The 72089-nt window shown below is 42.1% G+C and overlaps 1 protein-coding gene across 1 annotated transcript; it reads right to left on the bottom strand.

Moving 5' to 3' along the window:
- Positions 1 to 47247: 47247 nt before the first annotated feature.
- LOC124046904 (heterogeneous nuclear ribonucleoprotein U-like protein 2) lies at positions 47248 to 50243 on the bottom strand. Its single transcript, XM_046367673.1, has 2 exons — positions 47691 to 50243; positions 47248 to 47555 (listed from the first exon to the last, which is right to left on the bottom strand). The coding sequence occupies exons 1-2, from the start codon at positions 50241 to 50243 to the stop codon at positions 47439 to 47441; spliced, it is 2670 nt and encodes an 889-aa protein (XP_046223629.1). The 3' UTR covers positions 47248 to 47438.
- Positions 50244 to 72089: the final 21846 nt, after the last annotated feature.

Here is a 72089-nt window from a genome sequence, read left to right as displayed (position 1 = left end):
ATCGCCATGGCTATTGAGTCAATGCACGGGGCGCGCTTCTTCACCAAACATGATCTCAGGAGTGCTTACAACCTGGTGCGTATCCGGGAGGGAGGCGAGTGGAAGACGGCGTTCAGTACGACCTCAGGGCATTATGAGTACCTCGTCATGCCGTACGGGTTGCTGAATGCTCCATCAGTCTTCCAAGCCTTTGTAGACAAGATTTTCAGGGGCCTGCATGGGCAGGGTGTAGTGGTGTATATTAATGACGTTCTGATATACTCCACTACACACGTCGGGCATGTGTCCTTGGTGCACAGGGTGCTTGGTTGACTGTTGGAGCATGACCTGTACGTCAAGGCTGAGAAATGTCTGTTCTTCCAGCACTCCGTCTCTTTCCTAGCTTGTTAAAGATAGGGCTGTCTGCTGCCCCCTTTGGAGGATTTGTGTGCCCATAGTAAACAGAAAAAAATCTGTCAAAAATGTCTAATATATGCATATAAAAAACATTATTGAATAGAAAACACTCTAAAGCTTCTAAAACCGTTTAAATTATGTCTGTATGTAAAGCCGAACTCTCAGGGCAGTCATTCTCCCAAACTCTCTCTTGTCATCATAAAAGTTGGCCCAACGTTGACGTCATCGCCCCCACCCTTCCCAAGCACCTACAGACCCAGGAACAGTTTCTATGTCTTCAGCGCGATGTCTGCTTTCAATGGGGCTTCTCATTGTGAGAATCGCGCGCTCACGAGAGTTTTGGCGGGCCGAAACCTTTCGCGCTCTGCTAGGGTGGTCTTTTTCCAAAGATTGATTAAACGATGATTGTGTTTCTGTTCGTCCTCAGGATTGTTGTGCATCTTTATAACATGCTAAAGCTTGATTCTGAACATAGTTTGACAAGTTTAGTCGACATATAATTTGTAATTTCGACGTTTTGGTGCGCATCCACTTGACTTTTGGCTGCATTTCAACTGAAATATGTCGTGTTTGATAACCGAAAGACACAGACTTCAAAACTAAACGCTGTTTTTGGTAAGTATAATTCCTTCCAGGTCTTCTGATGGAAGAACAGCAAAGGTAAGGGAATATTTATGTGGTAAATTTGGGTTTCTGTGGACTCCAAGATAGAGGAGCCATAATGCTAATTTCTGAGCACCGACTCATATTATAGCCTAGTGAACCAATTCTGTAACGTTAAAAATAAATGTAACACAGCGATTGCATTTAGAAGAAGTGTATCTTTCTATATATATGTAGAACATGCATATTTAGTCAAAGTTTATGATGTGTATTGCTTGTTATCTGACGTTATCTGCCGGAGCTATCGTCATTTCTCAGGACATTTGAGTAGCATTTTTTGAACAATGCGTCATTGTAAACAGTGATTTATGGATATATATAGCATATTATTGAGAAAAACAAATGTACTGTGTAACATGTTATATTACTGTCATCTGATGAAGATTTCAAAAGGTTAGTGAATTATTTCTCTTTTAACCCTGCGTTTGATTGCATATTTGTGTTCAACTTGGCTATTCAAATTAGCTGTGTCTTCGGTGGTGGTTTGACATAAATATGTGCTATGTTTTCGCCGTAAAACATTTTAGAAACCTGACTTGCTGGGTAGATAAACAAGGTGTTTATCTTTCATTTGAGCTATTGGACTTGTTAATATGTGGAGGTTAAATATTTTTAAGAATATTTTTTGCGTTCCATGCGCCACATTCCAGCTGAACGTGTGGGGGGGGGGAGTTCCCAAATGGGAACACTGAACCTCAACAGGCTCTAGGGTACCACATTTCCACGGGGGCCCGGTGCGTTTGCAGAGGGAGCCAGGGCTTTTGGTCACCTGATGGCTCTGTTTACCTCGGCTCTCGTGCTGGCCCATCCGAATCCCTCTTTGGCATTCATAGTAGAGGTGGACGCATCCGAGGCTGGGATTGGAGCCATACTCTCTCAGCGCTCGGGTACGCAACCAAAGCTCCGCCCCTGTGCCTTCTTCTCGAAGAAGCTCAGCCCGGTAGAGCGAAACTATGATGTGGGGTACCGGGAGCTGTTGGCTGTTGTCAAGTCTCTGATGGCGTGGAGACATTGGCTTGGACTGACCACTGTAAATCCGGAGAACATCCGGTCAGCGAGGAAACTGAATCCTCGCCACGCAAGGTGGGTATGTTTTTCAACCGTTTTGTTTTTTCCCTTTCCTACAGACCAGGTTCCCAAAACGTGAAAGCAGACACACTGTTCCGACTGTATGACACAGAGGAGCAGCCCATGGATCCCACTCCCATACTCATGGCATCCTGCCTACCGGCGCCACTAGGCAGGATGCCGTGAGTATGGGAGTGGGATCTATGGGCTGCTCCTCTGTGTCATACAGTCAAGTAAGGTGCTTAGGTAAAAATACGAATAATGTCCCGTTTGGAACACTGACAAATAGAGCAAGAAGTAATAATGATATGTTGTTTTTTTGCTCAATCTGATTGAGAGGTTCTGGCCCACCTAGGCCTCATCCGTGCCTATGCCCCTGCGGTATATGCCTACAGAACACGACCTTACTGTGCTGTAATAGAAGAGATAACAGTGACACAGCACTTTATCTTGATTAAACAAAGAGCTCTACCTTGACAGCAAAATTAGTATGACCCAAATCTGGTCCATATTACAATAATATCACTTACCACTCGGCTCAGTTACCACTTAGTATCAAGATCTAGAAGTTGGCCATTTTGCCATACAAAAAGGCCAGACCTTGCCCGGCAAGGTAGATGTGGCTCACATTCAGACCTAAATTTACCAAGCAACTACAGGAACTTGTTAGGGGCACATACCTCTGCTGTCAGGGATATAGGCTAGAGTCAAATCCATTTGCTTCATGTTATAAATCTGCTTGATAGCTGATACAGACATGATTATGCCTAATATCCATGTCAAGAGTGAAAAACCTATGTTGATTATGGGGTGGTTAAATTACCCTTCAATAAACTATTACCTAGAAACCTTTATTCAAAAAGAAGGGAGATCAACTGAGAAGCTGCTTGGGAAAAGGTCAACAGAAATTAACCTTATAAAGTTTATAATCACTCCATATCTCGGGTGTAATGTATCATGCTTGAATGAAAAACGTAATGAATCATACCTACATGATAATATTTTGGCATAAAACATACACAACACATTTTTCTGGCGTTTTTTTTGTTTACAATCATCAATAAACAGTCATATTTTGTATTCTACCATACTCTCATCTGTGTGGGTTAATTCTTTGGTTCAGAGCGAAGACCACCGATCTCGGAGGAGACATATATTGTTTACAGTACTAGCTGAAATATAATTATTACACATCTGAAATATTTGGCTAATCGTGCTTTTTTGGACCACAAACAACCTTACAAACGAACCGTAACCCTCCCATGATGGTTGAGCTAATCAGGGCTGAAAAGTCTCATCATAACCCATTTGTATTCAAGAAACAACCAGCTAAAAATTTTAAAGTTGTCTGACATATTTTTTTTTCAATATAATAGTGATGACTTGCACATTTTCAGATATAAAGTTAATATGTCTTGAGAAAGTCAAAGCTTTAAAATGTTTTTTTTTTTAAAATGAAATAGAATAACTGCTCTGTGTCCTATTCAGCAAGGACCATTTGAAGTCAGATTCAAGCAAATCCACAATCTGCAAATATTACATCTCTAACATGTTTTTTAAAAATTATTTTCACATACACATTTCACATTCCAACATTTAAGTACTTAGAATAATATAATTGAGTGTCATTTGTTCATTTGGGTAAAATATTACATAAAACTGAATTTTATTTATTTGTACAACAATGCGGTTTGCATTGAATTCCAGACGGTTTGAATGTGTTATAATCATTATCCATCATTAAAGGAATGCTGGGCTGCTGAACACTCAACTCGTCAACAAATGAAGTCCATAAATAACTTTGACTGACCTTTGACCCTTTTTGTCAAACTGTTATTATGTTTATTTTTAAAGTATGAACGGCGCCCCTACCATTTAGGTAGGATCTGGGACGATATATTATGAAAGGCAACCATTAAAGAAAATTGGTTTGTCAAATCAGACCATCAAAACAGTGAAACAGACAAAGGATTCCATATTCGAAAGTTGTGCCACTTCTATGTTGTGATTTCCTGCTGTACTAGATAATTAGGGTGTCTATCTCAAAGGACTGCTTTATACGTGAAGAAATGTTTTAAGCTAAATGAAATTATACTGCAAGATCAAACAGCGTTAGTGAATTGGTGGATATGATTTTAATGGGACAAATTACTTGACACAGCTACAGTACTGTGGATTGTTGAAAATAGTGCCACTTTACAAACTCGTTTAATGACCAGCAATGAAAAGCTGAAAAATGTGAAAGATGCACTTGTCTAGCTCCAGAAAACCAAGTGATGACACATTTGAGTCTGATATTATGTTCTCAATACAGTACATCTGTAAGGCTCTGGAGTAACTATTTATCTGGATAGTCCATCTGTAGATACTCTACAGACTAACAGTAACATTTCAACTATCTACTAACCCTAACCCTTGCCTAACCTTAGATGTAACCCTCATTCTAATCCTGATCTTAACCCTTACCCTAACCCAGAATTTCCCAAACTTTGTCTTGGGGGACCCAAGGGGTGCACATTTTGGTTTCATCAATCATCAATCAGCTGTGTAGTGCTAAGGAAGAAAATAAAAACGTGCACTCACATCCTGGGGTCCCCAGGACCAGGTTTGGGAAATGCTACACTAACCATGGCCCTAACCTTAACCTTAGCAAGCAGTTGCTTATCAACAGATAGTATGACCATTTGTAGAGCATCTACAGATGGACAATCAGGACTATCCAAATAAAGTGTGGCTGGCCCTTGAAATGTCCCCGACCCCCCTTCCAAGGGATACTCTAGTAGGCTTCATGATGAACATCCCAGTGGACCTAACTCATTATATGGGTTAGAAAGTGCCTTTATGTCTGGGGATAGGTAGTTCATCTGTTTTCATACACTCCCTCGACAAGGGATGACAACCTGGAAAAACATTAATCATTTAGAGCATGGCCTGAATCCAACATTTTCCAACATTTTCACCATTGTGCCAATCAGAGAAGTTCTGAAATTGATTGCAGGCTTCCACAGATCTGGAACGCATGGAAACATTACGAGCAATTTAACATAAATGAATTTAAGGTTGAAGACCTCACCATAGCAAAATATTAACCTCCCTTCATTACTAATAAAAACCCAATCCTTAAATAGTATTTTTTTGTTAATGATAAAGAATTTTTATGTACCTTGGGTGGGCCATGTTATTTTTTAATTAGACTATGTCTGGCTCCAATTTTAAAACAATGTAGAATGATACCATAGACTAGTGCTCAATCAACTGAAACAGATTTCAAGATATCAGAAGAGTGTTTGATTTGCACAGCAGCACATCCTGAATGGAGGGACTTGACACTTGACCTTATTCTGCTGAAACATGAACACCTGAAGTTTAACTATGTGTATGGTGTCCATATTAGGGCAGCCTCAAAGTCACAAGGAATTGGTATCAGAGTCAATATCGTAAGAAAAGAAAATGCCAGCAATGATATGGTCATTGACACAAGTATTTAGTAGCAAACAGAAGCAAACAATTTCATACTAGCCAACATTAGTCCTATCTGTAAGTGTTTAGTGCTCATACAGTCTACTGCTTTAATGCATCAATGCTGCTCTTCACTGTAATGAACAATGACCTCCCAGTTGCATATATGCTTTCAGAAATGTATCCATAAAAAAAACCCAGTGATTTCATTAATGTCAGACAGACAGGCAGACAGCATTGTGCAAATTAAGTTGCCTATTCAGTGGCCACAAGAAACGTGTCATGTATGTGAAATCCTCTAAGAATGAAGTATCAAAAAATGGAGATACAATTATGTACCGAGTGCCTTAAACAGGAACAGTAGGTCATCCGAAGGTTGAGTTTGTGAAGTATATCAAGTAGAATGCAACATGGCCGTCTAATCTTGTGACAACATTTCTATCAATTACTGCTGATATGTTGACTATTTTTGTGTCATCCTGTTAATTTCATAATCTGGGTCAGTTATCACTGAATATTAAGCCTATACTATTGTGCTGACCCAAAGTGCACTGTGTTGTTGTCCCCCACCCCGCTCAAGAATCTTCCATAAGTGTTCAATTGGGTTGAGACCACTATGGCATCTGGTTTACATTACTTTCATTCTCAAACCATTCAGGGACCACTCGTGCCCTGTGGATGGGGGCGTTGTCATTCTATGAGGGGATAGCCATGGTAGCCAAAATAATGAACCTGTCACTAATGTAACTGCAATACTGTTCAATAGGCAGTTATTTTGTTCCTGCCTAAGTGTTGCTTTCAGACCTCAGACGAAGGGGCACATTCAATCAAACCAGGTAACCAGGAAAAGTCTAAAACATAACTTTCACTATAAGAATGCCCATTTCAATTAATGTACTGACGTTTTTTGTTGTTGTTACCCATTATCGATTTTGATTAAATGCCCCAATACTCAACTTCACACAATTTAAATTAACATTAACTTTGCCAGATAAAGACATTGAGGTCAGAACTGTCGAGCAGCACCCATCAGCGTTATGCTATACTGTTGGACACTGACCCCTATTTACATATTGCAACTGGAACTGATTTCTCAAAGGTGCATCACCACATGGGAAGGTCATGTGCGTATCGAAGCCACCTGGACTACTTTGAGACCCAAGGATCTGTATGGAAACCTGAAATTGTTTGGCTGATGTTTGAAGCAAGAGCAGGGAATAATAATCAGGTGGCTCTTGGCAGTCTCTCAGATCCCTTGCATTGGGTGTGTGTTTGTGAGGGTGTTCAAGCACCCATGGACATTCTGTAGTACTTCAAAATGTCCTCATTACCATATTATGACCAAAAGTCCTTGAGTTCAAGCATGCTGTTATTCAGAAGCAGGTTCAAAAGCTAGGATCTCCACGATTTTGAGGTTTTTCATAATAATTTATAGTGAATGCTACCTTTTGACCCCCTATTCACCGCTCTTTGACTACAAACAGCTGGGCAAAGTATACAATGGACAGTGGATGTTTCTGTTAAAGCATGAGATCCCATGGTTTGCTTTGTACCTGGCAAATTTTCCAAATCACACTTGAAATTCAACATTTGCTTCCACATTACCTTTTATGTGCCTCTCCCTGCCAGTAAATGCATTGCAGATGTAACACGCCCGCACCAATCACTCAATAAAGTGGTCAGCTGTCCACCTGAATTATAACATTAACATATACTGTCTGACAAATACCTAGCGGAGGTGCACACTGTAATATTTGCCGTACACGGGTATAATTTTTTTACCTGATGCATAGCGTTACTAACATCTGTTATTGGTTAAATACAGTAAGAACCTTAAAGATACAAACCTCATAGCTATAGACTGACTGGTCAACCGAACGGGTGATATTGAACCAGGACATGTATTTAATGCAAATAACTTCTGTTAGCTACAGGCAAATGTAAATCTTGCTTTCATGTGCTATAAACACATCAGACATTTACAATATCTTTGTAGAAAATACAGTAAATAGGAAATAAATATTTTGAAGTATGGTTTTCTGCAAAACATTTGTCCGGAACAACCTCCATTACGCATTCGTATTTCTGATGGTCTACTGTACAGGATGTCAATAGTTTGATAAGGGAATATCTCACAGTAAATTAATGCTATAAAAATACTTGTTTTGCCCTCCATTCAAGATAGATTTCATATCTTTGTTATGCTGCAATAAATGCCTCAGTTGAATTCTAACATGTGTCCAATCTTTCATCTTACCAAAATGCATAATTTATCAAACATTGAACGACATTAAAGGTTTTACTTTGTCAATTCTGCGGATGTGGCCAAATTGAACTAGCACCATATACTAGCAACATTTTGCTCTAGCCACACCTACTAGACACACTGCCTTCTATAAGTTCCCATCTTTACTTGGACAACACTGTTGTGGAATTGTGTAACTTTTGCCATGCACACACTATTGTATTTGATATGTTCGCATGAGAACAAGTTCACTAATGTGACATTGATTCCCATCAAGGATTAGGCTGTGAACTCCTGACCTCTTGTTTGTTCCTCACTCAACAATTCTTGGATGTAGTTAATCAAATACATTCCTTGCTGGCTGAACCCCTACGACCTAGCTCCCTCTCCACTGGCTGTTCTGAACAAATCACAAACGAATCATGTCAGTAATACCACCAATGTTCAATAATTACTCCTCAGGGAAAAATGTAAACGAGCAGCAGTTGTACTTTTTTTTGCTTTCTTTCGCCGACTTGTTTTAGAGTAATTTGGTCTTGGTGAGGTCAGCTGAACAGCTTCGGAGCTTGTCCAAATATCTTAAAAGACTGAACAGATAAATTGTCACAGCATGTGTATTGATTTTTTACTTTCTTTAGGGGGTGTTCAGGAGGGTCTGATGGTAGGTTAAACACTATTTTTGGGAAGCACCTAGACAAACACACTTATAAAGGTTTATGCTGTAGAATTACGAAGTTATCCAAACTGGAGGCTTGTGTCCATGCATTTGAATATATTGCACATAGGCTGCCAAAGCAGACGTTAGTGAAAATGGATGAACTATGTTGGACATACAGATTACAGCGCATTATTTGGATAGCCCATCAGGCAACTGTACAAAGAACACATCAGTTTCTCCTCAAGACCCTTGTACAATTTGTGCACAAATCTGATGCTTTAAGCATGTTTTCACATCCCTCTTAGGAGTTCCCAATCACTGAGAGCAATGACCTGTGCTGTTTCAGATAGTATTTAGAAAATACTCTCAGAGCCAGTGATATTTTCTATTATATATCTTCATTCTTAAATTATAGAAATAAGCTCACCTAAACATTTATATCCCTCATGTGAGGTAGGTGACATGATAATGATTGCAAAGTTCCACAACAAAGTGGATATTTTTGGTCTTCTAAATATCTCCGGGAATTAGGGGGGAATTCCAACCTGAGTTGAACTTGTTAATTGAATGTAAATTCCCTTTTTATGCATTTTTCACTCTGTGTATTCTGACCTTGAAATTAAGCATGAGAATAGCATGCTATTCACCCACTATTCATTTTGGGGGGAGATCAACGAAATGAAGGTGTGGCGGAAGTGTGTCTACAGATATGCCGTTTTCTGAGTTTCACTTAATTCTTTCATAATTCCACAAATAATAAACGTATTATTTCACCTGGCAAGTTGAAAGCTTACAAAATCTGGAATAGAAAAGGCGATTCAAAACGGTCTAAAGCCATTTCGGCATCAACAGCCATTATTGATGAATTTAGTTTTTTAGCATATTGTATCAAAAAGAAACATGTTCTTGCAATTGTTTTTTAAGTGTCTATTTTTAATAAGCCGTGTTTCATGAATATGTATCAAGTCTGGTAAGACTTGCCATTCTATTGCTTTTGTTTTTATTTTATTGTCACAATTTATTAAACTTATGGGTCTGAAATCCGTAGGGGACTACAGATTTTCCTGTTTTTAATATACCTGAAATAACTGTTTGATACACATAACTAGGAAGCACTGAATAGAGTGACATGTCTGTTGTCATTTGTGTAAATAGGGATTGTTAAATACAATTCCATAGGAAAGCTATCCATTCCTGGTGCTTTTTAAAGAAGGCTATAGGATCAATGTTGTTAAATTTGGACTTATATAGATTTTCTCAGAAGCTTTTAAAATGTTCATTAATCATGTTATAATTAACGCATTTATATATTTTAAAAGTGGTTGGGCATTATTTCAATTTGTGAGGGCTGCAAGATTTTTTTTCCAGGTTTACATTTAGCAGACACTTTTATCCAGAGTGACTTAGAAGATGCATTTTAATTTCAACTAGTCTCCCATGGGAATTAAACCCACACCACTGGCATTAAATCAAATCAAATTTTATTTGTCACATACACATGGTTAGCAGATGTTAATGCGAGTGTAGCGAAATGCTTGTGCTTCTAGTTCCGACAATGCAGTAATAACCAACAAGTAATCTAACTAACAATTCCAAAACTACTGTCTCATACACAGTGTAAGGGGATAAAGAATATGTACATAAGGATATATGAATGAGTGATGGTACAGAGCAGCAAAGGCAAGATACAGTAGATGGTATTGAGTACAGTATATACATATGAATAAGATGAGTATGTAAACAAAGTGGCATAGTTAAAGTGGCTAGTGATACATGTATTACATAAGGATGCAGTCGATGATATAGAGTACAGTATATACGTATGCATATGAGATGAATAATGTAGGGTAAGTAACATTATATAAGGTAGCATTGTTTAAAGTGGCTAGTGATATATTTACATCATTTTCCATCAATTCCCATTATTAAAGTGGCTGGAGTTGAGTCAGTGTCAGTGTCAGTGTGTTGGCAGCAGCCACTCAATGTTAGTGGTGGCTGTTTAACAGTCTGATGGCCTTGAGATAGAAGCTGTTTTTCAGTCTCTCGGTCCCAGCTTTGATGCACCTGTACTGACCTCGCCTTCTGGATGATAGCGGGGTGAACAGGCAGTGGCTCGGGTGGTTGATGTCCTTGATGATCTTTATGGCCTTCCTGTAACATCGGGTGGTGTAGGTGTCCTGGAGGGCAGGTAGTTTGCCCCCGGTGATGCGTTGTGCAGACCTCACTACCCTCTGGAGAGCCTTACAGTTGAGGGCGGAGCAGTTGCCATACCAGGCGGTGATACAGCCCGACAGGATGCTCTCAATTGTGCATCTGTAGAAGTTTGTGAGTGCTTTTGGTGACAAGCCAAATTTCTTCAGCCTCCTGAGGTTGAAGAGGCGCTGCTGCGCCTTCTTCACGATGCCGTCTGTGTGAGTGGACCAATTCAGTTTGTCTGTGATGTGTATGCCGAGGAACTTAAAACTTGCTACCCTCTCCACTACTGTTCCATCGATGTGGATAGGGGGGTGTTCCCTCTGCTGTTTCCTGAAGTCCACAATCATCTCCTTAGTTTTGTTGACGTTGAGTGTGAGGTTATTTTCCTGACACCACACTCCGAGGGCCCTCACCTCCACCCTGTAGGCCGTCTCGTCGTTGTTGGTAATCAAGCCTACCACTGTTTTGTCGTCCGCAAACTTGATGATTGAGTTGGAGGTGTGCATGGCCACGCAGTCGTGGATGAACAGGGAGTACAGGAGAGGGCCCAGAACGCACCCTTGTGGGGCCCCAGTGTTGAGGATCAGCGGGGAGGAGATGTTGCCTACCCTCACCACCTGGGGGCGGCCCGTCAGGAAGTCCAGTACCCAGTTGCACAGGGCGGGGTCGAGACCCAGGGTCTCGAGCTTGATGACGAGCTTGGAGGGCACTATGGTGTTGAATGCCGAGCTGTAGTCGATGAACAGCATTCTCACATAGGTATTCGTCTTGTCCAGATGGGTTAGGGCAGTGTGCAGTGTGGTTGAGATTGCATCATCTGTGGACCTATTTGGGCGGTAAGCAAATTGGAGTGGGTCTAGGGTGTCAGGTAGGGTGGAGGTGATATGGTCCTTGACTAGTCTCTCAAAGCACTTCATGATGACGGAAGTGAGTGCTACGGGGCGGTAGTCGTTTAGCTCAGTTACCTTAGCTTTCTTAGGAACAGGAACAATGGTGGCCCTCTTGAAGCATGTGGGAACAGCAGACTGGTATAGGGATTGATTGAATATGTCCGTAAACACACTGGCCAGCTGGCCTGCGCATGCTCTGATGGCGCGGCTGGGGATGTCGTCTGGGCCTGCAGCCTTGCGAGGGTTAACACGTTTAAATGTCTTACTCACCTCGGCTGCAGTGAAGGAGAGACCGCATGTTTTCATGGCAGGCCGTGTCAGTGGCACTGTATTGTCCTCAAAGTGGGCAACAAAGTTATTTAGTCTGCCTGGGAGCAAGACATCCTGGTCCGTGACTGGGCTGGATTTCTTCTTGTAGTCCGTGATTGACTGTAGACCCTGCCACATGCCTCTTGTGTCTGAGCCGTTGAATTGAGATTCTACTTTGTCTCTGTACTGACGCTTAGCTTGTCTGATAGCCTTGCGGGGGAATAGCTGCACTGTTTGTATTCGGTCATGTTACCAGACACCTTGCCCTGATTAAAAGCAGTGGTTCGCGCTTTCAGTTTCACGCAAATGCTGCCATCAATCCACGGTTTCTGGTTAGGGAATGTTTTAATCGTTGCTATGGGAACGACATCTTCAACACACGTTCTAATGAACTCGCACACCGAATCAGCGTATTCGTCAATATTGTTATCTGACGCAATACGAAACATATCCCAGTCCACGTGATGGAAGCAGTCTTAGAGTGTGGAGTCAGCTTGGTCGGACCAGCGTTGGACAGACCTCAGCGTGGGAGCCTCTTGTTTTAGTTTCTGTCTGTAGGCAGGGATCAACAAAATGGAGTCGTGGTCAGCTTTTCCGAAAGTGGGGCGGAGCAGGGCCTTATATGCGTCGTGGAAGTTAGAGTAACAGTGATCCAAGGTTTTTCCACCCCTAGTTGCGCAATCGATATGCTGATAAAATTTAGGGAGTCTTGTTTTCAGATTAGCCTTGTTAAAATCCCCAGCTACAATGAATGCAGCCTCCGGATAAATGGTTTCCAGTTTGCAAAGAGTTAAATAAAGTTTGTTCAGAGCCATCAATGTGTCTGCTTGGGGGGGGGGATATATACGGCTTTGATTATAATCGAAGATAATTATCTTGGTAGATAATGCGGTCTTCATTTGGTTGTGAGGAATTCTAAATCAGGTGAGCAGAAGGATTTGAGTTCCTGTATGTTTCTTTCATCACACCATGTCTCGTTAGCCATAAGGCATATGCCCCCGCCCCTCTTCTTACCATAATATATAATATATGCCATTTAGCAGACGCTTTTATCCAAAGCGACTTACAGTCATGTGTGCATACATTCTACGTATGGGTGGTCCCGGGGATCGAACCCACTACCCTGGCGTTACAAGCGCCATGCTCTACCAACTGAGCTACAGATGTCTGTTTCTGTCGGCGCGATGCGTGGAGAAACCCGTTGGCTGCACCGCCTCGGATAGCGTCTCTCCAGTGAGCCATGTTTCCGTGAAGCAAAGAACGTTACAGTCTCTGATGTCCCTCTGGAATGCTACCCTTGCTCGGATTTCATCAACCTTGTTGTCAAGACTTTGGCAAGAAGAATGCTAGGGAGTGGTGCACGGTGTGCCCGTCTCCGGAGTCTGACCAGAAAACCGCCTCGTTTCCCTCTTTTTCAGAGTCGTTTTTTGGGGTCGCTGCATGAGATCCATTCCGCTGTCCTGTTTGAAAGGCAGAACACAGGATCCGCGTCGCGAAAAACATATTCTTGGTCGTACTGATGGTGAGTTGACGCTGATCTTATATTCAGTAGTTCTTCTCGACTGTATGTAATGAAACCTAAGATGACCTGGAGTACTAAGATGACCTGGAGTACTAGTGGGTCCTTCTGTAGCTCAGTTGGTAGAGCATGGCGCTTGTAACGCCAGGGTAGTGGGTTCAATTCCCGGGACCACCCAAACGTAGAATGTATGCACACATGACTGTAAGTCGCTTTGGATAAAAGTGTCTGCTAAATGGCATATATATATATAATGTAAGAAATAACACGTAAAAAAAAAAAAAAAACTGCATAGTTTCCTAGGAACGTGAAGCGAGGCGGCCATCTCTGTCGGCTCTGGAAGTTAAGTGCCATGCTCTATCAACTGAGCCACACAAGATCATTAACTAAGATGCTTTATTTAAGGTTAACCTGTAGTTGTTGGCTCTCTTCAAAAGTAAAGGTCATATTCCTGCTTATGTTCAGATATTTTTTATTTTTTATTCTTGAATAGCTTTTCTTATTTTGAGAAAACAAGGAGTTGTTTTTTGTAGTTGGGAATAGTAATCTCCAGATGTCCTGTAAATTATTTGTATAGATGACATTTTTCAGCCTCTTCGGATGATCCTTGAATTGCATTTTATTTGCTACGTCTGTCAATCTTATGTATTATTCAGGTCGCATGCTAAAATAATAGTTATTGTGTGGATTTGATTTAATATAGCTTGAATTCCTACTAAAAACACTAGATTTGCCCCTGGTGGGATATACAATGAAATCAATGTGTATTATTCCCCATGTAAGATAGAATTCAACACTAGAAAACAAACCACGTTTGCTGACAATATCTTTAAGTGTTGAAGAACCATGTGATTTTTCCCCATCATTATTGTATACACTACATACAGTGCCGTCGGAAAGTATTCAGGCCCCTTGACTTTTTCAGATTTTGTTACAGCCTTATTCTAAAACTGATTAAATCATTTTTTTCCACATCAATCTACACACAATACCTCATAATGAAAACCCCCAAAAGTTTTCTTGAAATGTTTGCTAATTTATATAAAATTGTAAACGGAAATCTCTGCAGACCCTCTCAAGTTCTGCCAGGTTGGATGGGGAGCGTTGCTGCACAGCTATTTTCAGGTCTCTCCAGAGATGTCCAATCTGGTTCAAGGCTGAGCTCTGGCTGGGCAACTCAAGGGCATTCAGAGACTTGTCCCGAAGCCACTCCTGTGTTGTCTTGGCCTTAGGGTCGTTGTGCTGTTGGAAGGTGGAACCTTTACCCCAGTCAAAAGACCTGAGCACTCTGGAGCAGGTTTTCATCAAGGATCTCTATGTACTTTGCTCCGTTAATCTTTGCCTCGATCCTGACTAGTCTTGCTGCCACTGAAAAACGTCCCCACAGCATGATGATGCCACCACCATGCTTCACCATATGGATGGTGCCAGGTTTCCTCCAGACGTAATGCTTGGCATTCAGGCCAAAGTGTTCAATCTTGGTGTCATCCGAACAGAAAATCTTGTTTCTCATGGTCTGAGAGTCTTTAAGTGCCTCTTGGCAAACTCCAAGCCGGCTGTCATGTGCCTTCCATCTGGCCACTATACTTGGTGGAGTGCTACAGCGAAGGTTGTCCTTCTGGAAGGTTCTCCCATCTCCACAAAGGAACTCTAGAGCCCTGTCAGAGTGACCATTGGGTTCTTGGTCACCTCCCTGACAAAGGCCCTCTCCCGATTGCTCAGTTTGATTGACCACTGACTCAAAGAGCTCCCATCCTGCTCCACGACACAGTAGCAGCCTTATTCAAGTTTCTAAAGACGGTTGACATCTAGTGTAAGCCCTAGGAAGTGCAACTTTATCCATATCACACTGTGTATTCAATAGGGGCTGGATTGAAAATTTACCAACCTCAGATTTTCCACTTCCTGTTTGGATTTCTTCTCAGGTTTTTGCCTGCCATATGAGTTCTGTTATACTCACAGACATGATTCAAACAGTTTTAGAAACGCCAGAGTGTTTTCTATCCAATACTAATACTATTTTAATGTATTAGCAACAAGGACTGAGGAGCAGACCGTTGACTCTGGGCACCTTTCATTCAAGTTACTCAATACTGACCCTGCACCCATAAGCAGTTAAGAATGATGGAGGCCACTGTGTTCTTGGGTCCTTCAATACTTCATACATTGTTTTGGTACCCTTCCCCAGATCAGTGCCTCGACACAATCCTGTCTCAGTGCTCTATGGACGATTCCTTCGACCTCGTGGCTTGGTTTTTGCTCTGACATGCACCATCAACTGTGAGACTTTATATAGACAAATGTGTGCCTTTCCAAATCATGTCCAATCAACAGGTGGACTCAAGTTGTAGAAACATCTCAAGGATGATCAATGGAAACAGGATGCACTTGAGCTCAATTTTGAGTCTCACAGTCAAGGGTCTAAATACTTATCTAAACAAGGTATTTGTCTTTTTATTTTTTATACATTTGCAAAAATTCTAAAAAGCTGTTTTTGCTTTGTCATAATAGGGTAATGTGTGTAGATTGATGAGGGAAATTATTTATTGATACATTTTGAAATAAGGTTGTAACAAAATGTGGAAAAAGTGAAGAGGTCTGAATACTTTCTGAAGGCACTGTATGTTGTCTAAATAACTCAACTTGCTAGTTTGCCTGTCTGTAAGAGAAGGGTTGATCTTCCTGCTTTGATTGGATAGAGTGAAGCTGTATTTCTCAGTCCACAGTCTTCATAATTTCACCTAATAATTTTTCCCTGCATGTTTGTAATCTGATCATTTAGATTGCTGCTGCCTGCTGCTATGATAAATCACATGGCATGGATGTTTTCATTCAAGTTATCACTGTACATAATATCTAACAGGCGGGGGGGGGGCAAGGGCAGGTAAAAAAAAAATGTTGATGCACAATCTGACTGAGTGACAGCAAACTTGGCTGCCTTCTGCAAATTGAGGACTCAGAAACGCATACATACTAGAGGTCGACCGATTAATCAGAATGGCCGATTCATTAGGGCCAATTTCAAGATTTCATAACAATCGGAAATCTGTATTTTTGGACACCGATTTGGCAGATTGTTATTATTATTTATTTTTTACACCTTTATTTAATCTTTATTTAACTAGACAAGTAAGAAACTTTCAACCGGTTTTCCCCATTAAGCAGCGGGTCGGTGTCAGAGGCCGAGTCTTCTCTGGTCTCTACTCCTCCCGTTACGGGGTCTGAGACGCCGAAGCTTCCCACCATTAGCTCTGACAAATTGAAAACTCTAGTCATTGGCGACTCCATTACCCGCAGTATTAGACTTAAAGCGAATCATCCAGCGATCATACACTGTTTACCCGGGGGCAGGGCTACCGACGTTAAGGCTAATCTGAAGATGGTGCTGGCTAAAGCTAAAACTGGCGAGTGTAGAGAGTATAGAGATATTGTTATCCACGTCGGCACCAACGATGTTAGGATGAAACAGTCAGAGATCACCAAGCGCAACATAGCTTCTGCGTGCATATCAGCTAGAAAGATGTGTCGGCATCGAGTAATTGTCTCTGGCCCCCTCCCAGTTAGGGGGAGTGATGAGCTCTACAGCAGAGTCTCACAACTCAATCACTGGTTGAAAACTGTTTTCTGCCCCTCCCAAAAGATAGAATTTGTAGATAATTGGCCCTCTTTCTGGGACTCACCCACAAACAGGACCAAGCCTGACCTGCTGAGGAGTGACGGACTCCATCCTAGCTGGAGGGGTGCTCTCATCTTATCTGCCAACATAGACAGGGCTCTACCTCCTCTAGCTCCACAATGAAATAGGGTGCAGGCCAGGCAGCAGGCTATTAGCCAGCCTGCCAGCATAGTGGAGTCTGCCACTAGCATAGTTAGTGTAGTCAGCTCAGCTATCACCATTGAGACCGTGTCTGTGCCTCGACCTAGGTTGGGCAAAACTAAACATGGAGGTGTTCGCCTTAGCAATCTCACTAGGATAATGACCACCTCCATTCCTGTCATTACTGAAAGAGATCATGATATCTCACATCTCAAAATAGGGCTACTTAATGTTAGATCCCTTACTTCAAAGGCAATTATAGTCAATGAACTAATCACTGATCATAATCTTGATGTGATTGGCCTGACTGAAACATGGCTTAAGCCTGATGAATTTACTGTGTTAAATGAGGCCTCACCTCCTGGCTACACTAGTGACCATATCCCCCATGCATCCCGCAAAGGCGGAGGTGTTGCTAACATTTACGATAGCAAATTTCAATTTACAAAAAAAAAAAAAAAATGACGTTTTCGTCTTTTGAGCTTCTAGTCATGAAATCTATGCAGCCTACTCAATCACTTTTTATAGCTACTGTTTACAGGCCTCCTGGGCCATATACAGCGTTTCTCACTGAGTTCCCTGAATTCCTATCAGACCTTGTAGTCATTGCAGATAATATTCTAATCTTTGGTGACTTTAATATTCACATGGAAAAGTCCACAGACCCACTCCAAAAGGCTTTTGGAGCCATCATCGACTCAGTGGGTTTTGTCCAACATGTCTCTGGACCCACTCACTCTCACAGTCATACGCTGGACCTAGTTTTGTCCCATGGAATAAATGTTGTGGATCTTAATGTTTTTCCTCATAATCCTGGACTATCGGACCACCATTTTATTACGTTTACAATTGCAACAAATAATCTGCTCAGACCCCAACCAAGGAACATCAAAAGTCGTGCTATAAATTCACAGACAACACAAAGATTCCTTGATGCCCTTCCAGACTCCCTCTGCCTACCCAAGGACGCCAGAGGACAAAAATCCGTTAACCACCTAACTGAGGATCTCAATTTAACCTTGCGCAATACCCTAGATGCAGTTGCACCCCTAAAAACTAAAAAAATGTCTCATAAGAAACTAGCTCCCTGGTACACAGAAAATACCCGAGCTCTGAAGCAAGCTTCCAGAAAATTGGAACGGAAATGGCGCCACACCAAACTGGAAGTCTTCCGACTAGCTTGGAAGGACGGTACCGTGCAGTACCGAAGAGCCCTTACTGCTGCTCGATCGTCCTATTTTTCTAACTTAATTGAGGAAAATAAGAACAATCCGAAATTCCTTTTTGATACTGTGGCAAAGCTAACTAAAAAGCAGCATTCCCCAAGAGAGGATGACTTGCACTTTAGCAGTGATAAATTCATGAACTTCTTTGAGGAAAAGATTATGATTATTAGAAAGCAAATTACGGACTCCTCTTTAAACCTGCGTATTCCTCCAAACCTCAGTTGTCCTGAGTCTGCACAACTCTGCCAGGACCTAGGATCAAGAGAGACGCTCAAGTGTTTTAGTACTATATCTCTTGACACAATGATGAAAATAATCATGGCCTCTAAACCTTCAAGCTGTATACTGGACCCTATTCCAACTAAACTACTGAAAGAGCTGCTTCCTGTGCTTGGCCCTCCTATGTTGAACATAACAAACGGCTCTCTATCCACTGGATGTGTACCAAACTCACTAAAAGTGGCAGTAATAAAGCCTCTCTTGAAAAAGCCAAACCTTGACCCAGAAAATATAAAAAACTATCGGCCTATATCGAATCTTCCATTCCTCTCAAAGATTTTAGAGAAGGCTGTTGCGCAGCAACTCACTGCCTTCCTGAAGAAAAACAATGTATACGAAATGCTTCAGTCTGGTTTTAGACCCCATCATAGCACTGAGACGGCACTTGTGAAGGTGGTAAATGACATTTTGATGGCATCGGACCGAGGCTCTGCATCTGTCCTCGTGCTCCTAGACCTTAGTGCTGCTTTTGATACCATCGATCACCACATTCTTTTGGAGAGATTGGAAACCCAAATTGGTCTACACGGACATGTTCTGGCCTGGTTTAGGTCTTATCTGTCGGAAAGATATCAGTTTGTCTCTGTGAATGGTTTGTCCTCTGACAAATCAACTGTACATTTCGGTGTTCCTCAAGGTTCTGTTTTAGGACCACTATTGTTTTCACTATATATTTTACCTCTTGGGGATGTTATTCGAAAACATAATGTAAACTTTCACTGCTATGCGGATGACACACAGCTGTACATTTCAATGAAACATGGTGAAGCCCCAAAATTGCCCTCGCTAGAAGCATGTGTTTCAGACATAAGGAAGTGGATGGCTGCAAACTTTCTACTTTTAAACTCGGACAAAACAGAGATGCTTGTTCTAGGTCCCAAGAAACAAAGAGATCTTCTGTTGAATCTGACAATTAATCTTAATGGCTGTACAGTCGTCTCAAATAAAACTGTGAAGGACCTCGGCGTTACTCTGGACTCTGATCTCTCTTTTGAAGAACATATCAAGACCATTTCGAGGACAGCTTTTTTCCATCTACGTAACATTGCAAAAATCAGAAACTTTCTGTCCAAAAATGATGCAGAAAAATTAATCCATGCTTTTGTCACTTCTAGGTTAGACTACTGCAATGCTCTATTTTCCGGCTACCCGGATAAAGCACTAAATAAACTTCAGTTAGTGCTAAATACGGCTGCTAGAATCCTGACTAGAACCAAAAAATTTGATCATATTACTCCAGTGCTAGCCTCTCTACACTGGCTTCCTGTCAAAGCAAGGGCTGATTTCAAGGTTTTACTGCTAACCTACAAAGCATTACATGGGCTTGCTCCTACCTACCTCTCTGATTTGGTCCTGCCGTACATACCTACACGTACGCTACGGTCACAAGACGCAGGCCTCCTAATTGTCCCTAGAATTTCTAAGCAAACAGCTGGAGGCAGGGCTTTCTCCTATAGAGCTCATTTTTATGGAACGGTCTGCCTACCCATGTCAGAGACGCAAACTCGGTCTCAACCTTTAAGTCTTTACTGAAGACTCATCTCTTCAGTGGGTCATATGATTGAGTGTAGTCTGGCCCAGGAGTGGGAAGGTGAACGGAAAGGCTCTGGAGCAACGAACCGCCCTTGCTGTCTCTGCCTGGCCGGTTCCCCTCTTTTCACTGGGATTCTTTGCCTCTAACCCTGTTACGGGGGCTGAGTCACTGGCTTGCTGGGGCTCTCTCGTGCCGTCCCTGGGGGGGTGCGTCACCTGGGTGGGTTGATTCACTGTTGTGGTCGGCCTGTCTGGGTCCCCCCTTGGGTTGTACCGTGTCGGAGATCTTTGTGGGCTATACTCGGCCTTGTCTCAGGATGGTAAGTTGGTGGTTGAAGATTTCCCTCTAGTGGTGTGGGGGCTGTGCTTTGGCAAAGTGGGTGGGGTTATATCCTTCCTGTTTGGCCCTGTCCAGGGGTGTCCTCGGATGGGGCCACAGTGTCTCCTGACCCCTCCTGTCTCAGCCTCCAGTATTTATGCTGCAGTAGTTTATGTGTCGGGGGGCTAGGGTCAGTTTGTTTATCTGGAGTACTTCTCCTGTCCTATTCAGGTGTCCTGTGTGAATCTAAGTGTGCATTCTCTAATTCTCTCCTTCTCTCTTTCTTTCTCTCTCTCGGAGGACCTGAGCCCTAGGACCATGCCCCAGGACTACCTGACATGATGACTCCTTGCTGTCCCCAGTCCACCTGGCCATGCTGCTGCTCCAGTTTCAACTGGCCTGGGCCCTAGGACCATGTCCCAGGACTACCTGACATGAGGACTCCTTGCTGTCCCCAGTCCACCTGGCCATGCTCCTGCTCCAGTTTCAACTGACCTGAGCCCTAGGACCGTGCCCCAGGACTACCTGACATGATGGCTCCTTGCTGTCCCCAGTCCACCTGACTGTGCTGCTGCTCCAGTTTCAACTGTTCTGCCTTATTATTATTTGACCATTATTTGACCATGCTGGTCATTTTGAACATCTTGGTCATGTTCTGTTATAATCTCTACCCGGCACAGCCAGAAGAGGACTGGCCACCCCACATAGCCCGGTTCCTCTCTAGGTTTCTTCCTAGGTTTTGGCCTTTCTAGGGAGTTTTTCCTAGCCACCGTGCTTTTACACCTGCATTGTTTGCTGTTTGGGGTTTTAGGCTGGGTTTCTGTACAGCACTTTGAGATATCAGCTGATGTACGAAGGGCTATATAAATAAATTTGATTTGATTTGATTTAAGAACACATTCTTATTTTCATTGACGGCTTAGGAACGGTGGGTTAACTGCCTTGTTCAGGCGCAGAACGACAGATTTTTACCTTGTCAGCTCGGGGATTCAAACTAGTCCAACGCTCTAACCACCTAATTACATTGCACTCCAGAGGAGCCTGCCTGTTACGCGAATGCAGTAAGCAAAGGTAAGTTGCTAGCTACCATTAAACTTATCTTATAAAAAACAATCAATCAATCATAATCACTAGTTAACTACACGTGGTTGATGATATTACTAGTTTATCTAGGGTGTCCTGCATTGCATATAATCGATGGGGTGCGTATTCGCGAAAAAGGACTGTCGTTGCTCCAATGTGTACCTAACCATAAACATCAATGCCTTTCTTAAAATCAATACACAGAAGTATATATTTTTAAACGTGCATATTTAGCTAAAAGAAATCCAGGTTAGCAGGCAATATTAATCGGGTGAAATTATGTCACTTCTCGTGCGTTCATTGCATGCAGAGTAAGGGTATATGCAACAGTTTGAGCCGCCAGGCTTGTTGCGAACTAATTTGCCATAATGTTATGTAATTATGACATAACATTGAAGGTTGTGCAATGTAACAGGAATATTTAGATTTATGGATGCCACCCGTTAGATAAAATACGCAACGGTTCCGTATTTCACTGAAATAGTAAACGTTTTGTTTTCGAGATGATAGTTTCCGGATTCGACCATATTAATTACTTAAGGGTCGTATTTCTGTGTGTTATTATGTTATAATTAAGTCTATGATTTGATAGAGCAGTCCAACTGAGCGGTGGTAGGCAGCTGCATGTTCGGAAGCATTCATTCTACAGCACTTTTGTGCGTTTTGCCAGCAGCTCGTCTCTGTGCTTCAAGCATGGAGCTGTTTATGACTTCAAGCCTATCAACTCCCGAGATTAGGCTGGTGTAACCGATGTGAAATTGCTAGCTAGTTAGCGGGGTGCGCACTAATAGCGTTTCAAACATCACTCGCTCTGAGACTTGGAGTGGTTGTTCCCCTTGCTCTGCATGGGTAACCCTGCTTCAAGTGTAGCTGTTGTCAATGTGTTCCTGGTTCGAGACCAGGTAGAAGCGAGGAGAGGAAAGGATATATACTGTTACACTGGCAATACTAAAGTGCCTATAAGAACATCCAATAGTCAAAGGTTAATGAAATACAAATGGCATAGAGATAATTAGTCCTATAATTCCTATAATAACTACAACTTAAAACTTATTACCTGGGAATATTGAAGACTCATGTTAAAAGGAACCACCAGCTTTCATATGTTCTCATGTTCTGAGCAAGGAACTTAAACTTTAGCTATATTACATGGCACTTTTACGTTATTCTCCAACACTTTGTTTTTGCATTATTTAAACCAAATGAATGTTTCATTATTTATTTGAGGCTAAATTGATTTTATTTATGTATTATATTAAGTTAAAATAAGTGTTCATTCAGTATTGCTTAATTGACATTATTACAAATTCATTGTTAAAAAAAATCATTCGATTAATCGGTATTGGCTTTTTTTGGTCCTCCAATAAATCGGTATCGGCATTGAAAAATCATAATCAGTCGATACATACAGCACCAGTCAAAATTTTGGGCACACCTACTCATTCAAGGATTTTTCTTTATTTTTACTATTTTCTACATTGTAGAATGCCAAGAGTGTGCAAAGCTGTCATCAAGGCAAAGGTGGCTACCTTGAAGAATCTAAAATCTATTTAATTTGTTTAACACTTTGTCTTGTTACTACATGATTCCATATGTGTTATTTCATAGTTGTGATGTCTTCACTATTATTCTACAATGTAGAATAAAGAAAAACCATTGAATGAGTCGGTGTGTCCAAACTTTTGACTGGTACTGTACATACACACACACACCTCCGCGCACTACCCCTAATCTACAATTTATTTTGCAGTGAGAACATGCAGGGAGTTTTTTTTGCCAAAATCTATTTGGGCATATCATATAACACCAACTATCAACTGTCAACTGTTTATTGATATTATTACGAATACAAGTATAGCCTGCACACCCCACAGATTAGTATTTAGTAATCTGCCCAATGCGAAGTCACAATTTAAATAACACCATTTTTTTAATGGTGTTTTTTCACGAGTTAGGCATGTGCTTTTCGAACACATTTATTTCACCACTTCCAGCTACATCTGGTTTCTCATCCAGGGACCGACCTTGCTTAGATTCAGAGCACTGTGTTGCTGGAAATAATGTGCAAAACTTGCAAAATAGAAAAAAGGCAGCGAAAGCAAAGGCCAGGCTAACATAAGCAAAGATAGGAAAAATTGCAAGAAAGAGGGGGGCATTTTATTTAATCGAGTTATCATGACAAAAATGTGCATCCATTTACAATGAATTTGTTCTAACATTTCAAAATGATTTCCTTGAAATATTTTGCCTTGCCCATCAATTCTTTTGTGTTCATGTTTTGCTTTCAATTCATTATTTCTGTTTGCAATACTAAGAATTTTGTTCTTGACTCCAGAATTATTCTTGATATTAATAGGACAAATCATGCACTCAAGGATTACACTATATAATAACACCATTAGTCTGTTAAAGGTGTTTAAAGCAGCAATCCTAAATTGAAACATTAACAAATACTGCTTCCACGGAGGATTTATGTCATTTTTCCTGTGTTTATATGTTTATATGACCCCCATACAAACAGGCTAATTTTTACCACATTCTTACCTGCATACAGTGGTTGCTCCTTTAAAAGTTGTGTCAGATATAAGTTAGTGCTAGTTTGACCACCAGAGGGCATCTTTGAGAAGCATTTGATAGTCTTTCATATTGGCATTACCAGAGAATTTAAAACCTTTTTGTAATTGCATAGTATATGGGATTGATTTTAAGAAATTAGGCTCTATTCATTTGATTAATATTATGATGTTTCTATTCTGAGAAAACGAAAAACAAAACCCTCAGGGTTAGGATGGAATGGAAAATATTGCGCTGTACAACTTGATGTACAACTTGACGGTCGGGTGTAGGCTACATACTGTAGTAAATATGAGAAAGTGCCTAATTCCTTACATAAGCGAGAGCAGGCCATGTCTGTACTACAGAATTCAGGCACGCTGGAGACCGGGGTTCAATTCCCCGGCAGGGAGGAAGGAGTCGGCTGTCCTTGCTTAGTTAAATTCAATCTGTGCTCATAAATTCAAAGCGTTGTCAATTTGTACATTCAGACCTTTTCGCTCTCTGAGCACACACTGTACATTTGGGCCGAGGATTTGAGCGGTATGGCCTTACAATGGCAGTCAAGCACCCACGATAACATTACTTCCAGGCACAAATGAGACGACTCTGACCATTTTACTTGCCCTAGGAGAGCTGGTTAGACAGTTTTCGTGTTAACCAGAGTGTTGGTGCTTGTAACTGTGCTGCTGGAAACAATTTAATTACTTGCTCTGAAAACAGAGTAGAATTTAAGAAAGCACCCGTATGTCCATTGAGAACACACGACGACTATACCATTTAGCGAAGCTAAGAATGACGGGAATAATCAAGTCAATAAACATTGGGAAGTTAGATAGCCTATAGTTATCATACTAGCAAGTTTGATGTATAACTACTAATGTTAGGTAGAAAACTAACATACTGCTGTAATGATATGCTATGTGGTTCGTAAGGACAGTGTAGCTAACAAATTATCAGCCAACATAACGTGTAAGGTAACTTATTTGAAAAGTCATTACCTAACATTGAGTAGCAAACTCAATTGAGCACAGTCAATAGCACAGTCAATGGCTTGAGCACAGTCAATAGTTTGAGGTTTCAAAACATGCTCCTTGCTTGTTTCATTTGAAGTCGTGCACAATTTTTAGTTTATTTATTTATTTGGTTTATGTTGCTCAATTTAATATTTGGTTTATGTTGCCCATTGTCAGTTAGACACAGCAGTGCATTGGGACCCAAAATCATAATCAGTGCTATTGGTCGTTAGGGCAAATCATGTCTGTGATGGGGGGGTTACACACCTAGCTCGGCTATTAGACTATTCTTTAGTAAAGGTTGAACAGTCTAATGTCAGCTATTAGCCCCCCTCCCCAACTTACAACAAATCCCATCTTGTTCCTCACCCTCTTTCACGAATCATTCTCTGCCTGAGTGGCTCAGTTGTGGGCATACTGGCAGGATATGGTAGCACTTTCGGTTGTGCATCAAGAATTATGCATAGCAAGTTTGTATGAAAGTCTGGTTAGTCACAGGCAAATTGTTCTATGCTATGGAGGTACATTTGTGTCTTTTTGTCGAGAGCAAAACTTTTTTTATTTTCAATCAAAAATAATTGTTCTGAAAGCAAAAACGAGACTTCAAAGTAAAAATAAAAATGCTATCAAACATCTAGTAATAGAGCGCAAAACTTTATGCATTTTATTCCCCAAAAATATTTAGAGAACAAAAAACGTATTTGAAAACAGAACTCCAATTTAATTTCGCTATCAACCACCCTCGCTTTTGGCCATTTTTTTGTGTCAGTTTGGCTACAACCAATACGGTTCATGTCACGACTCCTACCGAAGGTGGCACCCCTTCCTGTTCGGGTGGCGGCGGTCGTCGTCACCAGCCTACTAGCTGCCACTGATCCTTTTCCCCCCTTTCTGTTTATTGGTTTCACCTGTTTTGTGTTTGGGCTGATTAGTTGGGCTATGTTTATCAGTAGGCCCACCTGCTCTTTATGCAGGATTGTTTGTGTGACTAGGGTGCACGTTTGAGGTTAACGTGTTTCCCATTTCGTTTTTTTTTTTGCTGGACTGGTTAAGTCACTGTGTTGGGGCATTTGTTTTGTGTGCGCCCTGTGTTTTGTGGGGTGGCTTATGTTCACCGTTTGCACTACCCGGTACTCTCTGCTTCCAGCTCCTGACTTCGCACCCACTACACCCAGATCTTTATAGTTGAGCCTTTTTTCCAACACAAAATAAATCATATCCGACACCTACGAAGGATGATGGCATCTCAGGTATGCAGCACTGCGCGTTCTTCCATCCATCTTCTACATAGCTAGTAGTTAGCTCTTACGATTCAGTGTCAGTTCATACCATTGTACTATATTACATAGATACATAAATACCATAGAATGATAAATCATGCAATTATTATTCTCAAGCTAACCAAAAACATGTGGCTCCGAATGCCTGTTCTCTCCATTTTCAGTAAAATTCATCTAACTTTTTTCATGTCAACTCATAAGCAGGCCATGTCCTATTTGTTTCATAGTCGATATATAATCATATTTCATGACAGTGTACAGAAGAATGAAAGAACACAATATGTCTGTCAGGGAATGCTATTCTGATATTCCATACGTAGAATGTATGCACACATGACTGTAAGTCGCTTTGGATAAAAGCGTCTGCTAAATGGCATATATATATATATATATATATATATATATATATATATATATATATATATATATGTCAGATGAAGAGTTTGACCAGAAAGTCAGGGCTTTAGAATGATCAAAGGAAGTCTCCAAGTAATGGGCCATTGTGTACAATGGCGAAAAGTTAGGGAGTCTTTCCAGCATGTAGATGGTGCAGGTATTGTTGCCAGAATTATTTTTTACAATTTTGTTTCAACTTTATTTAACCAGGTAGACCAGTTGAGAACAAGTTCTCATTTACAACTGCGACCTGGCCAAGATAAAGCAAAGCAGTGCGACAAAAACAACACAGAGTTACACATGGGATAAACAAACGTACAGACAATAACACAATAGAAAAATGTGTATACAGTGTGTGCAAATGAAGTAAAGATGTAAGGCAATAAATAGGCCAACAGTGGCGAAGTAATTACCATTTAGTAATTTAAACTGGAGTGATATGTGTGCAGATGAGGATGTGCAAGCAGAAATACTGATGTGCAAAAGAGCAGAAAAACAAATATGCAGATGAGGTAGGTAGTTGGTTGGATGGGCTATTTACAGATGGGCTGTGTACAGCTGCAGCGATCGGTAAGCTGCTTCTGACAGCTGACGCATTAAAGTTAGTGAGGGAGTTGTTCTTCATCAACTGGTAATACAATAACAATGAATCAGGTTAATAAGTTAAACATTTCACTTTTAATTCCAATGCTTGTTTACAAGATACAACATTGTCATCTTTGGAGAGATGGATTTTCAAGGAAGGTAATGTATATTATTTTGTACGCATATTGCACCACCTAATGAACAAGCACCATACCAGTCTAGTGTTAAGATTTTTGTGCTTTATTGATGAATCCTGAAAATGACATCTTCTGTTTTAGATTCAAATGTCATATCTCAGTTATTGTTTTCATAACAACAAAAAATAAGCTATTTTCTTTACATTCAGAGTGCAGGCTGATCAAGGGGACAAAAATGTAGATATTGCCAGATGTATGTTCGTTCACTGTCTGAGGAATAGGCCGTGGAAGCTTTATTGCTGGCAAAAATTATCCGTAACCAGAGGTAATAATCTGCTCTGTGTTCTTTTTCTCTCTTCCTGTCTTGTTGTACATGGAACCTGTCTCACATGCATTAATTAAAAAGCCTTAAGATGGCAGGTACTAATATTCATATTTACACCACATAAACACTCAGCCATTTTCACTGGACTATCAAGCCCCTGTTGCTGCCAAATCATGATTTCCCTGAGGGTTAGCCTTGCAATAACCAAGTAGTGAGACACATAGCCCTCTATATTTAAATGTTTCAGGTACACTCAAATAGGTGTCTGCGTCACAAACAGTCAGTAACTACTCACAGAGGGACACACAACTTGCACTTCTATAACCTCAGACCCACCTCAGTGTTCACTATTCATGGAGGAAGGCCACAGGACCACAGAGATGTTAATGGAACACTTATGGAGAGATGTTTGGAGTGCTGTTATATGTCAGAATTACAACTTGCTGCACAGTTTGGAGGAAGAAGGCTAGACCTGCCGAATTCTATCCACCTCACCTGTGTGGGATATGTGTTCCTACCTCGTCTGTGGGCAGAGAGTTGGAATAATCACCCTTTAAGTACAGAGGTGAACCTAACACCTTACCAGCTGTTGACTTAGCACTACACAACGGATTCAAATGATCAAGTCATCATCAAGCTTCAAGTGGTATTCATTTGTGATCTGATAATGTAAAAGTCATTATCTTCTATTGTTTGTCCTCATGTGTCTGTTTTTCAGCATAATGTACTCTGTAGCCACAGGTGAAACAACACACACAGTTATATCAGCTTTTTTTCAAATCATGATTTGTTGGTGAATCCCTCCTGCATCTGAATTAGCTGACAGAGGGCACAGCATGATCATAAGTGAGAGGTCACTTGGTCGGGTCAACAGGCAGTATTATTAAAGATATGCTTTACATTGAAATACAGATAGAGATGTAGTAGTCCCAGAGTTAATGATCCAAGGTCAGTTTTGCATTTCACCTCCTGATGATTATGATGACTGACCATGTTAGAATAAAAAAAATCAAGGCTTAAACATGCTCTCTCTCTATCCATCTGTCTCTCGTCTGCAGGTATGTTTTGATGTGAGAGAGGAAACCAGTCACGTCATCGCCACCTCACCTGCTCTTTAGATAACCTTTGGGCCAACTAGGGGCCTAAGCCTGGTTAAGAGACACTGCTAGAGACACTATATAATTGTAATAACCTGAGAGAATATTAGGGTAGCACTGTAGTTCATTAATTAAATGCTGTCTTCCCTACTCCTCTGCTCTTACCTCTTTCCCTCTGTCTTCTACACCTCTCTCCCCACTTCCTCTTTTTTTATAATACACACCATATGTGCATTGAAGTACAGATTGGACTTGTATGTATAATATTACAATCACAATTTGTATAATACATGTACTATGTTTTTATAATACCTGGATAATGAACTTTCAATAAAGCGTTTCACATTCTCCGCTGGTTGAAATGAACTTGTTATGGCTGCAATCCCAGTACCGGGCTCGATGACAACTACCAGTGAAAATAAAGGGTGCCAAATTCAAACCACAGAAATCTCATAATTACAATTCCTAAAACATACATGTGTTTTATATCATTTGAAAGGTAATCTGGTTGTTAATCCCACCAAAGTGTCTGATTTCAAATAGGCTTTTCAGCGAAAGCACTTACAAACGATTATGTTAGGTCTCCACTAAACCACAATAAGCACAGCCATTTTCCAGTGAAATATAGCATTCACAAAAACCAGAAATATAGATAAAATGAATCACTAACCTTGAATTATCTTCATCAGATGACACTCATAGGACTTCATGTTACATAATACAAGTTCATATTTATATCAAATTATCTGAATTTACTTTGGCTATTTAGATTCACTAGTTCCAAAAACATCAAGTGATTTTGCATAGCCACATCGTTTCAACAGAAATACTCATCATAAATGTAGATGATAATAAAAGTTATACACATGGAATTATAGATAGACCTCTCCTTAATGCAACCGCTGTGTCATATTTTTTAAAAGTTTTCGGAACAAGCAACACATGCAATAATCTGAGACGGCGCTCAGAACAATAGCCAAATTAGCCGCCATGTTGGAGTCAACAGAAACCAGAAAATACATGATAACTGTTTCCTTACCTTTGAACTTCATCAGAATGCAGTCCTAGGAATCCCAGGTCCACAATAAATGCTTGATTTGTTCGAAAATGTCCGTTATTTATGTCCAATTAGCTACTTTGGTTAGCACGTTTGGTAAACAATTCCAAAGTCATAAAGCGCATCCACTATAATGTGACGAAATGTCCAAAGGTTCCGTAACAGTCAGTAGAAACATGTCAAACGATGTACTGAATCAATCTTTAGAATGTTGTTAACATATACCTTGCATAAAATTCGAAACGGAGAATTAGAATGACTTCAAATGAGCGATGGAACGCAGGTGCTTCCCCTGTGAACGCGCATGGTGAATGCATGGTCAACTCGTGGCAGTGGTGACTATTTCCTGTGTCATTCGACCCCCCTTCACATTAGAGTCATCAGACAAAGTTCTATTGACTGTTGACATCTAGTGGAAGGCGTATAAAGTGAAAACTCATCCATATCTCGCTGTAATTTCAATGAGAGCTTGGTTGAAGATCTGCCACCCCCAGAAAAAAAAAATACAGGAAGTGGAATTTCTCAGGTTTTTGCCTGTTATATGAGTTCTGTTACACTCACAGACATAGTTCAAACCGTTTTAGAAACTTCAGAGTGTGTTCTATCCACTACTAATAATACTATGCATATATTAGCAACTGACAGTGAGGAGCTGGCCGTTTACAATGGGCACCTTTTCATCCATGCTACTCAATACTGCCCCTGCAGCCATAAAATAAATTCATAAAATATCCTACAATGTGATTTTCTGGATTTTCTTCTCTCATTTTGTCTGTCATAGTTGAATTGTACCTATGATGAAAATTACAGTCTTCACTCATCTTTTTAAGTGGGAGAACTTGCACAATTGGTGGCTGACTAAATACTTTTTTGCCCCACTGTATGTCATGCAATAAAATGCTAATTAATTACTTTTTATTTTTTATTTTTCACCTTTATTTAACCAGGTAGGCTAGTTGAGAACAAGTTCTTTTTGCAACTGCGACCTGGCCAAGATAAAGCATAACAGTGTGAACAGACAACACAGAGTTACACATGGAGTAAACAATTAACAAGTCAATAACACAGTAGAAAAAAAGGGGAGTCTATATACAATGTGTGCAAAAGGCATGAGGAGGTAGGGGAATAATTACAATATTGCAGATTAACACTGGAGTGATAAATGATCAGATGTTCATGTACAGGTAGAGATATTGGTGTGCAAAAGAGCAGAAAAGTAAATAAATAAAAACTGTGGGGATGAGGTAGGTGAAAATGGGTGGGCTATTTACCAATAGATTATGTACAGCTGCAGTGATCGGTTAGCTGCTCAGATAGCTGATATTTGAAGTTGGTGAGGGAGATAAAAGTCTCCAACTTCAGCGTTTTTTGCAATTCGTTCCAGTCACAGGGAGCAGAGTACTGGAACAAAAGGTGGGCGAATGAGGTGTTGGCTTTAGGGATGATCAGTGAGATACACCTGCTGGACCCACAAAAATTTGATTTTTCTGGATTTTTGTTTTAGATTCCGTCTCTCACAGTTGAAGTGTAACTATGATAAAAAATGACAGACCTCAAAATGCTTTGTAAGTAGGAAAACCTGCAAAATAGGCAGTGTATCAATTACTTGTTCTCCCCACTGTAGGTCCTGGATGGCAGGAAGCTTGGCAGGTCCTGGATGTCAAGAAGTCCACGATCAGCTCCTTTGTCTTGCTCATGTTGAGGAAGGTTGTTGTCCTGGCACCACAATGCCAGGTATCTGACCTCCTCCCTATAGGCTGTCTCATTGTTGTCTTTGATCGTTGACTGTTATGTCATCAGCAAACATAATGATGGTGTTGGAGAGGACTAAACACGCACGCCTGAGGGTCCCCAGTGTTGAGGATCAGCATGGCAGATGTGTTGCTACCTACCCTTACCATCTGGGGGCGGCCCATCAGGAAGTCCAGAATTCAATTGCAGAGGGTGTTTAATCCCAGGGTCCTTAATTTAGTGATGAGTTTTGTGGGCACTATGGTGTGAAACGCTGAGCTGTAGTCAATAAACAGCATTCTCACATAGGTGTTATTTTTTTCCAAGGGCAGTGTGGAGAGCGATTGAGATTGTGTTATCTGTGGATCTGTTGGGGCGGTATGCACATTGGAGTGGGTCTCTAGGGTTTCCAGGATGATGGGGATGGTGACCAGCCTTTCAAAGCACTTCATGGCTACCGATGTGAGTGCTAAGGGCGGTAATAATTTAAGCAGGTTACCTTCACTTTCTTGGGCACAGGGACTATGGTGGTCTGATTGAAACATGTAAGTATTGCAGACTCGGTCAGAGAGAGGATGAACGTGTCAGTGAAGGCACTTGCCAGTTGGTCTGCGGATGCTCTGAGTACACAGAGTAATCTGTCTGGCCCCGCGGCCTTGTGAATGTTGACCTGTTTGATGGTCTTGCTCACATCGGCTACGGAGAGCGTGATCCACGTCTGGTAGGCTCGCGTCACTGGGAAGCTCGCAGCTTGGTGTCCCTTTGCAGTCCGCAATAAATTGCAAGCCTTGCCACATCCAACGAGCGTCAGAGCCAGTGTAGTAGGATTCAATCTTAGTCCTGTATTGACACTTTGCCTGTTTGATGGTTACATTTACATTTACATTTAAGTCATTTAGCAGACGCTCTTATCCAGAGCGACTTACAAATTGGTGCATTCACCTTATGACATCCAGTGGAACAGCCACTTTACAATAGTGCATATAAATCTTTTAAGGGGGGGGGGGTGAGAAGGATTACTTTATCCTATCCTAGGTATTCCTTAAAGAGGTGGGGTTTCAGGTGTCTCCGGAAGGTGGTGATTGACTCCGCTGTCCTGGCGTCGTGAGGGAGTTTGTTCCACCATTGGGGGGCCAGAGCAGCGAACAGTTTTGACTGGGCTGAGCGGGAACTGTACTTCCTCAGTGGTAGGGAGGCGAGCAGGCGAGCAGGTGGATGAACGCAGTTCATCTCTGGCAACAGCTCTGTTGGACATTCCGGCAGTCAGCATGTCAATTGGACCCTCCCTCAAAACTTGAGACATCTATGGCATTGTATTGTGTGGCAAACTACACATTTTAGAGTGGCCTTTTATCATCACCAGCACAAGGTGCACTTGGGCATAGTGGGATTTCTTATAAGCGTCCAAATTAGTGTCTCACTCCTTGAAAGCTGCAGCTCTAGACTTTAGCCTGTAATCTATGGCTTCTGGTTGGGATATGTACGTACGGTCACTGTAGGGACGACGTCGTCAATGCACTAATTGATGAAGCCAGTGACTGAGGTGGTAAACTTCTCAATGCCATTGGATGAATCACAGAACATATTCCAGTCTGTTCTAGCAAAACAGTACTGTAGAGTAGCATCCGTGTCATCTGACCACTTCCGTATTGAGTGAGTAACTGGTTCTTCCTGCTTTAGTTTTTGATTGTAAGAAGGAATCAGGAGGATATAGTTACGGTCATATTTGCCAAATGGAGGGCAAGGGAGAGCTTTGTATGACCAGCCATTCAAAGCACTTTATGGCTACCAACGTGCTACGGGCGACAGTCATTTAGGCAGGTTACCTTTGCTTTCTTGGGCATAGGGCCTATGGTGGTCTGATTAAAACCGAGTCAGACTCGGTCTGACTCGGTCAGTTAAGAACAAATTCTTATTTTCAATGACAGCCTACACAGGCCAAACCCGGGATGATGCTGCACCACTTACTCCTGAGTGGCACAGCGGTCTAAGGCACTGCATCTGTGCTAGATGCGTCACTACAGACACCCTGGTTCGATTCCAGGCTGTATCACAAAAAGCCATGATTAGGAGTCCCATAGGGTGGCGCTAAATTGGCCAGCGTCGTCCGGGTTTGGTCGGTGTAGGCCGTCATTGACAATAAACATTTGTTCTTAACTGACTTTCGTAGTTAAATAAAGGTTAAATAAAAAATGTAAAGAATAATGCTTCTCTGTGTGTAGAGTAAAGGTGTTCTAGAGTTTTTTTTCTCAGGTTGCACATGTGACATGCTGGTAGAAATGAGGAAAAACTGATTTAAGTTTACCTGCATTAAAGTACCTGCATTAAAGTCCACTAGGAGCACCACTTCTGGATTAGCATTTTCTTGTTTGCTTATGGCCTTATACAGCTCATTGAGTTCGGTCTTAGTGCCAGCATTGGTTTGTGGTGGTAAATAGATGGCTACGAATAATATAGATGAAAATTATCTTGATAGGTAGTGTGGTCTGCAGCTTCTCATGAGCAACTCTACCTCAGGCGAGCAATACCTCGAGAGTTCTTTAATATTAGACATTGAGCACCAGCTGTTATTGACAATTAGACAAACCCCCACCCTTGTCTTACCAGACGTAGCTGCTCTGTCCTGCTGAAGCACGGAAAACCCATCCAGCTCTATATTATCCATGTCATCGTTCAGCCACAACTCTGTGAAACTTAAGATACTACAGTTTATATGTCCCGTTGGTAGGACAGTCTTGATCGTAATTTATTTTCCGGTTTATTTTCCAGTGATTGCACGTTGGCTAATAGAACGGATGGTAGAGGCGGTTTACCCATTCGCCAACAAATTCTCACAAGGCACCCCAACCTCCACCCACTGTATTTCTGTATTTTCTTCTTGCGAATGACTGGGATTTGGGCCTGGTCTCAGGGAAGCAGTATATCCTTATTTGGCCAGTTCGAGGTGAGTAATCGCTGTTCTGATGTCCAGAAGCTCTTTTCGGGTATAAGACACAGTAGCAGCAACATTATGTTCAAAATAAGTTACAAAGAATGACAATTCAAGGATAATAACAATTGTTTTTCCAAAGCCTTCATACTGAACTTTGACACAACCTGATGTCTAAAAATCTTCTTGAACAGGGATGGGCAACTTTGATGGGGGTGGGAGCCACAGAAAATATCTGAACTCATCATGAGGGACCACAGTGCCTCACAGGTCTGCATACCCACATCCAGCCAGCCTTAGACTTTTGGGGGACCTAAGTGAAATTTTGTTGGTTTTACAGCTAATTTCCTGCAATTCAATTTTGTCAAAGGGTGGAGAGAAGTGTTTATCTGATTGAGAGTAACTAACAAAGTCAATGCCCCCCCCCTGAGTCTGTAATTCAACCATGATTACTAAGTTTAGATAGCTGGCTAGACTAATTTATCAATCATTTTTTTTTTGCTGACATTGTCTAAGTGACTGGCATAACAAGATTTCGAAATTACCACCTTGTGTATCCTTAATCTAACTCTCAAAAAGAAGTTTAGACCCCGACTGAGGTAATCGGAAATGTTGCATTTTGATGTAAAAAATAAGATCGATATACTCAAGCAATGGAACTTAACACTGTCTGGGGTACTGACTGAAGTCCAGGCAAGTGTTATCAAGGCCCCAGAAAGGTTTTTGGGTGAACTTCCCCTTTAACATATGAGAGAGAATGAGTTAACAAATGATGTGTGGTGGTTTTGAAGCAGCGTAACTGTGTGAGAGTGAGAGACAGTGTGTGTGTGTTTCTTTGTGTGTGTGTGTGTGTGTGTGTGTGTGTGTGTGTGTGTGTGTGTGTGTGTGTGTGTGTGTGTGTGTGTGTGTGTGTGTGTGTGTGTGTGTGTGTGTGTGTGTGTGTGTGTGTGTGTGTGTGTGTGTGTGTGTGTGTGTGTGTGTGTGTGGCAAGTGCCCAAGGCAGCAGCAGGATTCTAGCACTCACTCAAGGCACTGCTATTAATGCTGGTGTGACAGCTATGATCTTTGCAAACTTTTATACTCTATTCTTTTATTCGTTGCCATCACTTTTATGCCTTTGTTTTTATGTTATTTTCCAAAAGTATAGCAGAAATATCCAGTCGAGGCCCCTCAGTGAATTCTGCGCTAGAAAACTCCAATTGTTTTCATGTGACACAACAGGGGCCTGGTTTGAGCGTAACCAGTTTTTAAGTGTTTTCATTTTGAATCATAGATACGGTAAAGCAAGAAGCTTTAGAATATTGCCGCCTAAATTGAGAGTGGACTCCATTGCCAACGGCAACCTGAGGGGGAGGGCACTGTTTGCCAAGAATGTATAAAGTGTGGAACAAAATATAGTCCACAATAAAAGATCCACACATTAAAACGTCAAGCCTGTTTTGGAGGGGAAAATATATAGCAGCGGGAGATTAAAACCACACTAAAGTCTCCCCCAATGCCTCGGATTAATGCAATGTTGCACCCCTCTTCACATGCGGCCAGCAAAGGCCTTGTTAGCATTTGGATCGCGTAGTGGCATGGCAGGAATAATATGGCGCAATCCACAAAATCACTAAAGGGTAGAGAGTAGAAAGGGCTGTTGCGGTTGTTTTAATTTTTTCAGCAAGCATCATCTTAAATGAGGTTTTCTTAGCATCAACACAAACAGGGGTTTCTCAAGCTGAATACAGTGCTGTGTTCTGCATGGCACAATGTTGTAAAAGTTCAGAAAGAGAACAAACATTCCTCTCTGACGTGTAGAATAAAGGAATCGTGTCTGATCGATTCACAGCATTTCTATCTGCAACATTCCACAACGTTTATATACTGAAAATGGCCCTAACCTAGATAGGGGTATTGTGTGTTGGAGCAACCCGTGATAACCTAAAGGCCTTTCCAGACAACTGTGCTCAACAGTGGATGCAGTCATGCATTTTCACTGCAAGGCCTATCTGAGTAGTACATTGAAATTGGAATTTGGGTGATGGGGCACATACTAAAGGCAAAGGGTTACATTACTATATGTTTACAATTTCTAGTAATCTGACTGAATGATCTGTCAATGTTGGAAGCCCAACAAACAGTGATTAGTAACAGTAACAGGATAAAGTAAATATAGACAACATGGCTATGCATAGTTAGGCTCTGATGTCACCTCCTGTAATAGGCAGCCCAGGATTGCCAAACTCTCCAAGTCACTGTGGTGCTGCTCAATTAATATTGTGATTCACCATTTGGTTAAGTAAGGTGAATACATTTTTAAGTGTTTTTTTGTGTGTGGTTGTCAAAACAATGTTTGAGATTTGGGGACTACTGTGAGGTAGGTCAGAGTGGATAACGATGCATATACAGTGGGGCAAAAAAGTATTTAGTCAGCCACCAACTGTGCAAGTTCTCCCACTTAAAAAGATGAGGCCTGTAATTTTCATCATAGGTACACTTCAACTATGACAGACAAAATGAGGAAATAAAATCCAGAAAATCACATTGTAGGATTTTTAATGAATTGATTTGTAAATTATGGTGGAAAATATGTATTTGGTCAATAACAAAAGTTTATCTCAATACTTTGTTATATATCCTTTGTTGGCAATGACAGAGGTCAAATGTTTACTGTAACTCTTCACAAGGTTTTCACACACTGTTGCTGGTATTTTTGGCCCATTCCTCCATGCAGATCTCCTCTAGAGCAGTGATGTTTTGGGGCTGTTGCTGGACAACACAGACTTTCAACTCCCTCCAAAGATTTTCGTTGGGGTTGAGATCTGGAGACTGGCTAGGCCACTCCAGGACCATGAAATGCTTCTTACGAAGTCACTCCTTCGTTGCCCGGGCGGTGTGTTTTGGGATCATTGTCATGCTGAAAGACCCAGCCACGTTTCATCTTCAATGCCCTTTCTGATGGAAGGAGGTTTTCACTCAAAATCTCACGATACATGGCCCCATTCATTCTTTCCTTTACACAGATCAGTCGACCTGGTCCCTTTGCAGAAAAACAGCCCCAAAGCATGATGTTTCTACCCCATGCTTCACAGTAGGTATGGTGTTCTTTGGATGCAACTCAGCATTCTTTGTCCTCCAAACACGACAAGTTGAGTTTTTACCAAAAAGTTATATTTTGGTTTCATCTGACCATATGACATTCTCCCAATCTTCCTCTGGATCATCCAAATGCTCTCTAGCAAACTTCAGACCTGGACATATACTGGCTTAAGCAGGGGGACACGTCTGGCACTGCAGGATTTGAGTCCCTGGCAGCGTAGTGTGTTACTGATGGTAGGCTTCGTTACTTTGGTCCCAACTCTCTGCAGGTCATTCACTAGGTCCACCCGTGTGGTTCTGGGATTTTTGCTCACCGTTCTTGTGATCATTTTGACCCCACGGGGTGAGATCTTGCGTTGAGCCCCAGATCGAGGGAGATTATCAGTGGTCTTGTGTGTCTTCCATTTCCTAATATTAGCTCTCGCAGTTGATTTCTTCAAACCATCCTGCTTACCTATTGCAGAATCAGTCTTCCCAGCCTGGTGCAGGTCTACAATTTTGTTTCGGGTGTCTTTTGACAGCTCTTTGGTCTTGGCCATAGTGGAGTTTGGAGTGTGGCTGTTTGATGTTGTGGACAGGTGTCTTTTATACTGATCACAAATTCAAAGAGGTGCCATTAATTCAGGTAACGAGTGGAGGACAGAGGTGCCTCTTAAAGAATAAGTTACAGGTCTGTGAGAGCCAGAAATCTTGCTTATTTGTAGGTGACCAAATACTTATTTTCCACCATAATTTGCAAATAAATAAATTAAAAATCCTAAATGTGATTTTCTGGATTTTTTAAAATAATTTTGTCTGTCATAGTTGAAGTGTACCTATGATGAAAATTACAGGCCTCTCATCTTTTTAAGTGGGAGAACTTGCACAATTGGAGGCTGACTAAATACCTTTTTGCCCCACAGTAGTTTTGAAGTCAAAGATAATAGTTTCCAAATAGTTCTAGTTTTTCCAAAAGGGTTTGTTAATTATTTTATTTCAGTTTACTAATAGTCTGCACACCCTGACACATCCGACAAGTGTCCTATATTGATGGATTTGATGGCTCGTCGGAGGTCGTAGCGGGCTTTCTTGTAAGCATCAATGTCCATGTCCCGTTCCTTGAAAGCGGTAGCTCTAACTATAAGCCTAGCACATACAGTGCATTCAGAAAGTATTCAGAAAGTATTCACACCCATCAACTTTTTCAATATTTTTTTGTGTTACTAAGTGGGATTAAAATTGATTTCATTGTAAGTATTTGTTTACGATCAACACAAAATACTCTGTCATGTGGAGAAAAAAAAACACATGAAAAATAAAGCACTAATACATATCTCTAGTGCAAAGAAGACTGAAACAGGTTTCCTCTATCATTTTGCCTATGCTTAACTCCAATACGTTTCTTTTTTTATACTGAAAAACTCCCCAGTCCTTAACGATTACAAGCATATACAGTAAGAGTGGTACTCAGTAATGTCTTGTATTGGATTAGCCCCAAACATAACACTTTGTTTTCAGGACAAAAGCTTTGCCACATTTTTTGCAGTATTACTTCAGCATGCATGTTTTGCAATATTTTGATTCTGTACAGGCTTCCTTCTTTTCACTCTGTCAATTAGATTAGTCTTATGGAGTAACTAGCATCCTCAGTTTTCTCCTATTGCAGCCATTAAACTCTTTAAATGTTCTAAAGTCACAATTGGCCTCATGGTGCAATCTCTGAGCGGTTTCCTTCCTCTCCGGTAACTGAGTTAGGAAGAACGCCTTTATATTTGTGGTGACTGGGTCTATTGATACACCATCCAAAGTGTAATTAATAACTTCACCATGCTTGAAGGGATATTAAATGCCTGCTTTTTTGTATTTTTACCCATCTACCATTTTACCCAAACCTCCCTGGTCTTTGTGGTTGAATCTGTGTTTAAAATTCACAGCTCAACTGAATGACCTTACAATTATCTTTATGTGTGAGGTACAGAGATGAGTCATTCAAAAATCATGCAGAACACTATTATTGCACACAGAGTGAAGCCATGCAAATTATTATGTGACTTGTTAAGCACATTTTTACTCCTAATCTTATTTAGGCTTGCCATACATAACAAAGGAGTTGAATACTTATTTACTCAAGACATTTCAGTTAAAAAATATCTATTAATTTGTAACAATGTCAAAAAACATAATTATTGTGTAGGCCAGTGACAAAACATTTCAAATTTGTACTGTAACATAACAAAATCTGGAATAAGTCAAGGGGTGCGAATACTTTCTGATGTCTCTGTACTACAGTACTTCACGATGGTTTGTGAATATAGGGTCCAATACAACAGCAGTGCATACTGTAAGTGATATCACAAATACACTAAACGTGTTACTATAAGGCTTGCCATACTGTATTTTGGCTTAATTAAAGGTCCATTTTGGGTTCAAACAGAATCCCAGTGAGGTCTTCAAAATGGGCCAATACTCAGAATTCCTACATCATGTAGCTCATGAACTGAAGATAGTCTTAATCACCTGATAAAAAAGCAATTACTGTGTATTCATGAACGCAATGTTAATTTCCCAAGAAATAATAACTGGACCACAAAAATAGAAGGTAATGATGCCGAAGGATTACTTTTTATCCTTTAATGCAGTCTGAAAAACACTTGGGTTCATTGTGGGGATTGAAACAAGTGTTTCTGGCAATCGAGCCGTGCCTCACCATATCGAGCCATTAAACTGGACAGAAACTGCTCTGGCTGCCTGTTAGTTGTTTCACAAGCCTTAACCGAACTTTCTCAACATGTGTGTGAACATGGATCTGAATCAAAGTGTCGCCTCTATGAGTTTCAGACGAGCCCTGTGTGACCTTAAAATAGATCAGTGTGATCTCATTGAACATTGCTGACCTCTTGGAACTTCTTTAGTGACCTCTTTTAAACTCTTTATGACCACTTTATGACCGCACCAGATAGTACAAAGATGGCTTCCCTTCCTCCTTGTCTCCTGTCAGAATCTGCTGGACAGTTGAAAGCTAAGAAAAACCCTTCCGGCATGTTTCTGCCTTAGTGCTCTCCCCTCTTGTGTCTTCCGACAGGGGAGGTGGAGAGGGAAGAGGAGAGTCCCGACAAAAATATATTGAATTGGGGTCTTTCTCTCCTCATGGCAGTAACCAACAACATGCAAAGACTGTTACTCTTTTTTTATTGCCATACTGTAACGGATATCGTCCTCTTTGTCTGAGGAGGAGTAAGGATCGGACCAAAGCGTGGTATGTGTTCATGATGATTTTAATTAAAGAAAGCACTGAACACTGAATCAAAACAATAAACAACGATGTGAATTTAAAAAACCGAAACAGTACCGTGTGGCCCAAACACACACATGGAAACAAACACCCACAAACCAAAATTGAAACCCAGGCTACCTAAGTATGATTCTTAATCAGAGACAACTAATGACACCTGCCTCTGATTGAGAACCATACTAGGCCGAACACAAAAACCAACATAGAAAAACGAACATAGACTTCCCACCCCAACTCACGCCCTGACCATACTAAAACAAAGAATAAAATAACAGAACTATGGTCAGAATGTGACACATAAAAAGTTCAGGTCATTTTCCAAATCAATTTGTCAAGGCTGACCATATACCTCAGTTTTTGATTCTCCTGCCAGATTTGCCCCTTTAAACATTACCCAATCAAAACCCTCTACAACCACTGTGATTATTATTATTTGACCCTGCTGGTCATCTATGAACATTTGAACATCTTGGCCATGTACTGTTATAATCTCCACCCGGCGCAGCCAGAAGAGGATTGGCCACCCTTCAGAGCCTGGTTCCTCTCTAGGTTTCTTCCTAGGTTCCTGCGTTTCTAGGCATCTGATTGAAATTTGATTGAATAAACCAGCAGGCTTGTGCACCGAAATGCTTCAACAATGACTGCATTGTTGTTTCCATGGGGTATTATTCCATGCAGTGTACAATTAAAAGTAAGTAAGCCTGCATTTCCAAAGCAAAGCCTAACGAGAGTCGTGGCTAAAACAAACAAACAGGTGTGATACACAGATCTGCTTGTTGTAAAACCCGCAGCAGCAGCAATACGGCAAGCAATCGCCCAGGCCCTTTAAAGGCACACAGCGCACTCTTTAAACCTGGCATGACCTCATGAGGAGAGAGACCTAGTTACTGGGTCAGTTTGCCGAACCAGCACCCTCATCATCATAAACAAAATAACAAAGGTGGTTTGGATTACCTTATTCGGTGGACAGTCCTCATACATAGCCATTATCTCATTAACCAAACCAAGGCAGGGGAACTTTTCGGGGAAAAGAAAAGGAGCCATGATGTCATTCAAACACCCCCGTTATTTTTTTATGTTCACATAAAAAGGTATCGCTCCTTGTTATTATGTATTACGCCAGCCTTGGAGATGGTAAATAATAAAAATACCAAGGCTTTGACCCTGACCAATTGGCAATCTTTAAAAAAAACGATGGGGGGGAGGTTGAATGGCAGCTGGGGTGGAAGAAGGAGAGATCACCTCTTGACACCCCCCAATACAATACCTAATTACGGCATCCATATTAGGAAGTCTTCATTTTCCTAATATGGATGCCGTAAAAGTCTACTAAGCGTCTCCCTTGTCCCTTTCCCAGTTGGTACCAAATCCTTCCCTTCTCTCCACTATCCATACATTTAATAACCATAATCTATGTATGCTAAGCAGTATGTAACTAGTTAATTCAGCCAATCCATTTTCTAATATCTGTGTCGGTTCCTCTCACTATTTTGGCCATTGGAGTGTAACAAAGAAATAAAAACTTTGTGGATTTATAGAGCGTCCCTGACATCTTGGAACACTTAGTATACCGTGTGTGAATCCGCTTTTCGGTTATCCTTCAGGCAAAGTAAAACAAATTGGTTAACATCATGTCATGCACGCAGAGGGGTAAAGAATGAAGGTAATTTTGTTAGCATTGTGTTTTCCTTACTGACAGGCAGCGAACCCACATGCAGGTTTTGTCAGGTTGACACTGCACTTTGGGCCATTTGATTGTGGCAGTAGTTTGGACTCTCTGCTCTTTGACTTGTGCTCTCTCTGTTTTTCTCTCATATAGTACATACATACACACATACCTATAAACTACACATACCCACAGTCACCCACAGACCCTTGCTCACACCCTCATACACACATGGCAAATACACACATGTAAACAATCTCTTGCACTCACATTCACACATTCACCCACACACTCAACGGGTCAGTAGCAATCACAGCTGTGAGATTCCTGAAAGAAGGAGGCCTGCAGGATGGATGAATCATCCATCCATGCACACCTTGCCCACAGCCCTCACCCTACCCTAATCTGAGACTGCAGCGGTGGCTGAGCAGGTGGCTTGTCTGCCCTCTCCTCTGCTGACCTGACTCTGCTGATAGTTGCAGGAGACAGCAACTAGGATTAGGATGGCCACTTGTTGGAAAATAGGAGAGTGAGGATAGACTAGTGTTGTTGCCACTGCATTACAGAGAAGCTCTCGACAACAGTAGCATACTTCCACATGGAGTGAACTTTTTTTACAATCCCTGCCATTTTTCTGACAGTAAAAAGACAATTCTTGCATCAATATTTTTTTGTTTTGTGCAGTTTTGTGGAAAATCTACTCCCCTTTCTTCCTGAAATTAAAGGTATTCTTGATGAGAGCAATATGTTATCCAGTCCTTTCATTTATCAGTGGTTACACAGAAGAAGAGAGGAGACCATTGAATGATAATCGGGACCTAACATTACGAAGGAGGAGGCTCCATTCATCCCCATTGCACTCTGTCTAGCTGTTGCTGGATCGGGTGAACAAGGACAGAACGATGGAGGGAAGGAAACACATGCTAGAGTCATCTTTCCATAAATGTAAATGACGACCTTGTTTGGCCCCTCAGAATTTTGGGGGATATGAGGAAAAGGAGTGCAGCAACCGATCAGTCAATTAGGAGAGGAAGCTCATCCACAAGTGACAAAGGCGGGTCACCAAATCACTCCCCAGGCATCTTGAAGAATCATAAAGCAGAAGTCTGTGTTTTATCGGGTTCCCCTTTTTTATTATTATTATGTTGTTCTGTCAGATATTTTTTACATTTGAAACATTTCCAGACAGGCAGATGTGGTTGAAACCCAAACAAGTAGGAGAGAAAGAGAAAAACATTACAGTACTGGTTCATGACATCATCACGGCAGACATAGGACTAATCTTGCCCTGCTGCAAGATTCTTTTTCTGGGGGTTAAGCATTCTAAGACATGTCGTAAAACCATGAGGCATTTGCCAGTCTTCTCCATCTCAGAGCGTGCAAATGTAGTGTTACTGGTATGAATAAAAGTTAAAGGGTAACTTCCATTGGACATAATTCTCGCCGGTGTGACTGTGAATTTGTGACAACAGTGGGTTTGTGGATTACCCAGGTTTTTTTGGCAGAAGGGTAAAGACGTCCATCTAGCTTGTATTGAGGACTATCCTAGAAGTCCATATAATGTCATAGCACCCCCATGTGGAGTGTCTCAATCTATCATTGATTTTCACCAACTACAGTGAAATGAGACAGTAAGACACACTTATTTTATCCCCATGGGCTTGTTCAAGCTGGGCTGCATTGGACATTATGCATCATTCTACACTGTAAGGCCTCTTGCTGAGATGGGACATCTGTGGAAATGCGTTAGTATCAGCATGACCATTGTTGTCAGAATGTACACCACAGTTGGGAAGTTTCAACTCTCTCAATCAACTGAATTAATTTACACCATTCATGAATGTAAATTCCATCCTATGGTTGAATAGAATCATTGACCCCTATCCAAACATGCATACTGTACATACTCTAAACATATGCTGCATGGAAGGCAACTGAGAAGCCAACGTGTAATAAAGAAACAGTCCATTGTCCAAAAGGAATAGCAGTAGTCCTTTAGATATGGATGAAAATGGCAACAAGTTCAACAGCCATGGTCGTAACCTTTGACCTCTGTATTCCCACACAGAGGAGACTGGCTTCATGGTGACTCTATGTTCCATGTGCCAAATTGCTTTTCCACACAAAGATAATAGGAAATAATTGTAAGCCAAATTTCCTCTACCCCTCTGTGGTTAATCCAAGCACTAGAACTGCATGCATACTCCCCATATTACATTTATCCATGCATTGGTATCAAAGAGGTGCCTTTAATGAAATTGTGCATTTTGGTTCAGCCTCTCACTCATTCGTGATCGGTAATAGAAGGCATATGAGTCGGGCTACTCAAATGATTCAATCAATGATTGACTCATTTGATATTGTGAGTTGGATTTCCCTTTTCCAAAACATCTCATTGGGGTATTGCATTGGGAATCCCTAATGCTATGGATCAAATGTCCTCCATTTTTTAGAGCTGCCAAAATTATCATTATTTGTGTGTGAGCACTTTTGTGTGGGTAGGCATGGCCCATCAGTGAAGAGAGACAGCCTATTGTATGTGACGTGAGCAACTGTGTGAGGGTATTGAGTGCAAGTGAAACAGTGTACAGAGTGGCAAACCTATTTAAGCAGTGTAAACAAACATATTTACGGTATCTCTATCAGGACCGATGTATGACTGTCCTATTATGGATTCAGCACATATTGGAGTTGCTTTTGGGTGCACTTCGCTTCTAGTCCTCAATAACTAAAAAAAACAGACTCTACTATGACTTAATGCTTTCTCAGTTCTCTGTATTAAGCATTAACTTTATCCCAACAATATAATGCCTTGTCATTTATAAGCATGCATAAGCCCTTAGCAACTCATAATGCATTCAGTCTTTTGGTGGCAGTGGACTCAAATGGCTGATAATCACTTTATGAGAAATACATTTACATTTACATTTAAGTCATTTAGCAGACGCTCTTATCCAGAGCGACTTACAAATTGGTGCAGTCTTGTAATGCAATATCATATCATACTCATGATAATGGTTTAAAGTGTTACTAACTAATGGGTAATCATGCATTGTTATTGTGCTTCCCTTTGTCAGATACTGTAAAAACCACAAAACTACAAGTGCTCTCTAAATGCCTGTTGGATCCCACACAGCCTAATTGTCCCTCTCCTCTCCCAGAGTCCCTCCTTGCAATGCAGGGGGCATATTAAAATGCATGTGCTTTTGACAGAGGAGGTTAGAGGGTTTAAAATATATATTTCATCTGTAGCAAGAGAAAGTACCATTTGTACAATTGTGGCGACGAAGTGTACTGGTGGTGTGACGTTTGAATAATTCCCAAAGGCGGAGAAAAGCTCAAGAGGAATACTATACCACACTTGCTTTGTGTCAGGGTGGGGTTTCAAGTAAGTTACACCATTACCACGGTTGTCTCATTTCAGCAAGAGGTCAGAATCTAGAACCACATCTGTAGGGAGTTCAAGCTACACATATACCTACTGTAGGTAGCATTTGTTGCCAGAAAAAAACCATGACAGGCGTCAAATAATGTTATTATTTTGGCAAAAGGGTGTTTGGTTGGGCACTTGCTTTGTCTTTCGGTTATGGGTTAAGACCTATATGGGATTCAATACAAATACTCTTGTCTGAACACATTATAAATAGATTATTCACAAAAAAAGATGGAGTGAGAGACAGAGAAAAAAGCAAGAGAGAATAAGAGGGAGAAAGAAGTAAATGCCTATGTTCCACCAAAATGGTATGATTTCTGATCATTTCAATCACTTGTAAGCTACTACTTGTCCTTACTTTAAGATTTGTGTTATTATATTTTTTTTTGTAGGTTACATTGTTTCATCATCAATTAGTCAGCAGTAGATGACATACATTCTAGCCTACCTTACAACAAAATAAATCTCCAGATTGATACATCGCACATAACCTGCCACAAGTGCAACCTAAAAAAAAAAACTGTCTTTTTCACAAGCTACTACGTCACTGCAGCCTCAAAAACAGTCGCATGCTCTTAAAACGTTCACGACAGGGACATTAGTCTTCACTTTAATTTGAAGTTTGCAACTGTTCCCCTGCTCTGTCTTCTTTTCTTCCTCATTTTCCCCTTCTCCTCTTCTTTTCTCCTTCTCTCTCTCTCTTGCTGGAATAGACAAGTGCTCCTGGTGTTTTAACACCTTCTGTGAGTCCCAGAGCAGGTCCAGGTGCACTGGGCCTTCTGACGCATGTCTTCCAGCAACCCAGCGAGTGGCTGAGGCTGCTGCCAGTGGCCCGTGCCAATCGCCGTGGGGGGCATAAAAGAAGAGGAGCTGGGTTGGTTGGATGGATCCCGTGCCAACTGGGCGGCACACAAAAATATGAGTAAGGTGTGTAGCTTATGTAGCTTATGTTTACAGCATGGCACAGGCTAAACATTGGACTCTTATTAGATCATGAGTCAGTTCTTGTGAACATTACATTTACATTTACATTTAAGTCATTTAGCAGACGCTCTTATCCAGAGCGACTTACAAACTCCATACAAACGTTGCTTGATGTTTGACACTTAGGCACAATATTTCCCAACTTTGCATACAAATGCTGTAAGATAATGTAAGATATAACCTGTATAGTAAATCTTTATAAAACCACCTGCAGAATTTGCTGATCTCTTTAGATGTTTAACAGTAACCCTGGTAACGGTAACTATCGTAAGCGTAGTTCCTGTTACCATAGTAGTCCTGGTCTTGGTAAACCTGATTCTCGCTGCCGTAATAGTCCTGGTAACTCTGATTCCACTGTCTGTAGCATGCTTCCTGTCTGTAGCATTCTAGCTGTTTGTTGTAGTTTAGCTGTCTATTGTACTCCCTGCATGCTTCATGATTAAAGTCATGGCTGCGGTACTGGTAGTTCGCTCCATTGAACGGTTCATCATGTCTGAGCTGCTGTGGTGTCCAGTACTGCTGATGACCATATGGGTATGGCTGCTCCTGGTTGAACCATGTGCGGTCCCAACCTCTCAAGTCACCAGCCGCCACTGGATGGTACCCCCTGTCCATCCGGCCCTTGATGAGGGGTTTAGTGGGGTTATAGTCTTGCGTGGCCATCCTTCCAAATCTGGTCTTGTTAAGGTGATAAGACTGAAGTCCGAGGCTATGGGGGTTATTGTATCGGACGCGGGGTTTCTTCCGTTGTTTGGGGGCGGAGGGGACAGGGGGGAGCAGGCTTTTTGACTCTTTTTTGTACCCCTCCAAGAGAGCCTGTGCTTCCTCTCTGGCTAGCTCCACAAACAGCACCTTCTCCAGCAGGTCTCCCTGCTCTGGCAGAGTGCAGCTCACTTTGACCTTGTGGAGATCCGTTTCAGGGATCTTGTCCCCCTCCTCCTCCTGTTGCTCCTGCAGACGCCTCTTCCACTCCTCTTTAGATGGGAACACCACCACCGCCCTCCGCCTGAAACCCACGAACCACAGCAGCCTCTGGCGCTGAGCTGAGGGGTGGACGTTGGGCTGGTCCAGGATGTAGTTGCGTGGAGTTTGAGCCGCCACCTTGATCAGCTCACTGAGACACTGAGAGGCCTGCTGCAGCCTGCTCTCTCTACGACCCTGCCCCTTCATGCAGGGTAGGAGGCCTGCGGTGCCCAGCAGGGTGTATCTCTTCTCTGGGTATTGCTTCATGTGAGCCCTGGCCCAGTGGGTCTTACCTGCCCCTGGCATACCCACCATCATCAACACCTCACACTGCAGTTTGGAGGTTGGTGGGGTTGGGGCACTGAGCCTTTGTCCAGCAGGCAGGGAGGAGAGGGGGGTGTACCCTGCAGGGCTGGGGTACCAGGGGGGAGACGTGGGGTCCAGGTTGAGGGTGATAGAGGTGTTTTTGCAGAGGACGTGGGGGTACAGCACAGAACCGCAGAGAGCAGCCGGACTCAGGTGGAACGCCATTCCCATAAGGCGACCGTTCTTATGGAAGGAGAGCTCAACTCCTTCCTCCTTAGAGAAAGAAGCATAACAGCCAATGACATCGCCCTCTGAAAAGGGCTCTCCAAACTCCTCCTCTTTCCCAGCCGTCACTTTTCTGCCCCTAGCGTCGTAACCGTAAGACAAGTCCTCGTCACCGAGCATCAAGTTGGAGTTCCAACGCTCCACTGACCAGCCCAGTCTCAGACCATGGTGCTCAGGGTCCTCAGAGTCCAGTGATGGAGACACCAGCTTTTTCTTAAACATAGCCTCGAAGCCCACCCTCCCCTGGTGAGTTCCGTGTGTCAGTCTGCATCCAGACCACAGGAGAGGGCAACGCTCCCAGAACCTTGGCTGGCCGCTGCAGCCGTCCCGGCCCACCTCAAAGTGCAGGTCACCGCCGTAGGAGTCTAGTCTGACCCGCCCTCCGTCTTTCTCGGCATCAACACCATTACTCTCAGGCTGAGGCGGTGGGGATTTGGCCCTGTTGTACTGGATCTCCTCCTTGAATTCGTAGTAGGCCCTGCCTCTGGTTCTCTCACCCTGAGCAGGCCTCTTTACCCCACGCTTCTCCCCTCCACCTCCAGACCTATTTTCCTCGTCTTTGTCGATGTGAAACACGGTGTCCTGGTTGGTCTGGTCACTGGCCACAGATCCCAGGCTGAGGCTGGATGCAGTGCTGCTCCCTCTCTGGGCCACCATGGAAACACTGTCCTCCTCCTCAACTCTGTTCTGCACAGCTGATCCTGCATGATCTTCTTTAGACTGCCCAACAACCAACATACTTGTGTCTTGATACACGATGTCTATCCGTGATATCTGTGATGTATTAAATGTGTTTTTAATGGGCCTGGTGCTCATGCTTGTTGTGTTTAGCTGGTTTGATGTCGTTTTATCCTCCTCTGCTTCCTGTGTGGCAGTCCGTTTGGAGACTCCGTGTGCATGTTCTCCTTCACCCTGTTGTTCTTGAGCGCTCTCTTCTTGGGTGACATGTTTCTGTTGCTCTACTTGTTGATTTAACGAGGTCTGCTCCATCAATCCTTCTTTGTCTGCCGTGGTTTTTGCACACGGGCTCATGGTAAAAGTGCTGATTACACACACGTCTTCCAACTGACTTGTTGACGTGTTATCAAGTTTGGCTGCTGAAATTGCAAGTGCCTCGGTGTCTGCACCGATAGGAGAACAATCAGCTCTAGGTCTCACCATCATCTCTGAACTTGCGGCGCCTGCAACGTCTCCATCGTGTCTAGTGGCTTTCGCCTCCTCGCCCGGTAGAGGGACTTCTCTCTCCATCGCTAACACTGTGGATGCTCTGGGTGAATCGTCATCTTGTGGCTTCGACTCTTCTCCAAGACCAGGGACTCCCTTGTCTTGTCCAAGATCGCTTGATTCTGGAGCTTGCAATTCAGCTTCGAAAGCTGACATCAAACGCCCAACGAGTTCTGCCTTCAGTCCTTTGATGTCCAGTGCTCGCTCTTTGAGCATGACTCGTAGTTTGGCCACTTTTAGTTTTTTGACTTCTGACAGTTTCATTTTCCACTGAAATGTGCGTTGCTTTTATCAAGTAAAAAACGTTACTTTACCTCATGAGCTTCCAAATGATTGTTCTGCAGTAAAAAAATATAAAAACTTTAGCAAAAGAAAGCAACTGCTCGAACCAAAACACACCCAGAGACTGCTGAACATCAAATGTGCTATGCATGACACTGTAGTCAATTAATACTGATGTGGCTGGAGGGAAGTGGGTGGACTACAAGGGTGGTGGATAGATCAGTTCCTAATAATAACCGATTACTGTGGAAAATACACCCTCACTGCTGTTGTTTAAGAGGCATTTGTTTTGTCCCCTTGCACCTGTTTTCTGAAAAGTAAACAATGCATTTTCCACTCGTTTTTTTTTCTTCTTCTATTAAATAGTCTGACTCATTCCTTACTTCCAACCCCTCAACCGTAAAATACCTTCATACCTCAAGCATTTACTAGCGACCAGCTGGGCTAATGTGATGGAAAAGTGGGTTTACACAGAAAAGTGATTACAGGCTCCCTCCACAGGCTCCCTCCGTATGAGGAGTCATTTGCAATAGAGATCACGGACAAAGTTGATGAAGTACAGGTAGTTGTGGGTCATATTGGGGCTTGAAACGTATTTTCTTACTTGGAAGACTAGTCATCTACTTCACTCATGTCTATAGACTTGATGCTGAGGGTGTCCTAAAATGTAAACTTGAATCTGGTTGAATCTGCTTTTACAGTGCATTCTGAAAGTATTCAGTCTTATTCTAAAATGTATTCAGCCTTATTCTAAAATTGATTTTTTTTAAATCCCCTTATCAATCTACACACAATACACCATAATGACAATGCGAAAAATTACTTTTTCTTATTCTACATTTGCTAAAAAAAAAAAAAATGCCGTATTTACATAAGGTTACATAAGGTTTCAGACCCTTTGCTATGAGACTCGAAATTGAGCTCAGGTGCATCCATTGATCATCCTTGATATATTTCAACAAGTTGATTGGAGTCCAACTGTGGTAAATTCAACTGATTGGACATGATTTGGAAAGGCATACACCTATCTATATAAGGTCACATTTTACAGTGCATGTCAGAGCCAAAACCAAGCCATGAGGTTGAAGGAATTGTCCGTAGAGCTCTGAGACAGGATTTAGTCAAGGCAAAGGTAAGGTTACCAAAACATTTCTGCAGCATTGAAGGTCCCCAAGAAATGTGGAACTACCAAGACTCTTCCTTGAGCTGGCCGCTCGGCCAAACTGAACAATCAGGGGAGAAGGGCCCTGGTCAGGGAGGTGACCAAGAACCCGATGGTCACTCTGACAGAGCTCCAGAGTTCCTCTGTTGAAATGGGAGAACCTTCCAGAGCGACAACCATCTTTGCAGCAATCCACCAATCAGGCCTTTATGGTAGAGTGGCCAGACGGAAGTCACGCAACAGTAAAAGGAGTTTGCCCATTTGGAGTTTGCCAAAAGGACTCTCAGACCATGAGAAAGAAGATTCTCTGGACTGATGAAACCAAGATTGAACTCTTTGTCCTGAATGCCAACCATCACGTCTGGAGGAAACCTTGCACCATTCCTACGGTGAAGCATGATGGTGGCAACATCATGCTGTGGGGATGTTTTTTAGCAGCAGGGACTGGGAGACTAGTCAGGATCGAGGGAAAGATGAATGGAGCACAGAGAGATCCTTGATAAAAATCTGCTTCAGAGCACTCAGGACCTCAGACTGGGGTGAAGGTTCACCTTCCAACAGGAAAACGACCCTAAGCACACAGCCAAAACAACGCAGGAGTGGCTTCGGGACAAATCTCTAAATGTCCTTGAGTGGCCCAGATTGAACATATCTGGAGAGACCTGAAAATAGCTGTGCAGTGACTCTCCCCATCCAACCTGAAAGAGCTTGACAGGATCTACAGAGAAGAATAGGAGAAACTCCCCCAATACAGGTGTGCCAAGCTTGTAGCGTTATACCCAAGAAGACTCGAGGCTGTAATCACTGCAAAAGGTGCTTCAACAAAGTACTGAGTAAAGGGTCTGAATATTTAAATATAATATTTCGGTTTTTATACATTTGCAAAAATATCTAAAAACATGTTTTGCTTTGTCATTATGGGGTATTGTGTTGATATTTCAGTTTTTTACTTTTCATTATGGGCTGCTGAGTGTAGTTTGATAAGGGGAAAAATGATTGAATCGATTTTAGAAAGTAACCAAATGTGGAAAAGGGTAAGGGGTCTGAATACTTTCCAAATGCACTGTAGATCAGGCCCATCACCTTCTAAACTGACCTGGAGCTAGATTCATTTTGTTTGAACTTGTTACATATTCTTTCAACTCTGACAAAAATGGCTTTTTACAGTGATTTCAAGGATTTCGCATCAGTGGGTTCCCAAGCTAAAAAAATAATAATTTATATTTCTTATATATGTGTTACTGTGCTCCCTTTACCATACAGATTTTCAGATTTCAGATTTTCAGACTTACAAAACAAGATGTCAATTGTACAGATGTTCTATTTAGTCCACTATAAAAAAACGGAAAAAATAAATCAAGCATAAGGACGCCATATGTGTGGGTAACCAACAAATGTTTTGATGTTTTCTCTAACTTGGCATACTTGCTAATGAATCCAGAAAAAAAATAAGCCTTGGTCTGTACCACAATCAATGTCCACTTCCTGCAACTTCCATCATTAAGATTACCAAAGGGGAGAATACACCAGGAAAATAACCTCCTTTTTGTCCTCATTTTTAGCTCCAAACCTGTATGTAACTTCAACTATACAAATTAAATTTCAAGTAGATTTCCTCATAAAAAGTTTGTAATGATTTGTGGTAGTTTCAATTATGCACTCAGAGTATGAACTACAAAAGTAACATTTATTAAATTAATCTCTAGACTGTGGGCTGAAACCTGACGTGAGATGTGTGTTTACACATATCTCTGTTTAGGATTCAGCCCTATGTTCAGAAACCCTGTGTATGGTGTATATACAGTATCCATATTAGGACAGCTTCAACGTCACAGTGTCACTATACCTATAAACTATACTATTGGTATTTTGTTCAACTCATGTACCTGCATGTGCCATTTTCACTAATATGTAGCTGAAGCAACAGTTGTGGAATGAAAAGGTCATCAGCACTTGTTGGCATGAAACGCCTGTAATGCCCGAGATAATTAGGGTATTGTTGGATTGTTGTTTTTTCCTTGAAAAACACCAACATTCCTCATTTTAATGTCCACATAATTTTGTTCCTTGAGCAACACTGACCTGTTTTCTGGGTGATTGGTTTTTCTCATCGCTGGGCGGATTTTTAGAACTGATTCGTCAACATCTGGGGTCCAAATGCAACAATAAACAAACAATAAGATGGTGTGATGCTGACCTTGCTTAAATGTTGGTTCGCTTTGAGTTCCAAGAGTTGAAACAATGGATGACTGCATGTACCATGAAACCTTGTCAGAGATGACTTCAAGGCAATTTCAAAGTGTGAAGTCGGGCCAAAGAAAATTTTGAAATTCAAAAGTTATTCAGAAGGTAGTTGTTTACTTTATCTTAAACCTTTGAGGGTTATGCAAACAGTTCCTTTTATTACCCGCTGCTCTATTGAAGTAATATCAGTAACCCCAACTCGCACAGCTTTTCTCAATAGACTAGAACTGTCTAATCTACTTCCCAGATCTTAATCTGTGTTTACTTGCTCCTCTGTGCGAGTGAATATGAACCAGGCCAGCATGTGTACTACTAACAATTCCAAGTGTCTCCAACACTAACTCAAAGTGACTCTTGATAATATGGAAACCATACTAATGCATCATACTATGTACCTGACCCCGTGACATGGGTGAGACACAAATCCACCCCTGAAACCAAACGAGACCTGGCTGCTACCACGGAGATTATGTAGATCTAACATATTGGCCTTCCCTAGCACCCAAGACTGTGTTAAGTCATTGACAATAAATGTGCGTGGCACAGGTATTTAAAGCTTGATTTGATATTGTACATCGCTGTACATTTGTGATGATGATGTGTTCGTAAATCCATTTGGCCCTTGGGAGATTTTAGCACTTGGTTTACGAGGCCCTTTTGTAGGAAGGAGGTGGAGGGAGGTGGGTGGTGCTAGTTGGCCTAATGAGTTTGGTGCTAGGCTCTGTTGTTGTCCAAATGACAGATGTGTTGCTCACAGGCTGTTCTAGGCAGTGACGTAGGTCTGGACACTGGTGTGTATGTGAAGGTGTTCTAATTACACTGAACAAAAATATAAATGCAACATGCAACAATTTTACTGAGTTACAGTACATGAGGAATTCACTCAGTTAAAATAAATAAATTAGGCCCTAATCTATGGATTTCATATGACTGGGAATAGAGATATGCATCTGTTGGTCACAGATATCTTTTTTTTTAAAGCTAGGGGCATGGATCAGAAAACCAGTCAGTATCTCCTGTGACCACCATTTGCCTCATGCAGCGCAACACATCTCCTTCACATAGAGTTGATCAGGCTGTTGATTTTGGCCTATGGAATGTTGTCCCACTCCTCTTCAATGGCTGTGTAAAATTGCTGCCCGACAACCAGTCTCTTCCAGATCTGCCAGACAACCAGATCTGCCAGACAACCAGGAACTGGAACATGCTGTTGTATGCGTCAATCCAGAGCATCCAAAACATGCTCAATGGGTGACCTGTCTGGTGAGTATGCAGGCCATGGAAGAACTGGGAAATTTTCAGCTTCCAGCAATTGTTTACAGATCCTTGCGACATGGGGCCATGCATTATCATGCCGAAACATGAGGTAATGGTGGCGGATGAATGGCACGACAATGGGCCTCAGGATCTCGTCACAGTATCTCTAGTGCATTCAAAATGCCATTGATGAAATGCAATTGTGTCCTTACAGTTTGTGCAGGACTACTTCGGTTGTGCAAACCCAGTTGCATCAGCTGTCTGGGTGGCTGGACGGTGAGGAAGCCGGATGTGGAGGTCCTGGGCTGGCGTGGTTACATGTGGTCTGCGGTTTTGAGGCCGGTTGGACGTACTGCCAAATTCTCTAAAATGAAGTTGGAGGCAGCTTATGGTAGAGATATTAACATTACATTCTCTTGCAACAGCTATGGTGGACATTCCTGCAGCCAGCAAGCCAATTGCACGCTCCCTCAAAACTTGAGACATCTGTGGAATTGTGTTGTGTGACAAAACTGCACATTTTAGAGTGGCCTTTCGTTGTCCCCAGCACAATGTGCACCTGTGTCACGATCATACTGTTTAATCAGATATATGATATGGCACACCTGTCAGGTGTGATGGATTATCTTGGCAAAGGAGATATACTCACTAATAGGGATTGTCAACAAATTAGTGCACAGAATTTGAGAAAAAGAAGCCTTTTGTGCCTATTATTTATTTATTTCAGCTCATGAAACATGGGACCAACACTTTACATGTTGCGTTTATATTTTTGTATAGTGTAAATTATTCAGACAGTTTAGTGAAACCGTAAGGTCCTCATCCTGTGCCTAGGTACCGTAAGCCTGAGTACTATTGTAGAGGAACTGACTGTAGAGGGTCCTGCTTTAGTGGGACCTGGTTCATAGGGATCTAGCTTAGAAAGACCTGCCTTAGCGGGACCTGGCTAATAGGTGCCAGACACACCGAGAAATCTGATGGCCGATAGGTACTTGTAAAATTGGAATGCTCGGCGGTTGTCGACAAATTGACATTGAGCCAATCATAGAGCACAAAGCTTCATGTGGGGGGGCTGATAGGAGTAACAAGAAAAGGAAGAAAAAAAATAGGCCACTTTTCCCAGTGTAATCTTTCCTCTTTTCTTCATAATTGTTCCAACTAAAACAACAAAGCTGCATACATTTTTTTTCTAGAGCAAGTCTTTACATATTTTACATCTAGCTGAGGAGTTTTGTTGCTTGAAGCAGGATTTGTTGGGGGTTTAATCATGTGCACTAGCTCATTAGTTAGCTAGCTAACATTAGCTTGCTAACTGAGCTAGGCAGTCACACAATAAATACACACAGGTAGACACACAATAAATACACGCAACAATAAATGCTTTACCAGTGTCAGGCGGTGGGTGAATCAGGCGCAGGAGAGCAGAGATGAGTGTACAAGGTATTAAATTCCACGACATCACCAGTATACAGACAATATTCAAGGTGTGGAGAAATACCAGTCACTCGAAAATAACGGGCGTAAATACATAACCCGGCAAACATAACCAGCTGATAAGTTTTGACATGAACAATCAATAAACACGCACACTAACATGTGGGAAAAAGAGGGTTAAATAATGAACATGTAATTGGGGAATTGAAACCAGGTGTGTAGAAAACAAAGACAAAACAAATGGAAAATGAAAAGTGGATCTGTAACGGCGTTCGTCTGTTGAAAGAAGAGAGTCGGACCGAAATGCAGCGTGTTGGTTACTCATGACTTTAATGAAAGAATCGCGGTACATGAAATAACTGAAAGACGAAAACAACAAACAGAACGTGAAACTAATTACAGCCTATCTGGTGAATACTACACAAAGACAGGAACAAACACCCACAAAATACAAAGCGTAACTATGCCTCCCTAAATACGGTTCCCAATCAGAGACAACGAGAATCACCTGACTGATTGAGAATCGCCTCAGGCAGCCAAGCCTATACAACACCCCTAATCAGCTGCGATCCCAAATATTACAAACCCCAATACGAAAAACAACATATAAACCCATGTCACACCCTGGCCTACGCAAACATAATAACAAAACACAAAATACAATGACCAAGGCGTGACAGAACCCCCCCTAAGGTGCGGACTCCCGGATGCACCTCAAGAGCATAGGGAGGGTCCGGGTGGGCGTCTGTCCATGGTGGCGGTTCTCGCTCGGGACGTGGACCCCACTCCATTAATGTCCTTGTTCCTCCCCTTCGCGTCCTGGGATAATCCACCCTCTCCGCCGACCATGGCCTAATAGTCCTCACCCAGATCCCCACATAACTGAGGGGCATCTCGGGACAGAGGGGCAGCTCGGGACAGAGGTGCAGCTCGGGACAGAGGGGCAGCTCGGGACAGAGGGGCAGCTCGGGACAGAGGGGCAGCTCGGGACAGAGGGGCATCTCAGGACAGAGGGGCAGCTCGTGACAGAGGGGCAGCTCGGGACAGAGGCAGCCCGGGACTGAGGGGCAGCCCGGAACTGAGGGGCAGCCCAGGACTGAGAGGAAGCCCAGTACTGAGAGGAAGCCCAGTACTGAGAGGAAGCTCAGGCAGGTAGTAGGCTCCGGTAAATCCTGGCTGGCTGGCGGAACTGGAAGAGACTGGTTGTCTGGCAGATCTGGAAGAGACTGGTTGTCGGGCAGATCTGGAAGAGACTGGTTGTCGGGCAGATCTGGAAGAGACTGGTTGTCTGGCAGAACTGGAAGAGACTGGTTGTCTGGCAGATCTGGAAGAGACTGGTTATCTGGCGGCGCTGGGCTGACTGGTGGCACTGGGCAGACTGGAAGCACTGGCGGCGCTGGGCAGACTGGGAGCACTGGCGGCGCTGGGCAGACTGGGAGCACTGGCAGCGCTGGGCAGACTGGGAGCACTGGCGGCGCTGGGCAGACTGGCGGCGCTGGGCAGACTGGGAGCACTGGCGGCGCTGGGCAGACTGGCGGCGCTGGGCAGACTGGGAGCACTGGCGGCGCTGGGCAGACGGGAGACTCCGGCAGCGCAGGAGAGGAGAAAGGCTCTGGCTGCGCTAAACAGGCGGGAGACTCCGACATCGCAGGAGAAGAGAAAAGCACTGGCTGCGCTGAACAGACGAGGTGCACTGGAGGCCTGGTGCGTGGTGCTGGAACTGGTGGTACTGGATCGAGGACACGCACAGGAAGCCTGGTGTGGGGAGCTGCTACCGGAGGACTGGTGTGTAGAGGTGGCTCTGGATAGACCGGACCGTGCAGGCGCACTGGAGCTCTTGAGCACCGAGCCTGCCCAAGCTTACCTGGCTCGATGCCCACTCTAGCCTGGTCAATAGGAAGGGCTGGTATGTGCCGCACCTGGCTCTGCACCCGCACTGGAAACACCGTGCGCTCCATAGCATATCACGGTGCCTGCCCGGTCTCTCTAGCCCAACGGTGAGCACAGGGAGTATGCGTAGGTCTCCTACCTGGCATAACTATTCTCCCTTCTAGCCCCCCCAATAATTTTTTGGGCTGCTTTTCAGGTTTCCTTGCCAACCGTGTTCCCGCGTATCGTCGGCTCCTATCTCCGGCTGCCTCTGCTCTCCTTATTGCCTCCACCTGTTCCGATGGGAGGCGATCTCTTCCGGCCAATATCTCCAATATCTCCCAAGTGTAACAGCCTTTACCATCCAACACGTCTTCCCATGTCTATTCACTGAATAATTCGTCCTCCTTTTGCTGCTCCAGCTGTCTACGTCGTTGCCAGTTTACACGCCGCTCGGTCCGTGAGAGGTGGGTGTTTCTGTAACGGCGTTCGTCTATTGAAAGAAGAGAGTCGGACCGAAATGCAGCATGTTGGTTACTCATGACTTTAATGAAAGAATCGCGGTACATGAAATAACTGAAAGACGAAAACAACAAACGGAACGTGAAACTAATTACAGCCTATCTGGTGAATACTACACAAAGACAGGAACAAACACCCACAAAATACAAAGCGAAACTATGGCTCCCTAAATACGGTTCCCAATCAGAGACAACGAGAATCACCTGACTGATTGAGAATCGCCTCAGGCAGCCAAGCCTATACAACACCCCTAATCAGCCGCGATCCCAAATATTACAAACCCCAATACGAAAAACAACATATACACCCATGTCACACCCTGGCCTACCCAAACATAATAACAAAACACAAAATACAATGACCAAGGCGTGACAGGATCGGAGATGGCGATGGCTAGAAAACCGGTGACGTCGCCGCCGAACACTGCCGAACAAGGAGAGGGACCGACTTCGGCGAAAGTCGTGACAACCAGGCTGTCTAATACCACCAGTGCAAGTTCGCTTGCTAGCTAACGTTAGCTTAATGATTAGCATCACCATTTTCCAGCCAGCTGCCACTAATTGGGAATCATACAAAAACACCAACATAGAAAAACCAAACTAGAACCCCACATAGAAAATATAAACTAGACCAAACCCCTAGTCACGCCCCTGACCTACTCTACCATAGGAAATAAAGGCTTTCTATGGTTAGGACACAGACTCAAATCTCTGGCCATTTTAATAAATGGACTTACTAATAAAGGTATCACTAGTCATCTTAAATAACGTAACTTTAATCATGTTTACATATCCTACATTACTCATCTCATATGTATATACTGTTGTATACCATCTACTCCATCTTGCCAATGCCTATTTTCAATTGCTAGTACTGTTTTGAGATAGTCTGTATAAATCGCTCCCGTGCACCACTGGTTTGGTTCAGAGCAGTTAGAAAACACTAATTAAACCGCTGCTTTTTAAAATGAAAAGGCACCCGCAAAAGAAAATGTTTCATCTATTTTGATGTGCTGTTGTTACAGTTGTATTGTTGTTTCATGTTGATGCACTCAGGGTGTTGTGACAGTTTATTTGAGCAGCTGTTACGGTTTTCTTCCGTCGAAGGAGAGTCGGACCAAAATGCAGCGTGGTTAGTTCGATACATCTTTAATAGACGAAAAAACCACGAACAATACAAAACAACAAACGGAACGTGAAAACCTAGTACAGCCTATCTGGTGAACAAAACACAGAGATGGGAACAATCACCCATGAAATACTCAAAGAATATGGCTGCCTAAATATGGTTCCCAATCAGAGACAACGATAATCACCTGACTCTGATTGAGAACCGCCTCAGGCAGCCATAGACTATGCTAGACACCCCATAAAACCCCACGACAAAAACGCACCACAAAAACCCATGTCACACCCTGGCCTGACCAAATAAATGAAGAGAAACATACTATACTTCGACCAGGGCGTGACAGCAGCGTGCACCACAAGCAAATTCATTGTCATTTCACTTTGCCTGTAAGAACCATGATGAGCACAAGCACATCGGATTAGGCTTCGCTGTACCGCAAGCTCTGACTCTGAGTAACACAGAAAACATGTTCGGTAGCTCTTGGGCTGTCAATGAGTAGCTCCCATGTAGATACTGAGAAATAATCAGTCGGCCTTATATTACATAATTCAATATTTTAAATACTTTTTCTCCCCAAACTGTTTACAGGAATTTGACATATTTCCCATATTTCCAAATATCAATGTTAAATCACATAGTAAAAATGTTTTCATTCAGTTACAATAGGAACAGTCCTGGCTGAGTTCCATATGTGAGCGCACCCGTGGCCGCTTCTCAGTTACAATGGCTACCCAAGCTGTGTCTGTATGCACCAAAGCGCAAAATTAAACAGCACAGGATATTTGTACCTCGATAAAACTGCTCTGCTTGGCAAGTCATATCCACCAAATAGTCAATTTCTACCATCGTTGCATAAAATATGTATGCTGCCGAGACAAGTTCATTTGAAACATTTTCATGGTGACGCTGTGAGAGCTCTTCAACCAACAGCGCCAACAAAAGTCCATGTTGGAGGAAAAGCGCAATGGTCAAGTAATATGCTTCCTGAGACTGAACTTTTGTTATTCCTCATACTTTTCATGATTATTCTGTTTCAAACCAACAGAAGCTGGATGGCTCTTTCTATCAGGCAGGTCACCCGCATTACAAGTCAGTACTCAACGTCCATCCTTGTCTGAGGACATCAAGAGGTGACATGAAAACTGGCCACTAGGGGCAACAGTGAGCGCTGTTACCTTCAAGTAGGCGTTTAGTTTTGCATTGTGGACAGGGATGGTGGATGGGTGTAAGCATCTGCGAAGCATCTGCGTCTGGTTCTAAAGGTTGCATGTTTGAATACAGCGATATAAAGTTGTTTTGGATAGTTTTCTGTTAAGCCTATCCAACCCTTGACCCTTACCTTAACCATTCTTAGTTAAGATTGAGTTAATGCATAAACTTGTCCCTGTAACGATATAGAGAAGTAACCAAATAATTCTAAATTTGAAGTTTCCAACAACTTCAAAATTAGACATTCGAGAAACGGGGATGAACATCTAATTCTGACGTGAGACTGTGAGAGCTTGTTGCTTTCTATTGGCTCACAGAGACCCCACTGCCAAGACTTTGAGTGCATCGGTACAAGAAGCACGCTAAATTACACTCATGATTAGGCCTTTACCTCATCTTATTCATTCAGGGCTGGCACTAACAAAAAGAGAGAAACCCAATTCCCTACCTCAAACTTTGTACTGAAAATGGCTACCCAATGGTAATGTTGGCACATTTCACAAAAGGAGCTGAGCCTGAAATCAGTCTCTCCTCATGTTATTCCCAGTATTAAATAAGCACTGGCTTTAAGTGCTTTTACAGGGCAGAATTAACAAATGCGTACTCTGCCTAACAATATTAAGTCAGGTCACCCCACATATGATGTGACAAGGTGAAATGAGTAGGGTTCAAACTGTCTTACCATGGGAAGGTCTCAGATTTCCCTTTGTACTCTTCACCACTACAGTAGCTAGGGCTTTGGTCGGTGCGTGCGTGCGTGTGTGTACGTGTGCATGCATGAATGTGTAGAATGAATGTGTGTGTGTGCATACGTGTGTTTACGTGCGCATGTGTGTCAGTGTTGCGGGCCAGGATACCTAGTGTTTTCAACCCTGGGCCATACCTCCACGCAAATACAAAAGGTATTTCTGCATGTGACCACAAAACCTTCGTGTGCATACTTCAGGTTGTTCACTTAACAGAGGAGGACAGACTAAAGTCCTCCACTGGAGACTATAATTATAGCTTTCTTCTTGTGGTCCTTCTGTAGCTCAGTTGGTAGAGCATGGCGCTTGTAACGCCAGGGTAGTGGGTTCGATCCCCGGGACCACCCATACGTAGAATGTATGCACACATGACTGTAAGTCGCTTTGGATAAAAGCGTCTGCTAAATGGCATATTATTTATTTATTTTTTTCTAGGCCATGTACCACAAGTGGAATGAACGAAGCTAGACCCGATCTTAATCTGGTGACGACAGTTGGCCACATTACGACTTGTGACATAAACATGAGAGGGGGCTTAAAACATTACCCCAACGGGGTTGTTGTTTATTTTCTTTCTTCTGCTGTTGTCTAGGCCCTAGGCCTCACCACCGCATTCTGTTTAGAGGTCGGAATTAGGACCGTCAGTACAGTTAATTGCAGCTGACACAATGCATGAATCAGTTGCTTTCGTCAGCAGAAAAAACAGAAGCACTATGTTTTACAGTGTTGAAATAAGAGAGTAACAACCTGGAAAGTATCTGGAAACAACTTGGAAACAAGACAGAAATTATCAGGTAAGTATGTGGTAATAACCAGTTAACAGTTAGTATTTAGCTGCTTATTAGTGATATAAAAGGGAGATTCATTTTCCTGATTGTTATGTAGAAACAATTACGTGTTACTGAAGAACTATCAATAACAGAGGCTAATAAGCAGAAGTTATGTAGTTAGTATTTTAAGGCCAATTCACCTCGACATCTATACTTATTAAGAATTTACTTGGGACTTTCACAGTAATGTTAGAGAAGCTACATCATACTTATACTGAATGTGGGCTAACTTCAAAACGTACCTTTTGTGTCTTTGCTCGTAGCTGGGTAGGTACTTTTTTGTTGCCGTCTTGTTTCCCTGATATTTACTATGACTTTCTGGTCGTTAGCCAGTTATTTTAGTACTATAATTTAGTACTGTTTCACCATACTTTCAGCAAAAATCACCATACTTTCAGCAAAAATCAGTTCCACTGTTACCATGTAATTTACCATTACTTTCTTTATAGTTTCACCATAGTTCCTGTGTACCTTACTGTTCCTTTATTTACTGTTTCAAAGACAGATTAACGGAACAGTATACTTACAGTTCATTATTTCTATGACCAGCCTATAGTTTTATATAACACAAAGAACATCAATAATATACTATTAGCAATTCACACTTGAATGAAAGGATTGTCAATATTTATTTTGCTTCTTGTAAAATACAACAATCATCGCTCATCATAGCTAGAAAATAAGATTGTTAGCTATTTTGAAGATAACATTTACTATAAACAGACCTCATCTTCAGAAGCAATAGTAGCTAGCTCGCTAGTCTAACTAATAATACTAACGTAGTTATCTAGCCTGATGGCTTCAGTTGATAGTTACTGGACGGCCCCAATTCAGCCAAAGCGATCCACACATTGATATTTACATTTACTTGCATCAATGCTGTGAGGCCCAGACATGAGGTAAGAGCATTATCCATTTCTTCAGTACCTTGCTACAACAAACCCTAGCAAATATTTAGTTAGATGATGTTGAACCAGATCCTCGTGACTCACGTAAGGAAGATGCTTGTCCAACAATGGCTTCGCAGGCAGGGCACTTGGGTTTGTAGCTAGTCAACTCCTGTCTCGCTTGTCTCGAATTGTAGCTAGTCCTTGTCAATCTTTACTAATGACCTGCCACTGGCACTGAGTAAAGCCTGTGTGTCTATGTATGCTGGTGACTCAACACCATACACATCAGCTACCACAGCAAGTGAAATCACTGCAACACTTAACCAAGAGCTGCAGTCAGTTTCAGAATGGGTGGCAAAGATATAAGCTGGTCCTAAATATTTCAAACTAAAAGCATTTTATGTGGGACAATTCATTCACCAAACCACAAATGTCAACTCAATCTTGTTGTGAATAAGGCTTGGTGTAACCCTGGATTGAACTGTCATGGTCAAAATATATTAATGCAACTGTAGCTAAAATGGAGAGAGGTCTGCCCATTAAAAAACACCTTAAGGAACAGCTCGGAATGTGAAGAGACACACAGGCACACACACACAGCATTCACAAACGCATGCACTCGACACACACATACATTTTAATAGTTATTTTGCTGTATTATTGATTTTGTATTGTATGCTAGAGTACTGTGTAATAGTGTGTTTTGTGAATTGTTTTATTGTATGTAATTGGATCCCAGGAAGAGCAGCTGCTGCCTTGACAGCAGCTTATGGGGCTCAGGACTAAAATACACCAACAAAAAATACTGTCAGCTAAATGTTTTGAAATTTCAAATGCTATATATACAGTACCCCTTGATTATGGCTTATACTGGAGCAGAGTAACTGTGTTATGATATCAAAACTAGATAAAACAATGAACTACGACTGGGGAAGTCTAATGGGAGCCTTATAAAACAAATTATATTTCTGGCCACCACTAATGTAAACAACTCGGAAAGCATTAAGACAGTTTCCCTAAGCGATTTCCCTCAAACAACCTTAGTTTTGAGTTACAGCAGCACAATGACAAAATGCAGCGGAAAGGCAAGGGGTCGAATGGGCAATATTAAAGGGTAAAATAATACATTTGTCCTCAAGTTCTTTTGAGGGGCTATTTGCTGTCTGTGACCAACTTAGTGGCCTTGTGGCTAGTGGTTGACTGTCCTTATTACAACTGTCTTACCCCATTATATAACTCCAAATGACACAATTTTACTCATTTTTTTATGTTTTTGTTGTCATATACAGTGCATTCAGAAAGTATTCAGACCCATTGACTTTTTCCATATTTTGTTACGTTACAGCTTTCTTCTAAAAATGGATTTGATAAATCCTCATCAATCTACACAATGACCGGGGACACCGTGGAGAGAGGTGGACCGGGCAGGCACCGTGTTATGCCGTGAGGCGCACGGTGTCCCCCGGTGTGCAGGCATAGCCCGGTCCATAGCCCGGTTATATTGTTGTATCATCTTTAAAATGAACAAAACAAAACAAACACTCAGATAGGATGATGGGGACCATTTCAGTGAAAAACATAAGAGGGCAACATTTATCATGAAGTGTCCCAGGTGTCCCAAACAAATAGCCCAAATATACCCAAGTGGCCAAATTGGTGAAGTTATACATTTTGAATGGAATAACCATATACAAAATACCAAAATGGTATTCTAACACAGCCCCCCACGAAAAAAATTTGGGAGAAAAAACATGAAAAAAATATATATACATTTACAAAATAACACTTTCACTATTTGGAAGACCCTCAGTCCTCTACACAATATTGTGCTGCTGATGCCAGGTGCCATAGCAGTCTCTTTCTGCTGTAAAGCAGAGGGTCACCAAGCATGTGGTGCAGGTGACGGGGGGACTTCATTTAGCAAAGAACACAGTGACGCCTCCATGCTGTGCACTTTTGGTCCTGAGACACATCCATGCCTGCAGAAATACATTTGGGCAGATGAACAGCACTTGTGGCAGGAGCAGAAGGGACAGAGGTAGAGGGGCCAGAACGTGATGCTGTGGTGCTGTAGTCAGCAAGCTCCTTGATGAGCAGCTCTCTGAAGGCTAGCTGTGAGATGGGGGGCTTTCCACAGCTCTTAGCCATTTCCTTGTGTAGAATGAATGCATTCACCACAGCAATGTCGATGAAATGATAGAAGCAGGTCTTGTACCATTTCATCGTCATATGGAGAACATTGTAATAGCCTATCAGCGCATTTGACAGGTCCACACCTCCCATGCTCTAGTTGTAGTCCTTTATTGCAGTTGGAATGGAGACACATTCTTGCGGTCCATGCCCCAGTAGTGCTGAGACAACAGGTGTCCGGATGGAGAAACCAGCTTCAGTGGGGGATGGACACCTTGGCACTGGGGGCTCCCATTCGGAGTCAGTGTCAATGTGAAAGAAAATGTTCAGTTAGAATAGTTTCACATATGAGCCCTGTATCAACAGGTATAATAAACAGATATATATAGAGTACAGGGAACATAAGGTTGAATATATTATGACAGACCAGCTAGATCTACTGTCTATTCTATATTATGACATTTCCGCTAGAACTACTGTCTCTATTATAGTATGACAGACCAGCTGTATCTACAGTCTCCATTTCACTTTGGCCATTGTTGTGGGCCTGCCCTCCCCTCAACAGCCTCAAATAGGCTATTTCATGAGGCCATTCTCCCTCTAATCCACAATCTGTATATATACACACACAAACATAGGCTATTGGTCTTAAACATACATACAAACATACCCCCACCCACAATGTATAGCCAACGTGTACTTTACACATTTCATTACATTTTTATATATTGCTACTAAAAAATGTTTTTAAATCACAAATAATATTTTATATTATTAATTTCAAACAACAGCATTAGCATGAGAAGAACTTACCGTTCAAAAAATATTGCTCCATTTGGGAATCAAAGCTATGCTATCTAAATTAATCGTCCTCCAACAATCTCTGTCTCACTTTCCCGATCAATTTCTTCTAAAATGTTGTGTATATCTGTATATCTACACTTACATTAAGCTTTCCCTGAATTAGTCACCAGACTGATTGATATATAAACAGCTGAAGATGCGCTTTACCAAAAAAGTGCTGTGCGTAACATACGCTCCTTCCAGTATGAATCTTCAATGGCGAATGCCCCTCTTTATGCCGGAGTTTACTACATGGGTTGGTCTTCCAACATATAAACATTACATATTGCCGTTTACCTCAGCTCATTGGCTATCTACCCAGCTAGATTTCAAGACGATCAGTGGTCATTGGGTTAAAATACAATCAATCCACGAAACAGTGGTCATATCATTGGTACACAATGATGTCATTACTTGTTGTCTTCAAATCGGTTTCTTTCAGTCAATACGTCCCGCGAAATGACCCATCATGTTTGCAATGAAACCAAACATGACTGGAAAAGTCCCGTTTAGTGTGTGTATTTACATCGAATGTGTCGTCGAAAATTGAATGAGACGGAATTCACAACACAAGCGGTTCACAAAATGGATTTGATCAAACAAAAGACCATCCATTGTGTAACACTGAGCATTGGGAATGCAAACAGAGGAATATCGTCAAACGTAAACTATTTATTTTATTGCAATATGTGATTTTGTTACGCCTGTGCTGGTTGAAATAGTTTTTTTTATGGGGCTCTATCCTCAGATAATCACATCGTATTCTTTCGCAGTAAATCCTTTTCTAAATCAGACAATGCAGTTGGATTAGCAAGATTCTAGGCTTTCGAAACATGTGAGACACTTGTATTTTCATGAATGGTTAATATGACTATTTATGTAGCGATCACCGTATGTTGTCGAATTTAATCCCGCTAGCGGGTTCGTTGCGCAGAGAGGTTAAAGCTTGGTCACAAATGGGTCTTCCAAATGGACATTGACCCCAAGCATACTTCCAAAGTTGTGGCTAAAATGGCTTAACCACTTTAAAGGCAATACTACCACATACTAATTGAGCGTATGTAAACTTCTGATCCACTGGGAATGTGATGAAAGAAATTAAAGCTGAAATAAATCATTCTATGCACTATTATTCTGACATTTCACATTCTTAAAAGCTCTCTAGGCTAGGGGGCGGAATTTTCACGTCCGGGTGAAAAGTGTGCCCAAAGTAAACTTCCTGCTACTCAGGCCCATAAGCTAGGATATTTCGATTTAAATAGAAAACACTCTGAAGTTTCTAAAACTGTTTGAATGATGTCTGTGAGTATAACATAACTTATTTGGCAGGCGAAACCCCGAGGACAAACCATCCAGGGAAAACAATTGGATTGTTATAGGGATCTAGATTTCCAATGCAATTCCTTGCAGTTCCTATCGCTTCCACTGGATGTCAACAGTCTTTAGAAATTTGTTGATGTTTTTTGTTTGGGTACTGAAGAAGTAGGGCAGTTCAGAATGAGGGTCGAGTGAAGTGTACTGTTTGTTAGAAGCGCGTGACATAAAAGCACTCTCCACTTTGTCTTCATCCGGTATTACATTTACATTTAAGTCATTTAGCAGACGCTCTTATCCAGAGCGACTTACAAATTGGTGCATTCACCTTATGACATCCAGTGGAACAGCCACTTTACAATAGTGCATCTAAATATTTTAAGGGGGGGGGGTGAGAAGGATTACTTTATCCTATCCTAGGTATTCCTTAAAGAGGTGGGGTTTCAGGTGTCCCTGGAAGGTGGTGATTGACTCCGCTGTCCTGGCGTCGTGAGGGAGTTTGTTCCACCATTGGGGAGCCAGAGCAGCGAAGTTTTGACTGGGCTGAGCGGGAACTGTACTTCCTCAGTGGTAGGGAGGCGAGCAGGCCAGAGGTGGATGAACGCAGTGCCCTTATTTGGGTGTAGGGCCTGATCAGAGCCTGGAGGTACTGAGGTGCCGTTCCCCTCACAGCTCCGTAGGCAAGCACCATGGTCTTGTAGCGGATGCGAGCTTCAACTGGAAGCCAGTGGAAAGAGCGGAGGAGCGGGGTGACGTGAGAGAACTTGGGAAGGTTGAACACTAGACGGGCTGCGGCGTTCTGGATGAGTTGTAGGGGTTTAATGGCACAGGCAGGGAGCCCAGCCAACAGCGAGTTGCAGTAATCCAGACGGGAGATGACAAGTGCCTGGATTAGGACCTGCGCCGCTTCCTGTGTGAGGCAGGGTCGTACTCTGCGGATGTTGTAGAGCATGAACCTACAGGAACGGGCCACCACCTTGATGTTGGTTGAGAACGACAGGGTGTTGTCCAGGATCACGCCAAGGTTCTTAGCGCTCTGGGAGGAGGACACAATGGAGTTGTCAACCGTAATGGCGAGATCATGGAACGGGCAGTCCTTCCCCGGGAGGAAGAGCAGCTCCGTCTTGCCGAGGTTCAGCTTGAGGTGGTGATCCGTCATCCACATTGATATGTCTGCCAGACATGCAGAGATGCGATTCGCCACCTGGTCATCAGAAGGGGGAAAGGAGAAGATTAGTTGTGTGTCGTCTGCATAGCAATGATAGGAGAGACCATGTGAGGTTATGACAGAGCCAAGTGACTTGGTGTATAGCGAGAATAGGAGAGGGCCTAGAACAGAGCCCTGGGGGACACCAGTGGTGAGAGTGTGTGGTGAGGAGACAGATTCTCGCCACGCCACCTGGTAGGAGCGACCTGTCAGGTAGGACGCAATCCAAGCGTGGGCCGCGCCGGAGATGCCCAACTCGGAGAGGGTTGGGCATCTCCCCCATCCCTCAAATGAAGTGGACACTTCTGATGACGTATCATGACATATGATGAGTTAACACTTGCAGGGCAAGGGAAGAATCAATTAATTTTAAATGGACCGCCCTTGCCTAGAAATTCTTCACTCGTTCGTCCCACGGTTCTGTTTTCAGTCATCATGGAACCACCGGTAGCTATTGTATGTGCTTTTTAATGCGCTACAGTCAATTATGATTGCCTTTCATATCTTCGCTAGAAGACAACGCATCCACAGACATTGAATACTAGCCATCTGATGATATCAGCTAAATCTAAAATTACAATAAGCATTCGGAAAGTATTCAGACCCCTTGACTTTTTCCACATGTTACTTTAGAGCCTTATTCAAAAATGGATTACATCTTCTTTTCCCTCCTCGATCTACATGCAATACCCCATAATGGCAAAGCAAAAACCGGTTTTCAGAAATGTGAACAGGAACTATGTTTATATAAGTATTCAGACCTTTTACTCAGTACTTTGTTGAAGCACTTTTGGCAGTGATGACAGCCTCAATAATTTGTTATGTTGTAGCATGATACTGACGAAATGGGTAATGCACTTGCTTCATGTATTGATTGTAGTTACAGTACACTGAAACTATGGTGAAACTATAAAGAAAGTAACAGTAAGGTACACAAAACATCACATCCACTGTGGAAAGTTGTTTGGAATCAGGAAAAATCAGAAAACAAGAATGTGACTTCCTGTGTGAGAAATGTCTATGTGTGAATATACCTAGTTTTTACACAGTCCCTAAATATCACAACCAAGTGCCCAGGTAGACCTATTGTGGCAGCAATTGACTCAGTGGCATCTAACATTTAAAAGTTTGTGGATCATCACATCAAACCATTGGTTGAGAATCTTCCATCTCATGATCTCATTGGTGGAGGGCCTCGGCACCATATTTGCCACTTTGATGTGGAGAGCTTGCACACCAACATCCAACACTGGAGGTCTACAAGCTCTACAACACTTCCTCTAACAGAGAGACCCTACCTTTGCTTCATCCAATGAATGCATCCTGCAACTGAACTGTTATTATCCAACAACTACTTAATTTTTGAGTCAGACTTTTTTCCAGATTTTAGGGTGTGGCCATGGCGCTCCCCCATTGCCCCCAACTATGTTAATCTACAGTGCCTTGCGAAAGTATTCGGCCCCCTTGAACTTTGCGACCTTTTGCCACATTTCAGGCTTCAAACAAAGATATAAAACTGTATTTTTTGGTGAAGAATCAACAACAAGTGGGACACGATCATGAAGTGGAACGACATTTATTGGATATTTCAAACTTTTTTAACAAATCAAAAACGTGCTAAATTATTCAGCCCCCTTGACCTCTTAAGCCTAGCCCTGTTTACTGCCCCTAATGGAGGAATTGGGTACCCATATAAAACAGGATACATTTTTGTCGAAAGTTGCTAATATATGCATATAAAAAATATTATTGAATAGAAAACACTCTAAAGCTTCTAAAACCGTTTAAATTTTGTCTCTATGTAAAGTAGAAGTCTCAGGGCATGCATTCTCCCAAAATCTCTCTTGTCATGGAAAAAGTTGGCCCAACTTTGACGTCATTTTAAACGCCTTCCCAAACAACTACCGCTCTGGGAACAGTTCCTACGTGTTCAGCGCGAAGCCTGCTTTCAGTGGGGCTTCTCATTGTGTGAATCGCGTGCTCACGAGACGTTGAGCGTGCCGAAAGGTCTCGGTCACGCGAAAAAAAAGTGTACGTTTATGCTCGCTCTGCTCCCGCTCTCTCTTTTCTTCAGGATCGATTAAACGACGTGTGTGTTTCGCTTCGTCCTCACAATTGCTGTACACCTTTATAACATGTTAAAGCTTAATTATGAACATAGTTTGACAAGTTTACTCGACATATAATATATAATTGACGTTTTGGTGCGCATCCACTTGAATTTTGCCTACATTTCGACCGAAAAGTGGCTATTTTGAGAACCGAAAGACGCAGATTTGAAAACTAAACGCTGTTTTGGTAAGTATAATCCCTTCCAGGTCTTTTGATGGAAGAACAGCAAAGGTAAGGGAATATTTATGTGTTAATTTTGGGTTTCTGTCGACTCCAAGATAGAGGAGGCATAATGATACATTTGGAGCGCTGACTCCTAGTATAGCCTAGTAAACGCAAACTGTAACGTTAAAAATAAATGTAACACAGCGATTGCATTTAGAAGAAGTGTATCTTCCTATACATATGTAAAACATGCATATTTAGTCAAAGTTTATGATGTGTATTCCTTGTTAGCTGACGTTATTTGCCGGAGCTATTTAATTTCTCCGGACATTTTAGTAAGCATTTTTTGAACGATGCGTCATTGTAAACAGAGATTTATGGATATATATTGCAGATTATTGAAAAAAAATGAATGTACTGTGTAACATGTTATATTACTGTCATCTGATGAAGATTTCAAAAGGTTAGTGAAATGATTTTTGTTTAATCCTGCGTTTGTTGATTGCATATTTTTTTCCTACTTGGCTATGCTAATGAGCTATGTCTGCGGTGGTGGTTTGACATAAATATGTGCTATGTTTTCGCCGTAAAACATTTTAGAAATCTGACTTGTTGCCTGGATTCACAACGAGTGTAGCTTTAATTCAATACCCTGCATGTGTATTTTAATGAACGTTTGAGTTTTAACTAATACTATTAGCATTTAGCGTAGCGCATTTGCATTTCCAGAGCTCTAGATGGGACGCCTGCGTGCCAGGTAGAAGCA

The sequence above is a fragment of the Oncorhynchus gorbuscha genome, linkage group LG10, assembly GCF_021184085.1.
Source record: "Oncorhynchus gorbuscha isolate QuinsamMale2020 ecotype Even-year linkage group LG10, OgorEven_v1.0, whole genome shotgun sequence".
NCBI lineage: Eukaryota > Metazoa > Chordata > Actinopteri > Salmoniformes > Salmonidae > Oncorhynchus > Oncorhynchus gorbuscha.
The sequence above is the reverse complement of the archived record's forward strand: the minus strand, read 5'-3'. Positions and strand labels throughout refer to the sequence as shown.

Excerpts from the sequence above, each read along its gene's own strand:
- LOC124046904 (XM_046367673.1), bottom strand. The coding sequence starts at position 50,243 with ATGAAACTGTCAGAAGTCAAAAAACTAAAAGTGGCCAAACTACGAGTC. Across the intron at positions 47,556-47,690 it reads CACCACAGCAGCTCAGACAT|TGGAATCAGAGTTACCAGGA; the intron begins GATGAACCGTTC and ends TGCTACAGACAG.